Source organism: Elephas maximus, chromosome 11 (assembly GCF_024166365.1).
Source record: "Elephas maximus indicus isolate mEleMax1 chromosome 11, mEleMax1 primary haplotype, whole genome shotgun sequence".
In the NCBI taxonomy this organism is placed as follows: domain Eukaryota; kingdom Metazoa; phylum Chordata; class Mammalia; order Proboscidea; family Elephantidae; genus Elephas; species Elephas maximus.
This window is the reverse complement of record NC_064829.1, coordinates 110,238,266-110,310,354: the sequence shown is the minus strand read 5'-3', so window position 1 is coordinate 110,310,354 and position 72,089 is coordinate 110,238,266. Positions and strand designations below refer to the sequence as shown.

The following is a 72,089-nucleotide window of genomic DNA, read 5'->3' as shown; positions in this document are numbered from 1 at the left end:
GTCAAATTTTCCTCTGCTTCCCTCTTACAAGCGTATTTATGACTTAGGGACCACTGTTTTTTTTGTGGATAATTCAAAATAATCTTCCCATCTCAAGATACTTCATTCAAAAGTATCTCTAAAGATCCTTTTCCCATACAAGGTACCATTCATAGGTTCCCATATTAGGATCTGGATATATCTTGGAGTCATTAATCAGCCTGTTATAGAGCTCTTAGATATGACACCAAAAGTATGATCCATAAAAGAAAATATTGATAAATTGAACTTTTTCAAAATTAGAAGTATTTCCTCTGCAAAGAACACTGTCAAGAGAAGAAAAAGATGAGCCTGACTTGGAGGAAATACTTTCAGCTCACATACTGGACAAAAGACTTGTACCCAGAATATACAAAGTACTCTCAAAACTTAATAATAAGGAAAAAAATGGCCCAATTTAAAAATAGGCTAAAGATTTGAATAGGCACTTCCTCTGAGAAGATCTACAGATGACAAATTAGCACATGAATTGATGCCCAACACCATACCCGTTGTTGTTGTTGTTAGGTGCCATCGAACGGGTTCCAGTTCATAGCGACCCTATGTACAACAGACCAAACACCGCCCAGCCTTGAGCCATCTTCACAATCCTTGTTAAATTGGAGCCTATCATTGCAGCGTGTGTCAATCCATGTCATTGAGGATCTTCTTCTTTTTCAATGACCCTCTACTTTACCAAGCATTTACCTCCTGATAACATGTCCAAAGTATGTGAGACATAGCCTCACCATCCTTGCTTCTAAGGAGTATTCTGCTGTACTTCTTCCAAGGCACATATTTTCTTTCTTCTGGCTGTCCAGGGTATATTCGCTAGTCTTCACCAACGCTGTATTTGAAAGGTGTCAATTCTTCTTCAGTCTTCCTTATTCATTGTCCAGCTTTCGCATGCATATGAGGAGATTGAAAACACCAGGGCTTGGGTCAGGCGCGCCTTAGTCCTCAAAGTGACATCTTTGCTTTTTAACACTTTACAGAGGTCTTTTCAGCAGGTTTGCCCAATGCAATTGGTCCCATATTCATTAAAAAACCAAAACCATACCCACTGCCGTTGAGTTGACTCCAACTCCTAGTGACCCTATAGGACAGAATGGAACTGCCCCATAGAGTTTCCAAGGAGTGCCTGGCAGATTCGAACTGCGGACCTTGTGGTTAGCAGCCATAGCACTTAACCACTATGCCACCAGGGTTTCCTCATATTCATTAGGGAAATGCAAATTAAACTGTAATGGGGTACCCTGCATACCTATTAAAATCACTGTAATAAAAAATACTGACCCATTTGAAAGTAGAGATGAGAAGGCTGGGGGCAGAGAGTTTATTAGAAGTGAAGGTACTGTTGTTGTTAGGTGCCATCAAGTCAGTTCGGACTCATAGTGACCCTATGTACAACAGAACAAAACACTGCACAGCCTTGAGCCATCCCCACAATCATTGTTATGCTTAAGGCCGTTGTGGCAGCCACTGGGTCAATCCATCTCATTGAGGATCTTCCTCTTTTTTGCTGACCCTCTACTTTACCAAGCATGATGTCCTTCTCCAGGAGCTAATCTGTCCTGACAACACGTCCAATGTATGTGAGATGTAGTCTCACCGTCCTTGCTTCGAAGGAGCATTCTGGTTGTACTTCTTCCAAGACAGATTTGTTCATTCTTTTGGCAGTCCGTGGTATATTCAGTATTCTTTGCCAACACCACAATTCAAAGGTGTTCATTCTTCTTCGGTCTTCCTTATTCATCATCCAGTTTTCACATGCATATGGGGCAACTGAACACACCATGGCTTGGGTCAGGAGCACCTTAATCTTCACGGTGACACCTTTGCTTTTCAACACTGTAAAGAGGTCTTTTGCAGCAGATGCGAAGCTTCTAGGACAGAAATAATGAGAATGTTGACACTGTGTGAGAAATGTAACCAATGTCACTGATCATTTACGTCTAGAAACTATGGAATGGGAATAGATTTGCTGTGAATATTTTCACGGCAAATAAAATTAAATATTTTTTTAAAAATACTGACAATACCTAAGTGCTTGTGAGAATGTGGAGCAACTGGAGCTGTTCTGCATTGCCAATGAAAAAGCAAAACAATACAGCTACTCTAGAAAACAGTTTGCCAGTTTCTTTACGAGTTAAATATATGCTTAGCCAGATGGCCCAGCAATCTCACTTCTGGGTATTTATCCTCAATAAATGAAAGCTTGTGTTCACACAAAAACCTGTACATGAACATTTACAGAAGCTTTATTCCTAATTACTGGAAACAGGAAATAACCTAAATGTCCTTCCAAGTGTAAATAAACAAACTGGAACATCCACACAGCGGAACTTACTCAGCCATAAAAAGAACAAACTAGAGGGCGGGGCCAAGATGGCGGACTAGGTGGACGCTACCGCGGATCCCTCTTGCAACAAAGACTCAGAAAAACAAGTGAATCGATCACATACATAACAATCTACGAACTCTGAACAACAAACACAGATTTAGAGACGGAGAACGAACAAATACGGGGAGACAGCGATTGTTTCCAGAGCCAGGAGCCAGCGTACCAGTCAGGTGACCTTCAGAGCCCGATTTGGGGCAGAGCCCAGGGGGGCAGACAGCACAGACAAGGGGCCCAGCCCTAGCCCCAGAACTCATCCCGGTAGGGAGCCCAGCCTGTTCACGCAGGCGGCGTGGCGGTGCAGGCGGCGTGGCGGAGCAGCCAGTGGGAGAAGTCCCCGGGAGGCAGTGACTGGTCTTGGAGCGGGGAGAGCAGCGTCCCAGCCAGGGAGCCGTCCCGCCGGGATTTTGGTGGGGAGTGGGAGTGGCGGGAGAGCGGGGAGCAGCTACACTCCCCTGAATTGACCCCGGAGCGGTCCCAGCCGGTTCGCGCAGGCGGCGTGGCGGCGCAGCTGGTGGGAGAAGTCCCCGGGAGGCAGTGGCTGGTCTTGGAGCGGGGAGAGTGGCATCCCAGCTGGGACGCGCAGTCGTGGCGCAGGCGCGGGGAGCTGCTCTGCTCTCCTGAGCTGACCCCGGGAGGGGGGAGCCCACCCGGTTCGCGGTGGCGGCGCGTGACGCGGCTGGCGGGATGGGGACTCCCTGGGAGGCAGCGACTGATTTTGGAGTCGGGAGTGCAACGTCCCAGTAGGGGAGCCTTAACCTTGGGGGTGGGGCTGAGAGCGGAGGATCTGACCGTGATGCCAGCGGGCCAGACCCCCCAGGGGCAATCTCCACACAGCCAGTACATATAGGCGACATGCCCCGCGGAAATCTCAGATATAATAGTCATTCCAAGTAAGACAAGCAACTCTGGCTATATTCTGAGGTGCTACTCTCCTAGCTCTCTGATCCCTCCCCCACCCTCCCCAGGCGGCTCCATTAACATCCGAATAGCCTGAGCCAGAGGGAGAACTCTGATAGGGATCTGACTGCATTTTTTTTTTTAGCGGATTTTCTGGAAAAACTAGTTTCCCCAGTGATGGCTCGGAGACAGCAGTCCATATCAAACCACATAAAGAAGCAGACCATGACAGCTTCTCCAACCCCCCAAACAAAAGAATCAAAATCTTTCCCAAATGAAGATACAATCCTGGAATTATCAGATACAGAATATAAAAAACTAATTTACAGAATGCTTAAAGACATCACAAATGAAATAAGGCAAACTGCAGAAAAAGCCAAGGAACACACTGATAGAACAGTTGAAGAACTCAAAAAGATTATTCAAGAACATAGTGGAAAAACTAATAAGTTGCAAGAATCCATAGAGAGACAGCATGTAGAAATCCAAAAGATTAACAATAAAATTACAGAATTAGACAATGCAATAGGAAGTCAGAGGAGCAGACTTGAGCAACTAGAATGCAGAGTGGGAAATCTGGAGGACCAGGGAATTAACGCCAACATAGCTGAAAAAAAAAAAAAAAAAAACACAGATAAAAGAATTAAAAAAAATGAAGAAACCCTAAGAATCATGTGGGACTCTATCAAGAAGGATAACTTGCGTGTGATTGGAGTCCCAGAACAGGGAGGGAGGACAGAAAACACAGAGAAAATAGTTGAAGATCTGCTGACAGAAAACTTCTCTGACATCATGAAAGACGAAAGGATATCTATTCAAGATGCTCATCGAACCCCATTTAAGATTGATCCAAAAAGAAAAACACCAAGACATATTATCATCAAACTTGCCAAAACCAAAGATAAAGAGAAAAATTTAAAAGCAGCCAAGGAAAAAAGAAGGGTCTCCTTCAAGGGAGAATCAATAAGAATAAGTTCAGACTACTCAGCAGAAACCATGCAGGCAAGAAGGGAATGGGACGACATATACAGAGCACTGAAGGAGAAAAACTGCCAGCCAAGGATCATATATCCAGCAAAACTCTCTCTGAAATATGAAGGCGAAATTAAAGCATTTACAGATAAACACAAGCTTAGAGAATTTGCAAAAACCAAACCAAAGCTACAAGAAATACTAAAGGAAATTGTTTGGTCAGAAAACCAATAATATCAGATACCAACACAACACAAGGTCACAGAACAGAACATCCTGATATCAACAAATTAAGATTAATTTAAAAAAAAAAAAGCTCGAAACAGGGAATCATTGAAGTCAATATGTAAAAGATCACAATAATCAAAAAGAGGGACTAAATACAGGTGGCATAGAACTGCCATATGGAGAGGGATACAAGGCGATATAGGACAATACAAGTTAGGTTTTTACTTAGAAAAATAGGGGTAAATATTAAGATAACCACAAAGAGGTATAACAACTCCATAACTCAAAATAAAAGCCAAGAAAAACGTAACGACTCAACAAACATAAAGTCAAACACTATGAAAATGAGGATCTCACAATTTACAAAGAAAAACGTCTCAGCACAAAAAAGTAAGTGGAAAAATGAAATTGTCAACAACATGCATAAAAAGGCATCAAAATGACAACACTAAACACTTACTTATCTATAATTACGCTGAATGTAAATGGACTAAATGCACCAATAAAGAGTCAGAGAGTCTCGGACTGGATAAAGAAACACGATCCGTCTATATGCTGCCTACAAGAGACACACCTTAGACATGGAGACACAAACAAACTAAAACTCCAAGGATGGAAAAAAATATGTCAAGCAAACAATAAGCAAAAAAGAAGAGGAGTAGCCATATTAATTTCTGACAAAATAGACTTTAAACTTAAATCCACCACAAAGGATAAAGGAGGACACTACATAATGATAAAAGGGACAATTGATCAAGAAGATATAACCATATTAAATATTTATGCACCCAATGACAGGGCTGCAAGATACATAAATCAAATTTTAACAGAACTGAAAAGTGAGATAGACACCTCCACAATTATAGTAGGAGACTCCAGCACACCACTTTCGGAGAAGGATAGGACATCCAGTAAGAAGCTCAATAGAGACACGGAAGACCTAATTACAACAATCAACCAACTTGACCTCATTGACTTATACAGAACTCTCCACCCAACTGCTGCAAAGTATACTTTTTTTTCTAGCGCACATGGAACATTCTCTAGAATAGACCACATATTAGGTCACAAAACAAACTTTTGCAGAATCCAAAACATCGAAATATTACAAAGCATCTTCTCAGACCACAAGGCAATAAAAGTAGAAATCAATAACAGAAAAACTAGGGAAAAGAAATAAAATACTTGGAAACTGAACAATACCCTCCTGAAAATAGGCTGGGTTATAAAAGACATTAAGGAGGGAATAAGGAAATTCATAGAATGCAACGAGAATGAAAATACTTCCTATCAAAACCTCTGGGACACAGCAAAAGCAGTGCTCAGAGGCCAATTTAAATCGATAAATGCACACATACAAAAAGGAAGAAAGAGCCAAAATCAGAGAACTGTCCCTTCAACTTGAACAAATAGAAAGTGAGCAACAAAAGAATCCATCAGGCACCAGAAGAAAACAAATAATAAAAATTAGAGCTGAACTAAATGAATTAGAGAACAGAAAAACAATTGAAAGAATTAACAAAGCCAAAAGCTGGTTCTCTGAAAAAATTAACAAAATCGATAAACCATTGACTAGACTGACTAAAGAAATACAGGAAAGGAAACAAATAACCCGAATAAGAAACAAGAAGGGCCACATCACAACAGACCCAACTGAAATTAAAAGAATCATATCAGATTATTATGAAAAATTGTACTCTAACAAATTTGCAAACCTAGAAGAAATGGATGAATTCCTAGGAAAACACAACCTAAACTAACACAATCAGAAGTAGAACAACTAAATAGACCCATAACAAAAAAGAGATTGAAACGGTTATCAAAAAACTCCCAACAAAAAAAAGCCCTGGCCCGGATGGCTTTACTGCAGAGTTCTACCAAACTTTCAGAGAAGAGATAACACCACTACTACTAAAGGTATTTCAAAGCATAGAAAATGACAGAATACTACCCAACTCATTCTATGAAGCCACCATCTCCCTGATACCAAAACCAGGTAAAGACATTACAAAAAAAGAAAATTATAGACCTATATCCCTCATGAACATAGATGCAAAAATCCTCAACAAAATTCTAGCCAATAGAATCCAACAACACATCAAAAAAATAATTCACCATGATCAAGTGGGATTTATACCAGGTATGCAAGGCTGGTTTAATATCAGAAAACCATTAATGTAATCCATCACATAAATAAAACAAAAGACAAAAACCACATGATCTTATCAATTGATGCAGAAAAGGCATTTGACAAAGTCCAACACCCTTTTATGATAAAAACTCTCACCAAAATAGGAATTGAAGGAAAATTCCTCAATATAATAAAGGGCATCTTTATGCAAAGCCAACAGCCAATATCACTCTAAATGGAGAGAACCTGAAAGCATTTCCCTTGAGAACGGGAACCAGACAAGGATGCCCTTTATCACCGCTCTTATTCAACATTGTGCTAGAGGTCCTAGCCAGAGCAATTAGGCTAGACAAAGAAATAAAGGGCATCCGGATTGGCAAAGAGGAAGTAAAATGATCTCTATTTGCAGATGACATGGTCTTATACGCAGAAAACCCCAAGGAATCCTCCAGAAAACTACTGAAACTAATAGAAGAGTTTGGAAGAGTCTCAGGTTATAAGATAAACATACAAAAATCACTTGGATTCCTCTACATCAACAAAAAGAACATCGAAGAGGAAATAACCAAATCAATACCATTCACAGTAGCCCCCAAGAAGATAAAATACTTAGGAATAAATCTTACCAAGGATGTAAGAGACCTATACAAAGAAAACTACAAAGCTCTACTACAAGAAATTCAAAAGGACATACTTAAGTGGAAAAACATACCTTGCTCATGGATAGGAAAACTTAACATAGTAAAAATGTCTATTCTACCAAAAGCCATCTATACATACAATGCACTTCCGATCCAAATTCCCATGACATTTTTTAAGGTGATGGAGAAACAAATCATCAACTTCATACGGAAGGGAAAGAAGCCTCGGATAAGCAAAGCATTACTGAAAAAGAAGAAGAAAGTGGGAGGCCTCACTATAGCTGATTTCAGAACCTATTATACAGCCACAGTAGTCTAAACAGCCTGGTAATGGTACAACAACAGACACATAGACCAGTGGAACAGAATTGAGAACCCAGATATAAATCCATCCACATATGAGCAGCTGATATTTGACAAAGGCCCAGTGTCAGTTAATTGGGGAAAAGATAGTCTTTTTAACAAATGGTGCTGGCATAACTGAATATCCATTTGCAAAAAAATGAAACAGGACCCATACCTCACACCATGCACAAAAACTAACTCCAAGTGGATCAAAGACCTAAACATAAAGACTAAAACGATAAAGATCATGGAAGAAAAAATGGGGACAACCTTAGGAGCCCTAATACAAGGCATAAACAGAATACAAAACATTACCAAAAATGACGAAGAGAAACCAGATAACTGGGAGCTCCTAAAAATCAAATACCTATGCTCATCTAAAGACTTCACCAAAAGAGAAAAAAGACCACCTACAGACTGGGAAAAAATTTTCAGCTATGACATCTCCGACCAGCGCCTGATCTCTAAAATCTATATGATTCTGTCAAAACTCAACCACAAAAAGACAAACAACACAATCAAGAAATGGGCAAAGGATATGAACACACACTTCACTAAAGAAGATATTCAGGCAGCTAACAGCTACATGAGAAAATGCCCTCGATCATTAGCCATTAGAGAAATGCAAATTAAAACTACGTTGAGATTCCATCTCACTCCAACAAGGCTGGCATTAATCCAAAAAACACAAAATAATAAATGTTGGAGAGGCTGCGGAGAGATTGGAACTCTTATACACTGCTGGTGGGAATGTAAAATGGTACAACCACTTTGGAAATCTATCTGGCGTTATCTTAAACAGTTAGAAATAGAACTACCATACAACCCAGAAATCCCACTCCTCGGAATATACCCTAGAGAAATAAGAGCCTTCACACAAACAGATATATGCACACCCACGTTTATTGCAGCTCTGTTTACAATAGCAAAAAGCTAGAAGCAAGCAAGGTGTCCATCAACAGATGAATGGGTAAATAAATTGTGGTATATTCACACAATGGAATACTACGCATCGATAAAGAACAGTGACGAATCTGTGAAACATTTCATAACATGGAGGAACCTGGAAGGCATTATGCTGAGCGAAATTAGTCAGAGGCAAAAGGACAAATATTGTATAAGACCACTATTATAAGATCTTGAGAAATAGTACAAACTGAGAAGAACACATAATTTTGTGGTTATGAGGGGGGGAGGGAGGGAGGGTGGGAGAGGGTTTTTTACAGATTAATTAGTAGCTAAGAACTGCTTTAGGTGAAGGGAAGGACAATACTCAATACATGGAAGGTCAGCTCAACTGGACTGGACCAAAAGCAAAGAAGTTTCCGGGATAAAATGAACGCTTCAAAGGTCAGCGGAGCAAGGGCGGGGGTTTGGGGACCATGGTTTAAGGGGACTTCTAAGTCAATTGGCAAAATAATTCTATTATGAAAACATTCTGCATCCCACTTTGAAACGTGGCGTCTGGGGTCTTAAATGCTAACAAGCGGCCAACTAAGATGCATCAATTGGTCTCAACCCACCTGGAGCAAAGGAGAATGAAGAACACCAATGTCACACGATAACTAAGAGCCCGAGAGACAGAAAGGGCCACATGAAACAGAGACCTGCATCATCCTGAGACCAGAAGAACTAGTTGGTGCCCGGCCACAATCGATGACTGCCCTGACAGGGAGCACAACAGAGAACCCCTGAGGGAGCAGGAGATCAGTGGGATGCAGACCCCAAATTCTCATAAAAAGACCATAACTAATGGTCTGACTGAGACTAGAGGAATCCCGGCGGTCATGGCCCCCAAACCTTCTGTTGGCACAGGTCAGGAACCATTCCCGAAGAGAGCTCATTAGACATGAAAGGGACTGGACAGTGGGTAGGAGAGAGATGCTGATGAAGAGTGAGCTAATTGTATCAGGTGGACACTTGAGACTGTGTTGGCATCTCCTGTCTGGAGGGGGGATGGGAGGATAGAGAGAGTTGGAAGCTGGCAAAATTGTCACGAAAGGAGAGACTGAAAGGGCTGACTCATTAGGGGGAGAGCAAGTGGGAGTACGGAGTAAGGTGTATATAAACTTATATGTGACAGTCTGACTTGATTTGTAAACGTTCACTTGAAGCTCCATAAAAGTTATAAAAAAAAAAAAAGGAGCAGGAGTGGCAATATTCATATCTGACAAAACAGACTTTAAAGTTAAATACACCAGAAAGGATAAGGTAGGACACTATCTAATGATTAAAGGGACAATACACCAAGAAGATATAACCATATTAAATATTTATGCACTCAATGACAGGACTGCAAGATGCATAAAACAAACTATTGGCATTGAAAAGTGAGATAGCTCTACAATAACAGTAGCAGACCTCAGCACACCACTTTCGGTGAAGGACAGGACATCCAGAAAGAATCTCAGTAAAGACATGGAAGATCTAAATGCCACAGTCAACCAACTTGACCTCATAGTCATATACAGAACACTCCATCCAACAGCAACCAAGTATGCTTTATTTTCTAGTGTACATGGAACATTCTCTAGAATAGGCCACATATCAGGTCATAAAGCAAGCCTTAGCAGAATCCAAAACATTGAAATAATTCAAAGCATCTTCTCTGACCTTAAGGACATAAAAGTGGAAATCAGTAACAGGAAAAGCAGAGAAAAGAAACCAAACACTTGGAAACTGAACAATACCCTGCTCAAAAAAGACTGGATTATAGAAGACATTAAGGATGGAATAAAGAAATTCAGAAAATCCAATGAGAATGAAAACACTTCCTATCACAACCTTTGGGACACAGCAAAAGTGGTGCTCAGAGGCCAATTTATATCAATAAATGCACACAACCAAAAAGAAGAAAGGGCCAAAATCAAAGAATTGTCCCTACAACACGAACAAATAGAAGGACAACAACAAAAGAAACCCACAGGCACCAGAAGAAAACTAATAATAAAAACTAGAGCTGAACTAAGTGAAATAGAAAATAGAAAAATAATTGAAAGAATTAACAAGACCAAAAACTGGTTTTTTGAAAAAAATCAGTAAAACTGATAAAGCACTGGCCAAACTGACAAAAGAAAAATAGGAGAGGAAGCAAATAACCTGAATAAGAAATGAGATGGGCAATTTTAGAAATTAGAAGAATCATATCAGGCTACTATGAAAAATTGTATTCTAACAAATTTGAAAACCTAGAAGAAATGGATGAATTCCTAGAAACACACTACCTACCTAAACTAACACAAACAGAGGTAGAACAGCAAAAGAGACCCATAAAAAAAAGAAGAGGTTGAAAAGGTAATCAAAACACTCCCAACAAGAAAAAGCCCTGGTCCAGAGAGCTTCACTGCAGAGTTCTACCAAACCTTCAGAGAAGAGTTAACACCACTACTACTAAAGGTATTTCAGAGGATAGAAAAGGACGGAATACTCCCAAACTTCAAAAACCAAAAATCCCACTGCTCTAAAGTCGATTCCGATACATAGCGACCCAATAGGACAGAGTAGAACTGCCCCATAGAATTTCCAAAGAGCTCCTGGTGGATTCGAACTGCCTGCCTTATGGTTGGCAGCCATAGCTCTTAACCACTACACCACCAGGGTTTCCAAAGGTATTTCAGAGCATAGAAAAGGACAGAATACTACCAAACTCTTGCTATGAAGCCAGCATATCCCTGATACCAAAACCAGGTAAAGACACCACAAAAAAAGAAAATTAAAGACCTATATCCCTCATGAACACAGATGCAAAAATCCTCAACAGAATTCTAACCAATAGAATTCAACAACGTATCAAAAAATAATTCACCATGATCAAGTGGGATTCATACCAGGTATGCAGGGATGGTTCAACTTTAGAAAAACAATTAATGTAATCTATCATCTGTCCTATAGGGTCACATATAAAGTAAAGACAAGATCCCATGAGTTTATCAATTGACGCAGAAAAGGCATGTGACAACGTTCAACACCCATTCATGATAAAAACTCTCAGCAAAATAGGAATAGAAGGAACATTCCTGAACATAATAAAGGGCAATTATACAAAGATAATAGCCAACATCATCCTGAATGAAGAGAGCCTGAAAGGATTCCCACTGAGATAGGGAACCAGACAAGGATGGCCTTTGTCACTGCTCTTATTCAACATTACGTTGGAGGTCCTAGCCAGAGCAATTAGGCTAAAGAAATATATGACATCCAGATTGGCAAGGAAGAAGTAAAAGTATCGTTATTTGCAGATGACCTGGTCTTATACACAGAAAACCCTAAGAAATCCTCCAGAAAACTACTGAAACTACTAGAAGAGTTCAGCAGAGTATCGGGATTCAAGATAAACATACAAAAATCAGTTGGATTCCTCTACACCAACAAAAAGAACATCGAAGAGGAAATGACCAAATCAATACCATTTACAGTAGCCCCCAAGAAGATAAAATACTTGGCAGTAAGTCTTACCAGAGATGTAAAAGACTCATACAAAGAACCCTACAGTATGCTTCCGCAAGAAACCAAAAGAGACCTATATACGTAGAAAAACATACCTTGCTCATGGATAGGAAGACTGAACATTACGTTTATTCTACCAAAAGCGATATATACGTTTAATGCAATTCCGATCCAAATTCCAACGACATTTTTTAATGAGATGGAGAAACAAATCGCTAACTTCATATGGAAGAGAAAGAGGGCCCAGATAAATAAAGCATTACTGAAAAGAAAAACAAAGTGGGAGGTCTTACTCTACCTGATTTTAGAACCTATTATACCACCACAGTAGTCAAAACAGCCTGGCACTGGTACAACAACAGATACATAGACCAATGGAACAGAATTGAGAATCCCGATACAAACCCATCCACATATGAGCAGCTGATATTTGACAAACTCCCCAAAAACAGATGAATGGGGGAAAGACAGTCTTTTTAACAAATGGTGCTGGCATAATTGGATATCCATCTGCAAAAAAATGAAACAAGACCCATACATCACACCATGCACAAAAAGAAGTTCAAAATAGATCAAAGACATAAATATAAAATCTAAAACTATAAAGATCATGGAAGAAAAAATAGGGACAACGTTAGGAGCCCTAATACATGGCATAAACAGTACACAAAACATTACTAACAATGTAGAAGAGAAACTAGATAACTGGGAGCTCCTAAAAATCAAACACCTATGCTCATCCAAAGACTTCACCAAAAGAGTAAAAAGATTACCTACAGGCTGGGAAGAAGTTTTTAGCTATAACATTTCTGAGCAGCATCTGATCTCTAAAACCTGCATGATACTGCAAAAACTCAACTACAAAAAGACAAATAACTCAATTAAAAAATGGGCTAAAGGTTTGAACAGACACTTCACTAAAGAAGACATTCAGGTAGCTAACAGATACATGAGGAAATGCTAATGTTCATTAGCCATTAGAGAAATGCAGATCAAAACTACAATGAGATTTCATCTCAGTCCAGCAAGGCTGGCATTAATCCAAAAAACACAAAAGAATAAATGTTGGAGAGGCTGTGGAGAAATCGGAACACTTCTACACTGCTGGTGGGAATGTAAAATGGTTCATCCACTTTGGAAATCGATTTGGCACTTCCTTAAAAAGCTAGAAATAGAACTACTGTACAATCCAGCAATCCCACTCCTCGGAGTATATCCTAGGGAAATAAGAGCCTTTACATGAACAGATATATGCACACCCATGTTTACTGCAGCACTGTTTACAATAACAAAAAGATGGAAGCAACCAAGGTGCCCATCAACGGAGGAATGGATAAATAAATTACGGTATATTCACACAATGGAATACTATGCATCGAAAAAGAACAATGAGGAACCTGTGAAACATTTCATAATATGGAGGAACCTGGCAGGCATTATGCTGAATGAAATTAGTCAGTTGCAAAAGGACAAATATTGTATAAGACCACTATTATAAGAACTTGAGAAATAGTTTAAACTGAGAAGAAAACATGCTTTTGTGGTTACGAGAGGGGGGAGGGAGGGAGGGTGGGAGAGAGGTAGTCACTAATTAAATAGTAGTTAAGGACTACTTTAGGTGAAGGGAAAGACAGCACACAATACAGGGGAGGTCAGCACAATTGGACTAAACCAAAAGCAAAGAAGTTTCCTGAATAAACTGAATGCTTCTAAGTCCAGTGTAGCAGGGGAAGGGGTCTGGGGACCATGGTTTCAGGGGACATCTAAGTTAATTGGTATAATAAAATTAAGAAAAATTCTGCATCCCACTTTAGAGAGTGACATCTGGGGTCTTAAATGCTAGCAAGTGGCCATCTAAGATGCATCAGTTGGTCTCAACCCACCTGGATCAAGGAGAATGAAGAACACCAAGGACACAAGGTAATTACAAGCACAAGAGACAGAAAGGGCCACATAAACCAGAGACTACATCAGCCTGAGACCGGAAGAACTAGATGGTGCCCAGCTTCAACTGATGACTCCCCTGACAGGGAACAGAACAGAGAACCCCTGAGGGAGCAGGAGAGCAGTGGGTTGAAGACCCCAAATTCTCGTAAAAAGACCAGATTTAATGGTCTGACCGAGACTAGAAGGACCCTGGTGGTCATGGCCCCCAGGCCTTCTGTTGGCCCAGGACAGGAACCATTCCCAAAGCCAACTCTTCAGATATTGATTGGACTGGACAATGGGTTGGAGAGGGATGCTGGTGAGGAGTGAGCTTCTTGGATCAGGTGGACACTTGAGACTATGTTGGCATCTCCTGCCTGGAGGGGAGATGAGAGGGTGGAGGGCGTTAGAAGCTGGTGAAATGGACATGAAAAGAGAGAGTGGAGCCAGGGAGTGGGCTGTCTCGTTAGGGGGAGAGCAACTGGGAGTATGTAGCAAGGCGTATACAAATTTTTGTGTGGGAGACTGACTTGATTTGTAAACTTTCACTTAAAGCATAATAAAAACTAAAAAAAAAAAAAAACTATTTGGATTCTAATTGGAATGAGTCTTTCAAAATAAGAAAATCAGAGCTACTTCAACATTAGAGAGTTTTTAAAAGTTTTTTATTGCTCGTTTTTAATTTGATAATAGTTTTGAGATTATGTTTTTAAAAGAATTGTTTGTCTTTCAGAGATGCATGCTTAAATATTTACAGATGAAACATGAGGTCTGAGATTTATTTCAAGATAATTTAATGAGTGTAAGGGCTAGGTATACAGGTAGATGAAACAAGAATGGGCATGAGGGTTGACACACTGAGAAAAATGTAACCAATGTCATTGAACAAATGGTGTAGAAATTGTTAAATCGGAACCTAATTTGCTGTGTTAATTTTCATAGAAAACACAAAAAATATTTTAATAAAAATTTTTAAAAGAATGTGCATGAGTTGAAACATGTTTGAGCTGGAGGAGGAACAATCATTATGCTCTTCTTTTGTTTTTTAATATAACTGAAATTTTCAAAATAAGAATTTAAGTTGAAAATTCAGTTTCTAGTCCGTTTCTACTCAAGACATTTAGCAGTCATTTTGGAATTGGTAATTATTAACATGCGTTATAGAGGTATGAACTCTGGAAACAATAAGACCTAGGGATGAATCCCAGCACTGCCTCATCCAATTCCTGTGTGACCTGGATATGTGACCACTCCTTTCTGAGCATTCTAGGAAAAATGGAGATATTGATCAATAAAACATAAGATTGGTAAAAGACAGATGCCTCGCCAAAAGGGAGGGATCTGGAGACCTGCATCCTGAGTTCCCCTTCTCATCCTTGCAGAGTTCCATGGGGAGCCCCTGGCCCCAGCATAGGATGGGTCCCAGCTGTTCCCAGACTTGGAACAGAGAGCTCTGGGGCAAAATCCATTTATTAGTATTGATGTCACTCCATGTTTCTCTCTGGGGGCTTGACCTTATGGCTTTATCCATCCAGGTACACATGGAATAGGGAGGAGAAGAAAGAGGATAAGGTCACCGGTCTTATAGTAGGGCAGTAAAATATCTGAAAACACACCTGTGTGCTGTTAAAAATAGCCACCACCACATCTGGGGTCTTAAATGCTAGCAAGTGGCAACCTAAGATGTATCAATTGGTCTCAACTCATTTGGAGCAAAGCAGAATGAAGAATACCAAAGACACGAGATAAATACGAGCCCAAGAGACAGAAAGGGCCACGTAAACCAGAGACTGCATCAGCCTGAGACCAGAAGAACTAGATGGTGCTCAGCTACCACCAATGACTGCCCTGACAGGGAACACAACAGAGAATCCCTGATGGAGCAAGAGAACAGTGGGATGCAGCCCTTAAATTCTCATTAAAAGACCAGACTTAATGGTCTGACTGAGAATAGAAGGACTCCAGAGGTCATGGTCCCCAGACCTTCTGTTAGCCCAAGACTGGAACCATTCCCAAAGCCAACTCTTCAGACAGGAATTGGACTGGACTATAAGACAGAAAGTGATACTGGTGCAGAGTGAGCTTTTTGGCTCAAGTAGACACATGAGACTATGTGGGCAGCTTCTGTCTGGGGATGAGATGAGAAGACAGAGGGGGACAGAAGCTGGTTGAACAGACATGGGGAATACAGGGTGGAGAGAAGGACTGTGCTGTCACATTAGGGGGAGAGCAGCTAGGGTTACATAGCAAAGTGTGTATAAGTTTTTGCATGAGAGACTGACTTGATTTGTACATTTTCACTTAAAAAAAAAAAAAAACCCAGAGCCATTGAGTTGATTCTGACTCATAGAGACCCTATAGGAAAGAGTAGAACTGCGCTATAGAGTTTCCAAGGAGAGCCTGGCAGATTCAAACTGCTGACCCCTTGGTTAGCAGCCGTAGCACTTAACCACTACATCACCAGGGCTTCCAACCTTCACTTAAAGCACAATAAAGAAAATAATAAAATAAAAAATAGCCACCACCCAATCATTCAATGCACAGAAAGGAGGAAAGAGCCTGGGGTCTGCCACTTATTCTGTGTACCCTTGGGCAGGTAGTCTCTGCTAGCTGATGCTCAGTTTGCTATCTTGAGAAAATTGAAGAGTCAATGAGATAATGCCTTTGTATGTTTTAATCCCAGCAGATTTAGAGATAAATAGACCTTGCCCTCTCAAAGCTCTCAGTCCAATGGCGGAGACAGCTCTGTCATCAGGCAGTGACATTCTGGACTGGGTAGTGTTGTGACTGGAAAACCCTGGGAGCTATGGTAGCCCAAAGGAGATGCGTGACCCACCTGGAGGTCAGGTAATTCTTCCCAGTGTAGAATCTTATAAAATCTCTGTCTCTCCCAGTGGGCCTTAAGAAAGGGAGACTCACAGTACAATGGTGCCAGGGACTGGATGCCAATTAAGCTATCCCCCTTCTGTTTCTCCCAGGCATTACCTTCTCCAATAGTGACAAGTGGAAGGTCCTAAGAAAATTTGCTGGCCAGCATAACTTGTTGATGGGGAAAAGGAGCCTGAAGAAGTGAATCCTGGAAAAAGTCAACTTTCTGCTAGTAGAGCTAAGGAAAACTGAAGGTCAGCCCTGGTCCTGGCCCATTTCCATCCTACCTTTCAGACCCACCATGTATGGAAGCACAGACTGCACTGCACAACTCTTGGAGGCTTAATTCACTTAGACTATAATGTGAATGGCATACCTTGAAGTTTTGCAACAGAATATTCAAGCTTGTGGTGATGTATCCCCTGAGGAGTGTTGGCAAGATATGCTAGATGTGGCAGCAGCAACATTTGGTACCATTATCTGTCCCTGGGCAGTATTTTGGAAACCCTGGTGGTGTACTAGTTAAGAGCTATAGCTGTTAACCAAAAGGTAGTTAGTTCAAATCCACCAGGCTCTCCTTGGAAACTCTATGGGGCAGTTCTAATCTGTCCTACAGGGTCGCTATGAGTTGGAATTGACTCTACGGCAATGAGTTTCTTTTGGTTTTGGGTAGTATTTGGAGCCAGCATGGGTAGGAGTCCTGGTGGCGTAGTGGGTAAGCATTCAGCTGCTAACCAAAAAGTCAGCAGTTCGAATCCACCTGCTGCTCGTTGGAAACCCTATGGGGCACTTCTACTCTGTGCTACAGGGTCGCTATGAGTTAGAATCGACTTGGGGATAATGGGTTTATGTGTAATTGTGCGGGTGAAGATGATGAAGATGATATTTTTGAGCACTCAACAGGTGTCAAGTCTTGCGTTAATCACTTTTTCATGCAAGAGTTTCCTTAAGCCTCGTAATAGCTTTTCAGAAGAGGAAACAGAGGCAAAGAGAGATTTAAATAACTATCTTGAAGTCAGAAGGCTGCTAACTGGGGAAATCAGGACTCAAACCTAAGTCTAACTAGAATCCACACTCAATCAATGTAAATTTACATCTAAGACATTATCTCTACAAAGCCCACTAATAATGTGCACTTATTATAAGTCGTACAGTGTGCTAAATGCTTCACACGTATCAGATCATTCCATCCTTGCAATAAGTCAACTCTAGACAGAGATTAGACTGGACTATAAAACATAAAATACATGTGAAGAGTGTGCTTCTTAGTTCAAGTAGATATACGAGAATAAATGGGCAGCTCCTGTCTGGAGGCAGGATGAGAAGGCAGGAAGGAACAGGAGCTGGTTGAATGGTCATAGGAAACCCAGGTGGAAAGAAAGAGTGCTGTCACATTACAGGGATTACAACTAGAGTCACATAACAACATGCCTATACATTTTTGTATGAGAAATTAACTTGAGCTGTAAACTTTCACCCTAAAGCACTCCCCCCCCCCCCAAAAAGAATACCCAAGAGGTCTTAAAAGCTTGCATGCGGTCATTCAAGGCACAATAATATCATCACAGCAACAGCTCTTCATTTCAGCAGAAAAGGCAGGAGCAGCAGAAGAAGAATTAGAGTCAGGAATAGGTGGAGGATATGGGACGTGTGGCTACTTGTCTCCATGAACCACTGCCTCCTTTGCCATGAGACCAGAAAAACTGGATGGTACCTGGCTGCCATTACCGAACAGTTTGATCAAAGATTCTATCAAAACGGGAAAATGCAGAACAGAATTTCATATTTTCATGGAATTCAGAATTTCTGGAGCCATGGAGGCTAAACAAACCCTTGAAACTATTGCCCTGAGATAATCTTTAAATCTTGAGCCAAAAATATTCCCTGAAGTCTTGTTAAAACCAAACAATAATTTAGCTTAACTAGTAAAGAATGTCTCCCTTGAGCATTGTGCTCTTTCAAAATCTTCCTATATGGGATCAAATTGACAACAGCAACTTGAAATTTTAGATAGGAAACTTAGTGGGTGGTAAGTTTACGTTAATGGGGGAGGAACAATTCAGAAAAGGAGAGTGAGGATGGTTGCACAACTCAAAGAATGTAATCAATGTCACTGAATTGTATATGTAGAAATGGTTGAATTGGAGTATGTTTTGTATATTTTCAGCAACCCATTCCCGCTGCTGTCGAGTCAATTCTGACTCATAGCGACCCTACAGGACAGAGTAGCATTGCCCCACAGAGTTTCCAAGGAGTGGCTGGTGGATTTGAAATGCTGACCACCACCACCAACAAAATAAATAAAACTAAAAATAAAATGATAATAGAAAAAGAACATTCAAGAACTTATTAGCAGAGCCTAGTCTAGAATTCAGGCTCCTGTTCCCTCAAGCCCCCAGCTCGATGTCTTTGCTGGGTTGGGGAGTTGGCCCTTCCAGACCACCAAAGGTGAGAGAGTCCTCTTTGTACAAGTCTGACTGAGTGTTGGTGGCTGGAATGCGATTCCTCTCAGCACATCTGGTAATGCTTGTATATACTCATGTTTTCTACTTTCAGAGGGTGAATTTGAGGATTATGGAGATTAATACTTACTTCCTCTTCTCTCTCCTATCCCCCCTTGCAGGGCAAAGATCTCCTAGCTACTCTGTTTTCTCTTGGAGGTGCCTCTTGTTGGCAGAGCCCAGCTTGCTCTAGCTCCCACTTTCCTCACTCTACTTTCTCTCAGAGGGAACATTCAGCTTGGAGGACTGACAATTGGCTATGGTGGGAATGCAGTTCTCAAAGATGTGTGCAGAGGAACCCCTGATGCCGAAATTCTGAGCACGAATGGTTCCAAGCATCTAAGTCTCTGGGAATCTGAGGTTCCATAGTTCTGAATTGTGGACTCTGCAGTTCTAAGACTTGAAAGTTTTGTTACTCCACAGTTCTAAGATTCTGTGAGTCAAGGTTTCTGTAAGCCTCTTAAAGCCACCTACATACACATGGGTGGATGTGGTTTGACTCTGACACTGGGTTGTCAAATGCTGTTGTTAGCTGCTGTTGACTTGGCCCCTGACTCATGGTGACCCCATGCAAAAGGAAAGAGGTGCTGCCCAGTCCTGTGCCATGCCCATGTCTAATGTTCTCCCATACTCCCTGAAAGTGTTTCTCTCCCCCACCCACCTCATTAAGCAGTCAGATTCCTGTCCTCCTATCCAATTCTGAACCGGATACAGTGGTCTTACCTGGTGGGGGCACACAGTATGTGTTGGCATCCAAGGTGTTCATGAGTGGGCAAGAGCTTGGTGGGCAAGTGTGTAGTGAAGCCAAGCCAGCTGCCCACCAGGGCAATGGAAAAATCCCTTGATAGAGGCGTTCAGATTGTGTAATAATATGCTAAGCTGTTGTTGTTTTACTTGAGAAAGTGGTGCCTTTTTAGAATTTGCCTCAAGGACTCAGGCTATGCCAAGCCATCACTGCACAGATCTGGGTTCAAGGACTTGCATTCTGTGAGACCTAGATAGAGGGTTATTAAACTTTCTGAACCTCAGTTGTGTCACCTGTAAAGTGGGCATGGATACTGTTCCCTATAGGGTAGATTTGTGAGCTTTACGTGATGTGAGCATGTAAGGCTTTTTAGCACAGAGCTGACACAGAGTACTTGCTTTAGTGGTTATTATATTTTTATCCACAATATAGCTGTAAGGTTTTCCTCCCTCCCATCCCACCTCTGAAGGATCTGTCTCTTGCAAGTGTACACACAGAGCTCATCTTGTTTCTTCTTGTCTTCTTAACCACCGTCCCCCTTCCTTTTCCCTCAGTCCCCCTTTAGCCTCACCCACCCACTACCCTTGCCCGCTAACCCCTCCCTCTCCCTACTTGTCCCTCACACTAGCCCGGCCCCGTCTTAGTGCCCACTCAGCGGGGCAAGAAGCTCATGGTGTAGGTTCGTGGGATAGTGGCAAAGCCCACGTGTTTGGGAGACACATCGATGTCCTTGGACGACTGCGGGGACTTGAAGCAGAAGTTCTGCAAGATGGTGGTAAGGAAGACAAAGAGCTCCATTCTGGCCAGACCTTCCCCGAAACAGTACCGCTTTCCTGGAGAGGTGAGGTGGGAGGCCCGGAGGTGAGGCGACAGCACTGCTGCTGCGTCACCCTACTACAGAGTCCCAGCAACATTCTCCCAGGGAGGAAGGGCTGGATATTGTAGCCTGAGAGACTTTCAGGGCAGACTGTAATCCTCTCAGAGCCTCAGTTTCCCCTGTAGATGAGATGGGGGTGATCTCTGCCAGCCTCTAGCAATGGGAACTTTAGATGCTGCTTTCTCCCAAATATGGCTGCTATACCGTCATATCCTTCTTAGGAATCTGGAGTCTTTGTTGTATGACCTTAGACAAATTTCTGACTCACTGTGGGCCTTGATTTCCCCCATTTCTGAAACGGTATGATCATCCCTTCCTTTTTGCCTGAGTGCAGGTGCTTGGTATTAAGGGAGGTTGCAGCTGGGTGGCTCGAGGGTAGCTTCTAAGAGGGACTTCTGGGCTGGAGAAAGATGCTGGGCTATACCTCAGAGGAACTGACTGGGATGAGGGAGGCCCCTGGTGGTATGTGGGGTGGTCTGGTAGCAGCCCGTGGTCTCTTACCAATGGAGAAGGGCACAAAGATGTTGTTCTTCTTAAATTGCCCTTTCTCATCCAGGAAGTGCCGGGGGTTGAAATCTTGGGGGTTGGAGAAGAGCTTGGTGTCTCTCAGCACGGAGCCCAGCATAGGGAAGACCTCTGTGCCCTGGTGGGGAGGAGAAAAGGGGATTTGTTAAGGGCAAGTAGGGGGTGGGCATGCTGAAAGCACATGGGAGTCAGGAGATTTAGGGGGCCAAAAGTGAAGAGAAATGGGGGCATGGAAGTTAGGATCCTCCAAAGAACTCTGGGGGCTTTGAGTTTTTTGTCCCCTGAAACAAGAAGTTTGGGGGACATGGGATCTGTGTCTCCTGTGGTAGGAAGTTTGGTGGTTATGCAGTGTCATGTTCCCCAAGACAGAAACTTTGGGGAACAGGGGGTTCGTGTCTCCTAAGACAGGAGGCTTGGGGACATGGAGTCTGTGTCTTCTGAGGCAAGAGGTTTGAGGGACATGTGTTCATGCCTCCCAAGGCAGGAAGTTTGAGGGAGATATAGGGATTAGGGATTAGAGTTCCGAGTGCGAAGGCTGAAGGTGGTTGGGAAAGTCTTTAACTGAGGGAGTGGACATGGGCTGGAAATTTTCTAAGGGTACAGGGGTCACAGGTTTGGAAGGTTGGGCAGAGCAGCACCTTGGGGATGAAGAAGTCCCGAAACTTGGTGTCCTTGGTGACCCTGTGGGCCACCCCCATGGGGATCATGTCTGCAAATCTCTGGATCTCGTGGATCACAGCCTCGGTGTAGGGCATCTTGGCCCGGTCCTCAAACATGGGCCGACGGTTCTTGCCAATCACCCGGTCAATCTCCTCGTGCAACTTGGCTGGGGGAGGAGGAAGGATGCATTTAGGCACCTGAAGGTCTCAGGACAGACAGGATAGTTGAAATATTTAAAACTGGTGTGATGTGGATGCCGTTCTTATTGTTACTTGCTGTTGGGTTGATTCCAGCTCATGGCAACCCCGTACATGCAGAGTAGAACTGTCGCATAGGATTTTCAAGGCTGTGACCTTTTGGAAGCAGATAGCCAGGCCTGTCTTCCAAGGTGCCTCTCGGTGGGTTCTAACCACCAACCTCTCAGCTATTAGTCAAAGGCTACCTTTGACATGGACGTAAACCATCTACGTGGCTGGAGCAGCGCCCTGGGAGCTGTTTGTGCCAGAATCATAGAGAAGGTGCAAGGGATCTGGGATGGATTGGAGTAGCGGGCAATTGGTACTCATTGTGCTCAGCACAGGAGCTAGCAGTTCAGACATTTTCAATATTTCGATATTTTAAACTTAGCTGTTGCCTATCAGCTGAATATCACCCCTGTCTCTGGGTAGCAGGAGCCCTGGAGGTGCAGTGGTTAATAGCTCGGGAACTAACCAAAAGGTCAGCTGTTGGAATCCACCAGCTGTTCCTTGGAAACCCTATGGGGCAGTTCTACCCTGTCCTATAGGGTCTCTATAAGTTGGAATCGAATCGATGGTGCGGGTTTTTTTTGTTTTCTGGGTATCAGGGGGTGTCTGAGGGTCCAGGGATCTGAGAGAGATGAGGGCATTGTAGTGGGTTCAGAGAATTTTTGAGTCCGAGGTAAAGCTCCCTCTAGCCTCACCCTGCACATCTGGGTGCTTCACGAGCAGCAGGAAGCCGTAGCGCAGGGTGGTGCTGACGGTCTCTGTGCCCGCAAAGAAGAGGTTTAGTGTAGTCAGCACTAGGTTCTTCATGTAGAACTCTGTGTTGGGGTTCTTCTTCTCCTGTGGGGAGAGGAGGTTTCAGGCTGAGCCCACTCCGCGCTCCTCAAGGGCCCTTTGGGGATTTTCCCTACGGACCTACCTCACTTAGATCTCTAAGGTCTCAATTCTTCAGATCCTAAGTGGGAAGAGGGACATGGATCTACCATGCTTTCTCTGGTCTCCAAGCTCTGCTGGCTCCGCCCCGAGTATTCTTCTCACACTGTTTCCCTCGCCCACTATCTGCCTTTAATTATCACTTTTTATGATAGAAACATTTAGAAAGAGAAGGCTAGAGAGGGACACTGCATAACAGAGAGGGGCAGAGATGGCAAGATAGGCCGAGTCAGAGAGCATCATAGATAAAGTCTGATTTTCAGAGACAGAGTTTTAGCAACAGCATACTCTTCCTTTCACTAAAAATCTTGAAGCTTATTGTGGGGGGCTCTCCTCCTTTAATCCTTTTATCCTGAACTTCAGACTCCATAAAGCCCATCTCCTTTCTCAGAGTTGGGAGACTGGCAACCAGATGGGGATGAAGACCTTCCAATATCACATAGTAAAGCCAGGTCACAGGTCCACAGAGATGTGTCTGCTAACCAGGGTACAGAAGGTAAGAGAGCATGGTGACTGAAAATGCCAACCTTAGAATCGGAAGCCTAGGATTTGAGTTACACTCCGCCACTTCCTGGCTGTGTGACTTCGGACAAGCCACTATGCAACCTGGGTCTCAGTTTCTTCATTTGCAAAATTGGGGTCCCAACAGAACATCCTTCAAGGAGCTGTTGTGTTAAATAGTCAAATACTATAAAACACTTAAAACAGCGACTGGCATTTGGTAGGGCAATAAACCCCTCCCCCCCCAGAAGGAAACCCTGGCAGTGTAGTGGTTAAGTGCTACAGCTCCTAACCAAAAGGTCAGCAGTTTGAATCTACCAGATGCTCCTTGGAAACTCTATGTGGCAGTTCTACTCTGTCCTGTAGGGCCGCTATGAGTTGGAATCAACTCAACAGCGACGGACTTGGTTTTCATTTTTTTTGGCTCCCCACCACCCCCCCAAAAAAAATCCAGTTGCCACTCAGTCAGTTCCAACTGATTTCGACCCCATGCGTTTCAGAGTATAACTGCCCTCCAGAAGGGTTTTCATGGCTGTGACCTTTGGGAGCAGATCACTAGGTCTTTCTTCTAAAGAGCTTCGGGGTGTATTTGAACCACCAGCCTTTCAGTTGGTAGCTTAACCACTTGTGCCACCCAGACAACCTGGTTGTGCAATAGTACTACACTATTCCTTTTCCTCATTTATTGACTATCCCATTACTTGACATTTCTCATTTATGACAACAGTAAAAAATCTAGAATCCAACTATTTTGCACATTAATGATGGGTGTCTACCAGTAATGCATGCTGAGGTATGAGGCAAGAGTAATGCTGACTTTGATGGTTAAGGTTATGTGTCACCTTGGCTGGACCATGATTCTCAGTGGCTTGGCAGTCATGTAATGATGTGATTTGGCAGTTAGGTAATGATGTAATTTGAATGTTATGTAATGATGTAGTCATCCTCCATTTTGTGATCTGATGTGGTCATCCTCCATTTTGGCATAACGCTTATTTTGCATAATGACTCGGTCTTTGGAACCTAATCATGTTAGTAAGTGAGGAGAGGGTGTCTTATGATTCACAGGCACAGGTCCTGCCATGGGTAAAAGTTCAGCCAATGGAGCAGTGATAATTAATTATAATCAGGGTTATGATGATTATTGTGATGAGGGGCTAGTCTCAATGGGTCTCTGTGCTCCTCCTCAGGTTGATTTCCCTTCTGCCTGGCTTTGGAAACCAACCCTCCCCCGCATCATTTGCACTGGCTGCTGGAATGCACCTCCCGCATGCGGATGAGGAAGGAGTCGATGAAGTCCCATGGGGAGTTGGGGTCCAGTGTGCGCTGGTTCTGCTCCACTTTCTTGGTTATGAAGTCCTCCAGCCCCTGCAGCTCCTTAAAGGCCTGTTGCTGTGGCCCTGGTAGGTATTTCATTACCGAGTAGAACATGTCATAGAGCTGGAGATGGGGAGAGAAGAAGGTAAAGGAAGGGCAGCAGTCAGTGGGCAGAATCCAATGGGAGAGAAACTTTGTCTCAGGGAAAGGAAGGTATTGGGTCCAAGACACTTGTCCAGGTGTTTAGGTATCTAGGTGAGGCTGGATGGAAGTGTATGTCTAAGTTTACAGGTGAGTTATGTGTGACGGTACCTGCCCAAGAGTTTAGGTGAGATGGATCAGGGCACACATCCAGGTTTCATATATTCAAGGGAGGTTGGGCTGGTAAGTATCTGTCCAGGTGTTTAGGCACTCAGGTGGGCTAGGTTGGAGACACTTGTCCAGATATTTATATATTTAGAGGATTTGGATTGGGGGCTTCTGTACAGGTGTTTACGTATAAAGTGGGATAGGTTTCAGGTGTTCGGATATTTAAGCGGGCTGCATAGGGTGCACCTCTGCAGGTGTTCAAGTGTGCTGGATTTGGGGCACATTTGTTTGGGTATTTGAGGAGAAATCTGTACAGGCGTGTAGGAATCTTAGTTGGGGTACCTGTCCAGGTGTTCAGGTATTTAAGTAGACTGGGTAGGAGGTACTGTCTAGATAGTCTGGTGGGGGACACTTGTATAGGTGTCAGAGGATTTGGGTAGGCTAAATTTTGCAGCACCAGGGATTCAGGTGTTTAGGTATTTGGGAGGTGAGCTGAGTAGACAGCACCTGCTAGATATTAAGGTAAGTTGAACTGGGAACACCTAGGGAGAGAGCTGTGCTGAGGGCATATATGTTGAGATATCCAGGTGTCCTTGGAGCCTGGGTATTCCTCCTGAGTTCTAGTGCTACTGTTCAGTTGTCCAGGGTGGGGCTGGTTTTGAGTAGGGGCTGTCTTGAGGAGGAGTATCTGCCTCTGTGTGGGGGAGCAGCTGGCAGGTTGTGCTAAAGGCATGGCAGTTCCTGGCAGAGAGGGTTACCCGTCAGGTAGCAGTAGCTGTGAACTGGAAGCTTCCCAGCATCATACGCAGCAGTGCCAGGAACTCTTTATCTTCCTAGTCCAGCCGGTCTCCGAAGACGATGGAGCTGATGACATTGGAGATAGTGCGGCTCAGGAAGTAGGTGGGATCAGTGAAGGCACCTGGGGAGGGGAGGAGTGGAGGAAGGAGGAAAACGGGATTGAGGAGTCAACTCTGGGATTTGATGCCAGTCTGAGAATTCCAGAAGGTCACTGAAGTCATCAGGCCCCAGAGATGGGAGTCTGGACTCCTTTCCCCAACCTGTTCCTTGCTTGGGGCCAGAGCGCGTGGGCGCTCCCCGCTGGGTTTTTCCCTTCTCCTTCCTGAGCACTAAGGGGTCTCCATGTACCCCGCGTGCCCCCGGAAGGTCTCAGGTCTCAAAAAGGGAGCCAGCCTCCTCCTGGATGCGCTCCTCAATGCCACGCTTGCCCACGCCCAAGTCCAGCAGCGTGGTGATGGAGAAGCGCCGGAGCTGCTTGGCGCGCTCCCCGTTGCTGAACGCCACTCCTGGAGGGGTGTGCATAGGGGTGCCTCAGTCAGAGAAGGACAGGGACAGGGCACAGACCAGCCCAGAGGACTTCTGAGAGTTGGGGAGAAAGGGGCAGAAACAGAGCCAGAGAAAGGACACGGAGCCACAAACTAGAGAGAGAAAGAGAAACTCAGAGTCAGAGACAGAGACAGAGAGATGCAGAAAGAGAGGGACCGAGTTGGAAGAAGAGAGACAGAAAGGCCAGACAGATAACACAGAAACAGAAATATACAGAGATTCCTGCCTGAAGAGAGAGCGGCAGAAAGAGGAAGAGGAGAAATGAAATAGTGGAGAGCTGAGAGGTTGAAAAAAAATTGTGAAGAATTCTATGACTGAGGTGGAAAACAGAAAAAATTAGGGAGAGAGAAACAGAGAGACAGGGTCGGGCAATTGTTACCAGGAGACAGACACAGGGGTTTTGAAGCAGAAAGTCCCCAATCCAAATCCTCTAAATACCTAAATATGTGGACAAGTGTCTCGAACCTAGCCTACCTGAGTGCCTAAACACCTGGACAGGTATCAATCAACCCAACCTCACTTGAATAGATGAAGACCTTGATGTACGCCCCAATCGATCTCCCCTAAATTCGTGGACAGATACCCTCACACTTAACCCACCTGAAAACTTAGATATATACTTCCATCCAGCCCCACCTAAGATCTTAGTGTAAGATCCTAAGACAGAGGAAGGAGAGAGAAAGAGGCAGGGAAACACTAGAGAATACAGAAGCAGAGAAAGACAAAGGTATAGGGTCGCTATGAGTTGGAATCCACTCAATAGCTATGGGTTATACAGAGGTCTGGGGCTCCCAAACAGAAATACCAATAGATTCTACTAAGAGATGGAGAGATACACAGAAAGAAGAGAAATCTTTTGAGAGAGAAACAGGGAGATAAAGACAGAGAGAGGCAGGGAGAAATGGAACCACAGAAACTGTAAAACAGGTTAGAGACAGACCAGGGAGAGGCCACAGGGAGCAGGGATGGGGAGCCAAAAGACCTGAGGGAGGGGCCTTCCACACTCTGGAGTGGGCAGGTTAGTTAAGGGGAGAAGCTGGGGAAACTGAGGCTGTTGGGTCTGCCTGACCACATCCCTACCGGGGTCTCCTCACCGTAGCCTTTGAAGAGCCAGTCGAAGGTGGACTCCTCGCCTCACCCACTGAATTCCTCAGCCTGGTCCACCAGAGCCTCCTTCACAGCGTCATATGCCCACAGTACCACAACCCGCCGGGACCCCAAGTGGACCGTGAACACCAAGCCATAGCGCTCACTGAGCTGGTGGAGGTGGGTGAGAGTGGTTAGAGGTAGGAGCCCCTACTTCTGACCTGGCCCTGTACCCAGACCCTGCAAACCGGGGTCCATTTTCCCCAGGTTCTAACAGTCAAGTGGCTGATCATCCCAACATCTGGTTTTTCCTGGCTAGGTCCCTGATATGGAACCTTCAAAACTCCTCTGTCCTAGGACTCTGGTCCAGTTTAGTCAGTCCCCTACCACAAAGTCTTCCCCCATTTCTGACCCCATTACACCCATCGCCCTGCCTCATGACACCTTCATGAGGGAGTTGTACATCTGCTGTGTGTTCAGCTGCAGGTAGTTCCCGATGAAAGGCAAGGGAGTGGGCCCAGGGGGAAGCTTCCCCCAGAGCTTCCTTTGTCGCCAGACAGACATCAAGACCATTACAGACGGGCAGGCCACCAGAAGCATCCCTGAGGCCAGCATGGTGGCAGTGAGAGTGATGATCGAATATGGATGGCTTGGGGTGATTTGCCTTTATACTACTTGGGAAGAAGTGTGGACTTTGGCCCTGATTATGTAATTATCTCATTTCCCCTCCCACTTATACCTCCCACCCTGCATCTCACTTAGCTTGGGAAACAGCCAGCAAGGGAGGAGGCGAAACTCAGGGCAGATTAACAGGGAGTGGGACCCAAGACTGAATTCGTAATACCAGGGCCTTTAAATTTTGGGGGAGAGGAAATAAACTCCAGAACTGAATGTTTTGGTGTATCTGCATAGGGGAGCCCCTCAGCTTTGTATTTGGAGTCTCAGGATGGATTTGGGAGTCTCAGAAGACAAGACTCCAAGGATATGGATTCAAGGGTATTGGAGTGAGACAGGATGTGTGGCTGTGGATTTTTTTTTTTTTTTAATAAGAGATGTAGATTTAAGGGTCTCTGGAGAGGAGATTCCAGGGACATGGATTTGAGGGTCTTGGAATGAGGAAGGACTGATGGTTGTGGATGTGGAGTTCCTGAGAGCCCAGCAGTGTCCTGGAGTCAGCCTTGGACCCCAGGTGTTGACCTCCTTTTTCTTGGATTCAGTGTTGTCTCTTGATGCCCAGAATCCTCACTGAAGCCTCAAAGTGAGAACAGAGTGGGTGCCATAGAACCTCCACTGTCCACCTCTGGTTGGGAAAGAAGTGGGGGAAGGTAGAGTGACAGAGTCACGTTTCACTGGAACTTGCCAGAGAATTGGAGAAGAGTAACTCATGGTCTCTGGCAGAGGGACCGGCCAAGTCTTGGGAAATTACAACTTCCAGTATGGTACCAAAACATCCCATCTGTTTCAAAGGTTATAGTTTACAAAGAGTCCCACCGGGACCCTGTCCTAATCCTTAAGGAAGCCCACAAGGTTGATTGTACCATTTCTATCATTATTATTGTTATTATTATTCTTAGTGTTTCCCATTTTATATATGGGTATACTGATGACAAGAAACAGGGAGTGGGCAGGGAGTGCACATGTGAGGGGCCATTAATCCAAGGGTCTTGAGTTCCTGTCTCTCTCTTGCATTCTTAGTTTACCCCTTCTCTGGGCCTTGATTTCCCCAACTGTTGAAAAGAAGTATTTGGGAACAGAAGGTTATATTTGAGAGTCTCCTTTTAGGGTGATTCCTGGTTTCTCAAGGGCTGCTATTAGCAGGAGGAGCCCTGGTGGTGTAGCAGTTAAGAGCTCGGCTGTTAACCAAAAGGTCAGCAGTTCAAATCCTATGAGGTAGTTCTACTCTGTCTTCCAGGGTCGCTATTAGTTGGAATTGACTCAACGGCAATGGGTTTTTATTAACACGTAGAGAGAACTGTAGCAGGAAATATTTGGGTAAACCCTAATGTTGGGAACCCTGGGATGCTGTTGGCACAAGTAGAGAAAGATTGGATGGCCTACTGTCCTTCCTTCCTTGAAATTCTTCCTTAATAATGACATTTACCCATTGTTGGGTGGTTACTGTATTCCAGGAACATTATGTCTGTGTATTTGTGATCTTAAAGAGCCCTGGTGGCACAATGGTTAACAGCTTAGCTACTAACCTAAAGGTCAGTGGTTTGAACCCACCAGCTGCCCTTTGGGAGAAAGATGTGGCTGTCTGCTTCTGTAAAGTCTTGTAAACCCTATGGGGCAATTCTACTCTGTTCTATAGGGTTGCTGTGAGCTGAAATTGGCTTGATGGCAATGGGTTTGATGTTTCGTTTTGGTTATTCATGATCTTATTGAATCTTTATAACAGTGGGGGCTAGTTCATTAGCATCCTCATTTTGCAGAGCAGAAGACCAAACTACTTGCTCAGGTCACACAGGTAGTAAGTGAGGTTGCTAGGATTTGACCTTCTTCCCTTCTCTCTTTTTTGACCTGCCTAGCCCACCCTGAAGGTCCAGCAGGGATCAAGTGTAGCACCACTTGGGTGCTGAGATTGGCACCAGCATTGGATACAGGGATTACACTCATAGATTTTGATATCGGCATCCAGGTAGGCCTGGGAGGGTTTATACTGTTGGCATTGAGATTGCCCCCAGGTGGACCCTGGGATTGAAAACAAGTTGGCACTGAACTTGATTTCAAGAGAAAATTAATGGAGCCACTTCTCATGTCAAGAGGGCCCTGAGCGTGGGCCCAGGTGGTCATTGAGGTTGGCTTCAGGAGGACATATGGGTGGTACCATATAGGTTCTAAGATTGGCTCCAGCAGGCCAACCTCAGATGGGTGCTGGGATTAGTAGTATGTGAGCCTGGCATTGGCCTTAGCCAGGCCCTAAGGGGGACCCCAGATGGGCACTGGGCTGGCTTTGAAGGTTGAACCAGGAAAGACAGAAGGTAGGCACCCTGCTAAGATCTCTAACCTTGGGTGAGTGGAGATGGGTGATGTTTGCGCTCCCAGGACTGGCGTCTTGCTCAGAGAGTTCAGGCTTCTGGGCTCTGAGACCTGTGGGTAGGGAACAAAGAGCGGAGAACAAAGCAGAGAGAGGAAAGTTGGTTGTTGGTTTTGGAGGGGGATGATGTGGGAAAGAGGATTAGCATGGGTTTGGCAGGCATCAGTCCCCTTAATCCCGATCACCAGCCTGCACCTGGGCTGGCCCCAAGCCTGGGCCCCTCCCGTTCCCCCTCATTTCTTGAAATGGAGGGTGGTAGAAATTTGAGGAGTTTGTTTCTCGACGATATTGGCACCAGGGAGGGTACTAAGTGTTTGGCAGGCAGCCATGAGCTGGGCAAGGGGTGGAAGGGTCAGATAGCGCAGAATCAAAGTACAGAGGTACTTGGGGACAGAGAAGTTATGCTAGTTTGGCCTCGTTGATGAAGATGGAATGAGAGGTCAATGTCTGAAATCACATGCCTCACCTCCTGAGGCAGGACATGTGCCGGAAGGTGGTGGCTCAGGGATGGTCTCCCAGTGTTCGCTAGTTGTGAACCCAGGCAAAACCCTTCCCCTCACTGGGCCTCTGTTTCCCTTTCTGAAAGGACTGTATAGTGGTTAAGAACAAATTTAAGACATGGATTGGAGTTCTAGCCTTATACCTTCCTTGAAGCATGATCTTCAATTAGTAACTTCACGTTTGAACCGTATGGGGTGAGCCATATGGGGCCAAAGACAGCACCTGCCTCTTGGGTTTTTTTGGTGAGGAGCGAATGGTTACTTCATGTAAAGTACTTAGGGGGTCATAAGTGCTCAATAAGTGTTAGCTGTTCTTATTAATAACCTGTAGGATGAAGGAGATGGAGGAGAGACTCTCTAAATTTCTGGCTTTTACATTCTCTGGTCTAAAGTTGCCAAAACTTTGGGAAAAGGAAAAGGTAGAGAGAGAGTCTGGGAGAAACTCTCTTCCTATACCTTCCTCAGCACAGATAAGCCTTATCCCGTGGAGCTGTAAATAGGAAACTGATCTTCTGGGAAACTTTCTGGAGGAGTGGTGTGGATTACGCAGTATAAGGAGAATTGGTGAAGGCCCCTGGGTGGGTAAGTGGTTTGCATTTGACTACTGATTGAAAAATTGACCGTTTGAACACACCCAGTGACACCTTAGAAGAAAGACTTGTCAACCTACTTCTGCAGAGATTACAGCCAAGAAAATCCTATGGAGCAGCTCTACTCTGTGACGCATGGGGTTGCCGTGAGTTGTAATTGACTAAACACCAACAGGTTTTTTTTTTTTGTTCATTTATTTTTGGGGGTTTGGAGAATGGGCGGGTGAAGGTTAGACTCTCAGGTTATTTTGGACGGACAGGGAGCCCTGCATAGGACTTTGTCCATCTGTCTTTCTCAGTCCCTCTTCTCTGGTCCCGGACTTTTTTTCTCTCTCTCTCTGCTTCCCTGCAGGTCAGCCTGTCCCTCCACCTCCTCATGTGCTTCTGGGTCTCTTCATGATTTTTTCATTTCATCTGGTGGGTTCTCCCAGATGACTCTGTCGTGTTTGCCTTTATTCATACATCTGCCTGAGTGTGCCATTCGGGTGTCTGTGTATGTCTGTGTGCACATGTGTTTCAGGGTGACGGTATTGATAAATGAATTTATGTATACACCTGTATTTGTGGTGTGTGTCTGAGTGTGCATGATAAGTGAGTATCCATAGCAGATTGTCTACACATATATATGTTTATGACTGTGTGTGTGCATGCCTGTATACCTGAGTGCACACCAATCTCTGCATCTGTCGGTGTGTGTGGAGCATGAGCCTGTTGGGGTTGTTTACTTGTGTGTTTCTGTGTCCAGGCTGATGTCTGACTGCATAATGACATCTGTGTGTGTGCGTGTACCACTGGGTGATACATATGAGTGTGTGGATGTTTCTCTGAGGCACTCTGGGGTAGGAGTGTAGGCATTTGGGTCCACATTGCATACCCATGAGCTTCTTTGTGTTTAGATTCAAACATAGCCCTGGCCCAGCTCCATTTCCCTTCTCAGGAAACAAACGGTTCCATTATTTTTCAGGGTATTTACCTCGCTCCATTTTCAAGGATCACACTAAGTAGAAAAAGCCTCCATGGGACAGGGGACAGGTGTGTTGTGAGAGCATTCTCTAGGTCAGTTACTTTCCATTTAATAATTTAAATATCCTTGAAGAGTGTTCTCTTTCCCACAGCATCACCCCAACCTCTGAAGCAATTCAGCAAATTTAACAGAAGGATTCAGCCAGTGCTCACTGAACCCACAGCTCCATGCCAGCCCTGTGCTCAGTGATGCTGAGAACACAGAGGGTGACTGAGACAGCCCTGGGGCTTGCCTCATGTAGCTGTCAGTCTGCAGAGGAGACAGACCCCTATGAGACAGTGGAAGTTCACAATGGACAGTGCTGGAAAGGGGAAACATAGGCGGAGATGTTGGGCCTGGAACAGGGGAAGCACAGGCAGAGGGGTCTGGCCCAGAATGGGGGAGGCTCCCATGGGACCTGTGGGAGCCCAGAAATGGCACCTGACTCAACCTGGTGGGGAGGAGTTCAGGGAAGACCATATGAGGGCTAAGTAGGAATTTTTCATGGACAGTGCGGTGCTATGGATTACTTTTCTGTGGCCTTCCTTCCCATGGTCTTGTAACTTCCACACAAGTGGTTGTGTGGGACTGTGCAAATAAGGCAATTGTGGCCCACTGAGGGAATTGCTCATTTTTTCCTTAAAAGAGGGCCAATTTCAGAGCAGAAAGAGAGGATCCCACCACCACTTAGGAAGAACAGGCAGGAGTGGAGAGCGTGTCCTTCGGACCCAGAATCCCTGCCCTTAGAAGCTCCTACTCCAGGGGAAGATTGATGTCAAGGACCTTCTTCCAGGGCTGAGAGAGAGAAAAAGACTTCCCCTGGAGCTGGCACCCTGAATTTGGACTTGTAGCCTCCTAGACTGTGAGAGAATAAACTGTTTGTTGAAGCCATCCACTTTTGTGGTATTTCTGTTACAGCAGTACTAGATGACTAAGACAACCATCTTTATCACATTATTCATTTAAATATAGTTATTTTGGTATTTCATTTTTTCTTTTAGAGAGAGAAAACAGCCTGTATTTTCCTAGTGGTATTAAACAGCCCAGAATGGTATATTTCAGCAATTTTAAGGCATTGTATTATTTACCTAAAGACCAAATATGATAAATCTGTTTTAAGTATTTTGTGTTGATCCATAGCATGGACCTATCACAATGTTCCTGCAGATATGCTATTAAAGGTTATGAAATCCCTACACACTAGCTGGATTTAAGATTCAGCCATGTAAAAAAAATAGAGAGCATTGTGTAGCAAAACCTAAGCCAGCAGCATGTTGGGAGTTCATATGCCTCAGCGCTGCAGCCCACGGCTTCCAAGTGCTTCACAGATACCTTGGAATGCATAGTTTTTTCTGCTTTCTTGTTCAGGAGATTGGCAGTTTGTGAAATAATTTGGATTTCCCTCTGTTCTGTGTGTGGGGTTGGCTGGCTCCAGAGCCAGCATAGGAGGAACAGCCCTGTGCTCACATCCTCCACAGAGGACCAGCCCAGGAACTTCAGACAGGTGAATGGACAAAGCATCTTCTGGAGCTGTCTCTACCAGGCAGGGTGCTACATTCCGTTGTCATCCAGGAAGTCTCAGAGGATGGATTAGTCCTGTGTCATGGATTGGCCATGAACTGCCAGAAGAACAAACAAGCCTGTCTTGGAAGAAATATAGCCAGAGTGCTCCTTGGAAGTGAGGATGGCAAAACTTCGTCTCATGTACTTTGGATATGTTATCAGGAGGGACCAGTCCCTGGAGAAGGACATCATGCTTGGTGAAGTAGAAGGTCAGCAAAAGAGGAATACTTTCAACAAGATGGACTGACACAGTGCCTCTAAGAATGGGCTCAAACATGGCAATGTTTGTGAGGATGGTGCAGGACTGAGCAATATTTCATTCTGTTGTACATAGGGTCGCTGTGAGTTGGAGCCAACACCTAAAAACAAACAACATAGATTTAACAGTGTCCCTCCAAAATATGTATCAAGTTGACTAGGCCATGATTCTCACTATTGTGTGGTTGTCCTACATTTTTGTGATCTGATTTTAATTGTCCTATATGTTATAAATCTTAATCTCTGCCTGTGGTTAATGAGGCAAGATTAAAAAAAAAATTAAAGAGGATTAGGGTGGGATGCAACACCCTTACTCAGATCACAGTCCTGATCCAATGTAAGGGGGATTTCCCTGGGGTGTGGCCTGCACCATCTTTTGTCTTACAAGAGATAAAAGGAGAAGCAAGCAGAGAGACAGGGGCCTCATGCCACCAGGAAAGAAGCATCAGGAGTGGAGCACATCCTTTGGACCCAGGGTCCTTGAGCTGAGTAGCTCCTAGATCTGGGAAAGATTGATGACAAGGACCTTCCCAAGAGCCGACACAGAGAGAAAACTTTCCCTGGGAGCTGGTACCCTAAATTTGGACTTCTAGCCTCGTAGACTGTGAGAGAATAAATTTCTGTTTATTAAAGCCATCCACTTGTGGTATTACTGTTATAGCAGCACTAGCTAACTGAGAGAGAATTTGGTATCAGGAGAGTAGGGTGCTGCTCTAACAGATACCTACAATGTGGAAGTAGTTTTGAAACTGAACGGGTAGAGGCCAGAAGAGTTTTAAAACTGCCAAACGGTAGTAGCCTAGATTGCTTTGAAGAGACTGTTGGTGGAATTATGGACATCAAAGACAATTCTGGTGAGGACTCAGAAGAAAGTGAAGACAGGTGTAACACCAGAGACGGTGCAGACAGCAAGAAGCAGTGGCAGAGAAATGTCAGCCGCAGAACCAGGAGACTTCAGTGAGATGGTGTGGAAGCCAACACACATGGAGCAAGAGAGCTGATTGCCTCTGGGCAGGAGCCTTCCTGGTGGAGTGGGGTGCCTCTGGGCATTTATTGGTGGAGGTAGGCCTGCTGACCCACCGTGCGAGAGCTGAGTGCCTTCCAGCCAAGGTTTACTGGTGGAGTGGGATGCCTCCAGGCACTTATTGGTAGAACTAAAGAGCTTTGGAACTCTTGCCCAAGCAGGGCAGACGCCAGGCCAGCCCAAGGTTCTGAGAGGCCGAAGGCCAAGGAAAAAGGAAGCAGAAGCTGAAGAGACAAAAAACACAGGAAGAAGAGCTGTCTCAGTTTCAAAGGGTAGGGCCATGACCTCTGGGGTCTCAAAGGGTGGGGCCATGGCCTCTGGGTTTTCAAAGGGTGGGGCCACAGCATCCTAGGTTTCAAACAGTCAGATCTTCACCAACTAGGTTCTAGGGTGTGGGGCCGTCATTCAAGAATTCAGTGAGATGGGACCAGATCTGCTGCCCAAAGCTGAGGGTTCAGGGCTGCCACTCAGATGGACAAGAAGAATGGGGCTGCCCAAATGCGAGGGAGCAGAATTCCTATTTTGGTGGACCTGGAAGGCAGAGCTAAAGCCCAGGGCTGAGGAGCCTTCACCCAGAATCCGGAAAGTGTGGCCAACACCCAAAGCTTGTAGGGCAGGGTTGTTGCTTAAATGTTCTCAGAGAACAGAGGATTATTTTCAAGCCTCGGTAGCTAATGTAATGTGTTCTGCTGACTTGCTTGGTGCATGTTATCCCTTCTTTCCCTCCAGTTTCTCCAATTTGTGATGGAAATGTCTACCTTGTGCCCCTTCCACCATTGTACTGTAGAAGCAGGTAACTTGTATTCTAGGTTTCACAGATGAGGAGACATTTTCCCCCAGGAAATTTGGGACTTGGAGTTGATTTAAGAGTTTTTTTAATGATATGAGGGACCGAATGTGTTTTACATGTGGGAAGGACATGGATTCTTGGGAGCCAAAGGGTGAAATATCATGGATTGAATAGCATCACCCCCAAAATATGTGTCAACTTAGCTAGGCGTGTTTCTCAGTATTGTGTGGTTGTCCTCCATTTTGTGATCTGATGTGATTTTCCAATGTGTTTTAAATCCTTATCTCTCCTTATGGTTAATGAGGCAAGATTAGGTTATGTTAAAGAGGATTAGGGTGGGATGTAACACCCTTACTCAGGTCACAGCCCTGATCCAATGTAAGGGGAATTCCCTGGGATATGGCCTGCACCACCTTTCATCTTCTAAAAGACAAAAGGAGAGAGAACCAAGCAGAGAGATAGGGGCCTTATGCCTCCAAGAAAGAAGCATCAGGAGTAGAGCACATCCTTTGCAGCCAGCGTCCCTATGTTGAGAAGTTCCTAGATTGATGAAGACTGATGACAAGGCACTTCCGCCAGAACTGACAGAGAGAGAAAGCATTCCCTGGGAGCTGGCACCCTGAATTTGGACTTCTAGCCTCCTAGACTGTGAGACAATAAATTTCTGTTTATTAAAGCCATCTACTTGTGGTATTTCTGTTATAGCAGCACCAGATAAATAAGGCACCCTGCATTGGCACAGTCCAGAAAGTGGGTGATTCCAGCCTAAAACAGACTTTATGGGGCTGGTGGGATATTCTTGTTGGGATTATATGTAAGAGAGTTGCCCAGTTCTCAGGTTTTACAGAGGGAAAAGCATGAGTTGTTTTGCTGTAAGGACAGCATTCTAAATCATCAGCTCAGACTAAAAGGTGTGCCTTTTGTCAGATGTGAGGGTGTTTTTTCCTGTTTCCTTCTGGCCGCTATATTCAGTTAGCTTATTCATTGCACATAGGAATTTACAAATATCAAGGAAAGGGCAGAAACAAAGCCATGAGCTAGCAAGTTACCATATCCCAGCTTTTCTTCCCAGCCTTTAAGGCACTTTTTGAAGTTGGGGTTGAGCCCTAAATTCCCAAGAGCCCTCAGCACACCAAAGATCACTGAACTCATATCAGGATGCAGCTGTCGGGCACTTTCACAGCTACCATGTCAACATCCCATCTCTTACTCTTGCGTCTCCACGCAGATACATGTGGAGTGAGCTCCCAGCTATCCACTTGTGATTCCTAAATATTTTATTTTAAGGAAGTCCTGCTTTGACCTTTGCCAAACTTTTGAGCTCCCTCAGGGAGCAGAAGCTTAACGTCAACAGCTTTGGCCATAATCAAACAATAATACAAAAGGGAAACTCACATAGAATCCAAATTATGTGTTGCAATCCAAATCATCCACGGAATGATTTCTCAATTGATCTTCCTCTTGCTTCAATGGAGCATGCATGTGGACGGTTGAGCTCCTTAAATATACCAGCCACCTCCATCACTGTCCTATGCTAGTATAACAGAGAGGAGCCCTGGTAGCCCAGTGACAAAGTGTTTGGCTGCTAACCAAAAGGCTGGCCGTTCGAATCCACCTGCTGCTCCTTGGAAACCTTATGGGGCAGTTCTACACTGTCCTACACGGTTGCTGTAAGTTGGAATTAACTCAATGGCAATGGGTTTTTTGCTTTTTAGTATAACAGAGAAGTCAGTAGTTATGGTCAGAAAGGAGGGTGGAGTGGGAGCAGTGTCAGGATTTGGGATTTCTATGTTATGTGCCACAGGATATAAACAACAATCTTGAAGTCCTAACACACTATTCTAGAAAGTACAGTGGTGATTGGTATGCAAGGATTTGAAAATTTAATGGAAAAGTACCAAGTTTCTGAAATTCAATATTTTTATGAATTAAAAAAAAAATTGCAGCCTTGAGAACCCTCCGGGGCAGTTCTACTCTGTCACATGGGGTCACTATGAGTTGGAATCCACTCAAGGGCACACAACCACCACAAAGTGAACAATTCAGTGGCATTTAGTACATTCACAGGGATGTACAGCCACTACCTCTAGTTCCAAAACATTTTCAAATGAGAATCTTAAGTGAGCCTCCTTGCTTTAAATTTAAATACCAGCACTGTTAATAATGATGTCATTCATTGAGCTTATTATCTTACTTTGCAAAGTTTTCTGTGAGCATGATCTTATTGTCTTCACAGCAAATGGGTTGGTTTTATCACCCCCATTTTGCAAATGAATTAAGTAAGGCCTCAAAAATTGGGAGTGACTTGCTTTGGGTTTCACAGGTAGAGCCTAGACTTGTTTGTGTGACTCTCAATTCTATGCTCTTAACCACTACTCAGCACTCCTGAACCCTACCTTTTTTCTTTTATGAAAAAAGTTTTTTTATAAAAAAAAAAAAAAAACTACACCTAATCACCTGTGGTTCTTGAGAAATTTCCCTGTAAGCCTGAAACAAAAGATTCCAAAAAGTTTTTTTAAAAGTCTTAATAAGAGGGAGACTTGACCTCTCATTTTTACATTCACTGGAACCTTAACCAAACACCTGGTCAACCAGTGTTACCACTCAGGGCATTGCCAGTAAGGTGGTGAGTGAGTCTAGAGAACAAGGTGTTGTGATCAGAGAGGGAAATGCTTTTGTGTTTCAAATTTGAGAGGTAGGGCACCCTGAATGACGCCAAGGATTAGGGTTGGGCTGTGAGAGTTTCAGCTGAAATGGAGCGAAGAAGGCCGAAGAAGAGAAGAAAGTCAGCTATCTCACTCTCTGGCTATTTGGACAGCTCATGCTCATGGCCACCCTACCAGGAGAATGGCAGAACTTAATAGCTGCTTTTAAAACCCTTGTTAGAGGTGGGAGAGAGATTTCCATTATACAGCATGTATAATGGCCAGAAGGCACATGAAGCATGGTTAAGTGTGATCAGAGCTAGGTATGGAAAGGGTAAAGAAGAGAAAGAAGAGGCTCCAAGGACGAAGGATTTTTATAAGAGGATGGAGGTGGTCATAGTCTAGAAGAGCAGTTAGGCGCTTCTGTTTCTGATGATGGTTGAGAAGCTCCTATTATGTCAGGCATTCGGCAAATAAGAACTATACACTCTGAATAAAATATTAAAAAAAAAAAACAAAAAACCCTGAAGTCACTGGAGAGTGAACAAAAGCAGGCAGATACTGAGGAGGTTGGAAGGGAATTTCCCATTTATTATAGCTTTTGGCCTGAAGGCAGGCAGAACCTGGTCAGCACCAAGTGGGGTGGCTAAAACACAGATAGAAACCTTGTAGTTTTTCTGACTTGAAGAGCTAGAAGGCAAAGTTCAGGGTGAGCAAAGAACCTGATGGTTGAATCTCAAAAAAGGAGAGTCAGAGAGGGGGAACCCCATATTCTGTATATAAACTCTGTCGGCCTTTCTGGCTGATTGTTGAACCACTCATGCGCTGGAAAACTCCAAGGTGCCCAGCTAAGGCTAAAAGAAATGAACTGAGATTTCAGAATTGAGTTTTGAGTTCAGCCAAGTTAACTGCCCTCTGAAACTGACAAACAAAATCAGTATTCTTCCTCAGAACACAACAAATTCCAGTCTTTACAGTATATCACTAATGTCGAGAATGAAATCCCAAATTACTAGGCATACAAAGAAACAGGAAAATGTAGCCCATACTGAAGAGAAAGGCCATTGATAGGGACTGATGCTGGGATGATCTTAATGTTGGAATTTTCCTGACAAGTTATTATTTTTTTTTAATAATTTTTATTGTGCTTTAAGTGAAAGTTTACAAGTCAAGTCAGTCTGTCACATATAAGCTTATATACACCTTACTCCATACTCCCACTTACTCTCCCCCTAATGAGTCAGCCCGCTCCCTCCTTCCAGTCTCTCCTTTCGTGACCGTTTTGACAGTTTCTAACCCTCTTTACCCTCCCATCTCCCCTCCAGACAGGAGACGCCAACACAGTCTCAAGTGTCCACCTGATACAAGTAGCTCACTCTTCATCAGCATCTCTCTCCAACCCATTGTCCAGTCCCTTCCTTGTCCGATGAGTTGTCTTCGGGAATGGTTCCTGTCCTAGGCCAACAGAAGGTTTGGGGACCATGACTGCCAGGATTCTTCTAGTCCCAGTCAGGCCATTAAGTCTGGTCTTTTTATGAGAATTTGGAGTCTGCATCCCACTGTTCTCTTGCTCCCTCAGGGGTTCTCTGTTGTGCTCCCTGTCCGGGCAGTCATCTAGTTCTTCTAGTCTCAGGATGATGTAAGTCTCTGGCTCATGTGGCCCTTACTGTCTCTTGGGCTCATAGTTATCGTGTGACCTTGACGTTCTTCATTCTCCTTTGATCCAGGTGGGTTGAGACCAATTGATGCATCTTAGATGGCCGCTTGTTAGCATTTAAGACCCCAGACGCCACACTTCAAAGTGGGATGCAGAATGTTTTCATAATAGAATTATTTTGCCAATTGACTTAGTAGTCCCCTTAAGCCATAGTCCCCAAACCCCCGCCGTTGCTCCGCTGACCTTTGAAGCATTCAGTTTATCCCGGAAACTTCTTTGCTTTTGGTCCAGTCCAGTTGAGCTGACCTTCCCTGTATTGAGTATTGCCCTTCCCTTCACCTAAAGTCAGTAAATAACCCTCTCCCACCCTCCCGTCCTCCCCCCCTCATAACCACAAAACTATGTGTTCTTCTCGGTTTATACTATTTCTCAAGATCTTATAATAGTGGTCTTATACAATATTTGTCCTTTTGCATCTGACTAATTTCACTCAGCATAATGCATTCCAGGTTCCTCCATGTTATGAAATGTTTCCCAGATTCCTCACTGTTCTTTATCGATGTGTAGTATTCCATTGTGTGAATATACCACAATTTATTTAACTGTTCATCCGTTGATGGACACCTTGGTTGCTTCCAGCTTTTTGCTATTGTAAACAGTGCTGCAATAAACATGGGTGTGCATATATCTGTTCGTGTGAAGGCTCTTATTTCTCTAAGGTATATTCCAAGGAGTGGGATTTCTGGGTTGTATGGTAGTTCTAGTTCTAACGTTTAAGAAAACGCCAGATAGACTTCCAAAGTGGTTGTACCATTTTACATTCCCACCAGCAGTGTATAAGAGTTCCAATCTCTCCGCAACCTCTCCAACATTTATTATTTTGTGTTTTTTGGATTCATGCAAGCCTTGTTGGAGTGAGATGGAATCTCATCATAGTTTTAATTCGCATTTCTCGAATGGCTAATGATCGAGGGCATTTTCTCATGTATCTGTTAGCTGCCTGAATATCTTCTTTAGTGAAGTGTGTGTTCGTATCCTTTGCCCAATTTTGATTGGGTTGTTTGTCTTTTTGTGGTTGAGTTTTAACAGAATCATGTAGATTTTAGAGATCAGGCGCTGGTCGGAGATGTCATAGCTGAAAATTTTTTCCCAATCTGTAGGTGGTCTTTTTCCTCTTTTGGTGAAGTCTTTAGATGAGCATAGGTGTTCGATTTTTAGGAGCTCCCAGGTATCTGGTTTCTCTTTGTCATTTTTGGTAATGTTTTGTATTCTGTTTATGCCTTGTATTAGGGCTCCTAAGGTTGTCCCTATTTTTTCTTCCATGATCTTTATCGTTTCAATCTTTATGTTTAGGTCTTTGATCCACTTGGAGTTAGTTTTTGTGCATGGTGTGAGGTATGAGTCCTGTTTCACTTTTTTGCAAATGGATATCCACTTATGCCAGCACCATTTGTTAAAAGACTATCTTTTCCCCAATTAACTGATACTGGGCCTTTGTCAAATATCAGCTGCTCATATGTGGATGGATTTATATCTGGATTCTCAATTCTGTTCCATTGGTCTATGTGCCTGTTATTGTACCAGTACCAGGCTCTTTTGACTACTGTGGCTGTATAATATGTTCTAAAATCAGGTAGAGTGAGGCCTCCCACTTTCTTCTTCTTTTTCAGTAATGCTTTACTTATCCGAGGCTTCTTTCCCTTCCATATGAAGTTGGTGATTTGTTTCTCCATCACAATAAAAAATGACATTGGAATTTGGATTGGAAGTGCATTGTATGCATAGATGGCTTTTGGTAGAATAGGCATTTTTACTATGTTAAGTTTTCCTATCCATGAGCAAGGTATGTGTGTTTTTCCACTTATGTAGGTCCTTTGTAGTTTCTTGCACTAGTACTTTGTAGTTTTCTTTGTATAGGTCTTTTACATCTTTGGTAAGATTTATTCCTAAGTATTTTATCTTCTTGGGGGCTACTGTGAATGGTATTGATTTGGTGATTTCCTCTTTGATGTTCTTTCTGTTGATGTAGAGGAATCCAAGTGATTTTTGTATGTTTATCTTATAACTGAGGCTCTGCCAAACTCTTCTATTAGTTTCAGTAGTTTTCTGGAGGATTCCTTGGGGTTTTCTGTGTATAAGATCATGTCATCTGCAAATAGAGATCATTTGACTTCTTCCTTGCCAATCTGGATGCCCTTTATTTCTTTGTCTAGCCTAATTGCTCTGGCTAGGACCTCTAGCACAATGTTGAATAAGAGCGGTGATAAAGGGCATCCTTGTCTGGTTCCCATTCTCAGGGGAAATGCTTTCAGGCTCTCTCCATTTAGAGTGATGTTGGCTGTTGGTTTGTATAGATGCCCTTTATTTTGTTGAGGAATTTTCCTTCACTTCCTATTTTGGTGAGAGTTTTTATCATGAATGGGTGTTGGACTTTGTCAAATGCCTTTTCTGCATCATTTGATAAGATCATGTGGTTTTTGTCTTTTGTTTTATTTTTATAGTGGATTACATTAATGGTTTTTCTAATATTAAACCAGCCTTGCATACCTGGTATAAATCCCACGTGGTCGTGGTGGATTATTTTTTTGATCTCCTGTTGAATTCTATTGGCTAGAATTTTGTTGAGGATTTTTGCATCTATGTTCATGAGGGATATAGGTCTGTAATTTTCTTTTTTTGTGGTGTCTTTACCTGGTTTTGGTATCAGTGATATGGTGGCTTCATAGAATGAGTTAGGCAGTATTCCATCGTTTTCTATGCTTTGAAATACCTGTAGTAGTAGTAGTGTTAACTCTTCTCTGAAGGTTTGGTAGAACTCTGCAGTAAAGCCGTCCAGGCCAGGGCTTTTTTTTGTTGGGAGTTTTTTGATTACCTTTTCAATATCTTTTTTTCTTATGGGTCTATTTAGTTGTTCTACTTCTGATTGTGTTAGTTTAGGTAGGTAGTGTTTTTCTAGGAATTCATCCATTTCTTCTAGGTTTGCAAATTTGTTAGAGTACAATTTTTCATAATAATCTGATATGATTCTTTTAATTTCAGTTGGGTCTGTTGTGATGTGGCCCTTCTCGTTTCTTATTTGGGTTATTTGTTTCCTTTCCTGTATTTCTTTAGTCAGTCTAGCCAATGGTTTATCAATTTTGTTAACTTTTTCAAAGAACCAGCTTTTAGCTTTGTTAATTCTTTCAATTGTTTTTCTGTTCTCTAATTCATTTAGTTCAGCTCTAATTTTTATTATTTGTTTTCTTCTGGTGCCTGATGGATTCTTTTGTTGCTCGCTTTCTATTTGTTCAAGTTATAGGGACAGTGCTCTGATTTTGGCTCTTTCTTCTTTTTGTATGTGTGCAATTATTGTTATAAATTGACCTCTGAGCACTGCTTTTGCTATGTCCCAGAGGTTTTGATAGGAAGTGTTTTCATTCTCATTGCATTCTGTGTATTTCTTTATTCCCTCCTTAATGTCTTCTATAACCCAGTCTTTTTTGAGCAGGGTATTTTTCAGTTTCCAAGTATTTGATTTCTTTTTCCTGATTTTTCTGTTATTGATTTCCACTTTTACGGCCTTGTTGTCTGAGAAGATGCTTTGTAATATTTCAATATTTTGGGTTCTGCAAAGGTTTTTTTTTATGACCTAGTGGCCTATTCTAGAGAATGCTCCATGTGCGCTAGAAAAAAAAGTATACTTTGCACCTGTTGGGTGAAGTGTTCTGTGTAAGTCTATGAGGTCAAGTTGGTTGATTGTAGCAATTAGGTCTTCCGTGTCTCTATTGAGCTTCTTACTGGAAGTCCTGTCCTTCTCTGAAAGTGGTGTATTGAAGTCTCCTACTATAATTGTGGAGGTGTGTATCTCACTTTTCAGTTCTGTTAAAGTTTGTTTTATGTATCTCTGACAAGGTTTTTTAAAGCAGCTATTATGTCTATGCCCAAGGATGTAGAAATAGTACCGAAGAGCAAGAGGTATTGACCCTAACTTCTGACCCTGAGGCTCTTTGGGCGTAAAAGAATGAGTAACCTTCATTTGAGATGGTGTTAGGGAAAGGTGTGCTCTTGAGAGGAAAGTCTGTTTTGAGCAAGACTGGGAAATGGAGGACAAATCTGGCTCTCCTCCCTTTATGTTACTTATCAAGACATCTGGGTGGAGTAAAGTTAAATATTAAAAATAAAATCTAACCATAGGACTTGTTCTTTTTGGAGGTGGGGTCAAGTTGGTTCTCAAACATAACGACATTCTGTACAATAGAATGAAATGCTGCCTGACCCTGTGCCATCCCCGCAGTTTTTGCTATGCTTGAGCTTATTGTTGCAGCCATTGTGTCAATCCATTTTGTCAAGGGTCTTCCTCTTTTTCTCTGGCCCTCAACTTTACCAAGCATAATATCCTTCTCCAGGGACTGGTCCCTCCTTATAACGTGTCCAAAGTATGTGAGATGAAGTCTCCCCATCCTTGCTTCTAAGGAGCATTCTGGCTGTACTTCTTCAAAGATAGATTTGTTCAACCTTCTTGACCAAAAAAAAGGGTATATTCAATATTCTTCACCAACACCATAATTCAAAGGCATCAATTCTTCTTTGGTCTTCCTTATTCATTGTCCAGCTTTCGCATGCATATGAGGTGACTAAAAACACCATTGCTTGAATCAAGCACACCTTAGTCCTCAAAATGACATCTTTGTTTTTCAACACTTTAAAGAGATCTTTTGCGGCAGATTTGCCCAACGCAATATGTCATCTGATTTGACTGGTATATCCATGGGCATTGATTGTGGATCCAAGTCAAATGAAATCCTTGACAACTTCAATCTTTTCTGTTTACCATCATGTTGCTTATTGGTCCAGTTATGAAGATTTTTGTTTTCTTTTTTATGTTGAGGTGCAATCCATACTGAAGACTGTAGTCTTTGCTCTTCATCAGTAAGTGCTTCAAGTCCTCTTCACTTTCAGTAAGCAAAGTGGTGTCATCTGCGTATAGCAGGCTGTTAGTGAGTCTTCCTCCGATCCTGATTCTGTGTTCTTTTTCGTATAGTCCAGCTTCTCAGATTATTTACTCAGCATACAGATTGAATAAGCCCTGACACATACCTTTCCTGACTTTAAACCATGAACTATCCCCTTATTTGGTTCAAATGACTGCCTCTAGGTGTATGTACGGGTTCCTCATGAATACAGTGTAATGTTCTGGAATTCCCGTTCTTTGAAATGTTACCCAGAATTTGTGATGACCCACACAGTTGAATGCCTTTGCATGTTCAATAAAACACAGGTAAACATCTGTTTTAGGCTGGGTTCTCCAGAGAAGCAAATCCAGTAAAGCATGTACCCCCCCCCCCACACACACACACACATGCAGATTTATGTCAAGGAACTGGCTCGTGCCATTGTAGAGACTGAAATGTCCAAAGCCTGTGGGTCAGGAAAGAGGCTTCTTCTGATTCACTTAACTGCAGGGGCTGGTGAACCCAAGATCAGCAGGTCAGACATCAGGGCTCTTGCTCACAGGCTGAGAAGATTGGCAGGCAAGATGGCAGGTAAGCTGCTAGCTCAAGTCCCAGGGACGGAAGGCCAGATGATCAGGAGCCAGCTGCAGGACCCAGAGCAAGCAAAAGCCCACGAGTCTTGTCAGAAAGTCCACTTATATTCGATGCAGGCCAAACCCCCAAGGAAACTTCCTTTGAACTGGTTGGCTACTCACAGCAGATCCCATCATGGAGGTGATCACATTATATCAAATCACATCATCATAGGACTGTCAAGCTACATCATAACTGCCAAGCCACTGAGAATCATGGCCCAGCCAAGTTGACACACAGCTTTAATGATCACAACATCTTCCTGGTATTCTCTTCTTTCAGCTAAGATCCATCTGACATCAACAATGATATCCCTCATTCCATGTCCTCTTCTGAATCCAGCCTGAACTTCTGACAGTTCCCTGTCAATGTATTGCTGCAACTGCTTTTTGAATAATCTTCAACAAAATTTTACTTGTGTGTAATAGTAATTGTATTGTTCAATAATTTCTACATTCCGTTGATCACCTTTCTTTGGAATGGACACAAATATGGATCTCTTCTAGTCAGTTGGCCAGGGAGCTGTCATCCGAATTTCTTGACATAGATGAGTGAGCACTTCCGGTGCTGCATCTGTTTGAAACATCTCAGTTGGTATTGTTTCAATTCCCGGAGGCTCGTTTTTCACCATTTCACCTCAGCGCCCCTTGGACTTTTTCCTTTGGTACCATCAATTCTTAATCATATTGCTACCTCTTGAAATGGTTGAACATCGACTAATTGTTTTTGGTACAGTGACTCTGTGTATTCCTTCCATCTTCTTGCGATCCTACCTGCGTCCTTCAATTTTTAGTCCATAGAGTCCTTTAATAATGCAACTGGAGGCTTGAATTTTTTCTTCAGTTCTTTCAGCTTGAGGAATGCTGGGCATGTTCTTCCCTTTTGGTTTGCTAACTCCAGGTCTTTGCACATTTCATTACAATTATTTTGTTTTCTCGGGCCTCCCTTTGAAATCTCCTGTTCAGCTCTTTTATTTCATTTCTTCTGTTGGCTTTAGCTACTCTATGTTCAAGAGGAATTTTAGAGTTTCTTCTGACATCCGTTTTGGTCTTTTCTTTCTTTTCTGTCTTTTTAATAACCTTTTGCTTTCTTCATATATGACGTGCTTTGTGCCACTTCACAATTTGTCTGGTTTTTGGTCATTAGTGTTCAAGATGTCAGATCTATTCTTGAGATGGTCTCCACATTTGGTGGGATATATTCAGGTCGTCTTTTGGCTCCCATGGACTTGCTCTAATTTTCTTCAGATGCAGCTTTAACTTGCATATGAGCAGTTGATGATCTGTTCCACAGTTGGCCCTTGCCCTTGTTTTAACTGATGATATTGAGCTTCTCCATCATCTCTTTCCACAGATGTAGTCAATTTGATTCCTGTGTATTTCATTTGGAGAGGTGCACGTGTACAGTCACCGTTTATGTTGTTGAAAAAAGGTATTTGCAATGAAGATGTTGGTGTTGCAAAATTCTGTCATGCAATCTCCGGCGTCATTTCTATCACCAAGGCCATATTTTCCAAATACTGATCCTTCTTCTTCATTTCCAACTTTGGCATTCCAATTACCAGTAATTCTCGCCACATCTTTTTTTTTTCTTTTTAAATTCTGATCCTTTAGGTGAAAGTTTATGGAGCAACTCCGTTTCTCATTAAAAAATGTATACACAATCTTTTTCATGGCATCCGCTGCAATCCCATGTTGTGTCAGTACTCTCCCCCTTTCTCTTTCCACCCTGGGTTCACCTTGTCCATTGGTACAGTTTCCCTGTCACCTCCTGCCTTCTCATCTCTCTTCCTGGGCTGGTGTTACCCATTTGATCTCGCATACTTGATTAATGTAAGAAGCATATTCCTCAAGTGTGTTGTTATTTGTCTCATGGGCCAGCCTAATCTTTGGCTGAGAGGAGAACTTTGGGAATGGCTTCAAGTCTGAGTTAGACAAGTGTCCAGAGGCTATAGTCTTGGGGGTTCCTCCAGTCTATGTTAGACCAGTAAGTCTGGTATTTTTCTGAATTTGATCATTTGTTCTACATTTTTCTCCTGCTCTGTCTGGGACCTCTATTGTAATCCCGTCAGTGCAGTTGGTAGTGGTAGCTGGGCACCATCTAGTTCTTCTGGTCTCTGGGTTGTGCGGCTGTGATTCATGTGTTCCTTTAGTCCTTTGGACAAATTGCCCCCTTAGGTCTTTATTTATTTTTTTTTCTTCGTTCTGGACTAGAAGCGACTGATAGTTGTAACTTAGATGGCCACATGGAAGCTTTTAAGACCCCAGACACTACTCACCAAAGTGGGATGTAGGACACTGTCTTTAAGAACTATGTTCTGCCAACTGATGTAGATGTCCCCGGAGTCTATAGTATCAGTGCATCTTGATTGCATGTTCACTGAATTTCAGACTTCAGAAGCTGGTAAAAATCTTCAATTTCCTCATCTGTGGCATTAGTGGTTGGTGGTTATATGTGAATAATAGTCATATTAACGACTCTTCATTATAAAATCATATGGATATTATCACTGACAGCATTGTGCTTCAACATAGATCTTGAAATTCTCTTTTTGACCAAGAATGCAATGTTGTTCCTCTTCAATTTGTTATTTCCAGCATAGCAGACCATATGATTGTCTGATTCAAAATCGCCAGTACCAGTTCATTTCAGCTCATTAATACCTTGTTGTTAGGTGCTGTCGAGTCGGTTCCAACTCATAGTGACCCTGTGTACAACAGAATGAAACATTGCCCACTCCTGCACCATCCTCACAACTGTTACACTTGAGTCATCCTTGCAGCCACTGTCAGTCCATCTCATTAAGGGTCTTTCTCTTTTTTGATGAGCCTCTATTTTACCAAGCTTCATGTGCTTCTCCAGGGACTGATCCCTCCTGATAACATGTTCAAAGTATGTAAGACATAGTCTCGCCATCCTGGCTTATAAGGAGCATTCTGGATGTACTTCTTCCAATGAAAATTTGTTTGTTCTTTTGGCAGTCCATGGTATATTCAATATTCTTTGCAAATACCACAATTCAAGGGCGTCAATTCTTCTTCGGTCTTCCTTGTTCATTGTCCAGCTTGGACATATGAGGAGATTGAAAACATGGCTTCAGTCAGTCGCACCTTAGTCTTCAAGGTGACATCTTTGCTTTTCAATGCTTTAAAGAGGTCTTTTGCAGCAGATTTGCCCAGTGCAATGGGTCTTTTGATTTCTTGAGTGCTGCTTCCATGTCTTTTTTCTGTTTATCATGATGTTGCTTATTGGTCCTGTTGTGAGGATTTTTGTTTTCTTTATGTTGAGGTGTAATCCATATTGAAGGCTGTGGTCTTTGATCTTCATTAATAAGTGCTTCAAGTCCTCTTCACTTTCAGCAAGCAAAGCTGTGTCAGCTGCATAACCTAGGTTGTTAATGCATCTTCCTCCAATCTTGATGCCCCATTCTTCTTCATAGAGTTCAGCTTCTCTGATTATTTGCTCAGCATAAAAATTGACTTGGTATGGCAAAAGGATACAACAGTGGTGTACACTTTTCCTGACTTTAAACCACAACGTATCCTCTTGTTCTGTTCGAATGACTGCCTCTTGATTTGTGTACACATTCCTTACAAGCACAATTAAGTGTTCTGGAATTCCCAATCTTCGCAATGTTATCCATAATTCGTTATGATCCACACAGTTGGATGCCTTTGCATAGTCAGTAAAACACAGATAAACATCTTTCTGATATTCTCTACTTTCAACCAGGATCCATCTGACATCAGCGATGATATCCCTCAATCCACAACCTCTTCTGAATCCTGCTTGAATCTCTAGTAGTTCCCTGTGAATATACTGTTGCAGCCACTTTTAAATGATCTTCAGCAAAATTTTACTTGTGTGTGATATTAATATTGTTCGATAATTTGCACATTCTGTTGGATCACCTTTCTTGAGAATTGGCATAAATATAGATCTCTTCCAGTTAGTTGGCCAGGTAGCTGTCTTCCAAATTTCTTGGCATAGATAAGTGAGCACTTCCAGCCATACCTCCATTTGTTGAAACATCTCAGTTGATATTCCATCAATCCCTGGGGCCTTGTTTTTTGTCAATGCCTTCAGGTCAGCTTGGACTTCTTCCTTCCGTACCATCGGTTCCTGATCATATGCTACCTCCTGAAATGGCTGAACTTCGACCAATACTTTTTGGTAAAATGATTCTGTGCATTCCTTCCATCTTCTTTTGATGCAGAAACCCTGGTGGCATAGTGGTTAAGAGCTAAGGCTGCTAACCAAAAGGTTAGCAGTTTGAATCTACCAGGTGCTTCTCAGAAACATTATGGGGCAGTTCTAGACCATCTTATAGGGTTGTTATGAGTCAGAATCAACTCAATGGAAATGGGTTTGGGCTTTTTTTTTTTTTTTTTTTTTTCCTTTTGCTGCTTTCTGTGTGACTTAGTATTGTGACTTGAGGCTGGAATTTTTTCTTGAATTCTTTCAGCTTGAGAAATGCTGAGTGTGTTCTTCCCTTTGGTTTTCTATCTCTAGCTCTTTGCACATGTCATTATAATACTTTACTTTGTCTCCTTGAGCCGCCCTTTGAAATCTTATGTTCAATGCTTTCATTTCATCACTTCTTCGTTTTCTCTACTCGATGTTCAAGAGCAAGTTTCAAGAGTCTCTGCTGGCATCCCCTTTGGTCTTTTCGGTCTTTCCTGTCTTTTAATGGCTTCTTGCTTTCTTCATGTGTGACATCCTTGATGTCATTCCACAACTCGCCTGGTCTTCGGTCATTTGTGTTCAACGCATTAAATCTATTCTTGAGATGGTTTCTAAATTCAGGTCGCGTATACTTAAGGTTGCACTTTGGTTCTTGTCGCCTTGTTCTAATTTTCTTCGGTTTCAACTTGTACTTGCACACGAACAATTGATGGTCTGTTCTGCAGTGGGCCCCTGGCCTTGTTCTGAGTGATGACATTGAGCTCAATATCATCTGTTAGAACTAATGCCTTAAACAGGGTAAGTTACACCTAAGAATCAACAATAACAAAAATATAAACCAGGGAAAAGATAGGCAAAAGACACAAACACTCATTTCACAGAAAAGGAACTATAAATGACCCATAACATGTGGAAGATACTTAGCTGTACCAGTAATTGGGAAAATGCAAATTATAACTAAAATGATTAACCATTTTGTTTTTACCAAATTAGGGAAATCTAAAAGTGTCTGATAATATCAACTGATAGAGAATATGCGAAGCAATGGGAACTTTTTCCAGTGCTAGTGGAATTGCAAATTGTGCAGTAATGTTGGAAAAGTTCAGCTTTATCAAACCAATTTGACTCAATAATCTCCCTCTTAAATTTATGTATCCTGGAGATACTCTTACAAGTTTGCACCAGGAGACATATAAGAAAGTCATGAAACAACCCAAATGTCCATCAATAAGAGAATGGATAAAGAGACTGTGGTATTTTCATAAAATGAAATTGTTTATACAATATGCAATCCATAAGGAACTACAGCTACTTGGATCAACATGGATGAATTACAGAAACATAATATTGAGTGGAAAAAGCAAATAACAAAAGCATACATCTGGTGTGATCCCATTTTAAGACAAAACCTTGTCTTGTAGATTAAGTTCTTCATTAACATCATAGAGGTAGAATTTACAACACATAGGAAAATCACACCAGATGACAAAATGGTGGACAATCGCCCAGTACTGAGAACCATGGCCTAGCCAAGTTGACACACATTTTTGGGAACACAATTCAATTCACAACACTTGGGTTAAGCCAAGATGCTTTAGACACAACAGCAAATGCATAATCCATACAAGTAAAAAAATTGTAAGTTGAACTTTGTCAAAAGTAAAAACTTCTGTTCTTCCAAATACACTGTTTAGACTATGAAAAGATAAGTCATAGGCTAGGAGAAAATATTTGCAAATCAAATATCTGAGAAAGAACTTGTATTTAGAATATTAAAGAAATTGAAAAATTCAACAATTTTTTTTTAATAGGCAAAGGATTGAACAGATGCTTCACCAATAAGATATATGGATGACAAATAAGCATATGAGAAGATGCTCCACATCATTAGTCATTAAGGAAGTACAAGTTAAAACCATGAGCTAGTGAGTGCAAGTTAATATTATTACACCCTATAGAATGGCTAAAATCAAAACAACTGACAATACCAACTGCTGGTGAGGATACAGAGGAACTGGAGTGCTCATACATTGCTGGTGGGAATGTAAAATGGTATGTTATTGTCAGTAGCCATCAAGTTGGCTCGGACTCATATAGGACCCTTGCACAATAGGAGAAAATATTGCCTGGTCCTGCACCATCTTCAGGATTGTTAGTATGCTGGAGTCCATTGTTGCAGCCATTGTGTATTTTGAGTGCCTTCCAACCTACGGGACTCATGTTCAGCACTATATCAAACAATATTCTTTTATGATCCATAGGGTTTTCATTGGTTAATTTTGGGAATTAGATTGCCAGGAACTTTCTTTGTAGTCTGTCTTAGTCTGGAAGTTATACTGAACCTGTCCACTGTGGGTGAGCCTGCTGGTATTTGAAATGCCAGTGGCGAAGCTTCCAGCATCAAAGCAACATGCAAGCTACACAGTATGACAAACTGACAGACAGGTGGTTGGTAAAATAGCATAACCACTCAGAAGACAGTTAGGCAATTTCTCATAAAGCTAAGCATAAATTTGCCAAAATACCCAGCAATCCCATTCCTAGATATTTACACAATTGAGAGAGATGGAAACTATTTATTGTTAGGCGCTGTTGAGTTGGTTCTGACTCATAGCGACCCCTAAGTACAACAGAACTAAGCACTGCCCAGTCCTGCGCCATGCTCACAATCATTATTTTACTTGAGCAGATTTTTGCAGGCACTGCATCAGTCCATCTCATTGAGGATCTTCCTCTTGTTTGCTGACCCTCTACTTTACCAAGCACGATGTCCTTCTCCAGGGACTCATCCCTCCTCTTAATGTGTCCAAAGTACTTGAGACATAGTCTCGCCATCCTTGCTTCAAGGAGCATTTTGGTTGTGCGTCTTCCAAGACACATTTGTTTGTTCTTCTGGCAGCCTATGGTATATTAGATATTCTTCACCAATACCATAATTCAAAGGCATCATTTCTTCGGACTTCCTTATTCATTGTCCAGCTTTTGCATGCATATAAGGAGATTTGAAAATACCACGGCTTGGGTCAGGCACACCTTAGTCCTTAAAGTGACATCTCCGTTTTTTAACAAGTTAAGGAGGTCTTTTGCAGCAGATTTGTCCCATGCAATGCGTAGTTTATATTGCTTAAAAATATGAACTTTATTACGGGGCCTGAAGATGCCTGGGAAGTTTCAGGTAGATGGAGAGGTTCTAAAAGATGAGGTGCTAGCCCCTAAACTGGTATCTCTGTTTTTGTTTTCATCCCAATTCCTGAAGTCTCTTCTCCCAAGAAGCAGCTTGAGTGACCTTTGGAAAATGTGTCAGTGTAGTTCAACCTCTGACCACTGACCCCCTCGAGGACCCTCATTTTGCTCAGTAAAAGCAGAAGTCCTCATGTGGTCCACAAGATCTCCCACGATCTGGTCCTTGGTAACTTCCTGACCCCATCTAATTATCCCTACTCTCTCCCTTCCTCTTCCACTCTAACCACATTAGACTCCTTTTGGATTTTTGATCACACTCAGGCTCCTGCCTTTACAACTCTGAGATTTTTTTTTAAATCTCTACCACAAACGCTCCCTTCCCAGATACCATATGGCTTGCTCCTTGTGAGAGTGCCCCTAGCCACTGATACACATTTCTAAACCTGGAATTCCCTATCCCGTTTGCCTGCTTTACTTTTCTAACATAATAAATGATTTGCTTATTTTATTATTTATTGCCTACCGTCCCCACTAGAATGTAAGCTCCATGAGGACAGAATTTTTTTGTGTGTGCTTTAAGTGAAAGTTTACAAATCAAGGCAGTCTCTCATACAAAAATTTATATACACCTTGCTGTGTACTCCTAGTTGCTCTCCCTCTAGTGAGACAGCACACTCCTCCTCTCCACCCTGCACCCCCCATGTCTATTCAGCCAGCTCCTGTCAGCCTCTGCCTTCTCATCTCCCCTCCAGACAGGAGCTAGGGCAGGAGTTTTTGTCCATTTTGTTCACTGGTTGGATTCCAAATACCTGGAGGGTGTGCTGTGCTGGCCCATGCTGAGTATCTCATAAATATTGAATAATGAGGGAAGGCTTTCATTAACTAAGTTGATAAAGTTTAAAAATAGAATCATAGCAGCTGGGGGAAGCTAAACTATTCTTCAAAATGGAGTGAGGAGAATTTCAAGTTAAGAGTAATGGTGAGAAAGACCAGAAGGCAGGTGTTTCCAGGAAGAGTTGATGGGGAAGGGTGTGCTTAGGAAGAGGACAGTTGAGGCAGGGGTATTATCCAAGTTGCCCAACCAGTGAGTATCTCAGATGTGGGCTGGGGAAAGCATAATTAATAAGAGGGAAGTCTAAAGGTCCATTTGAAGTTGTTTGCGGTGCCTTACAGTGAAGTTGGAGCCTTGGTGGTGCAGTGTTTAAGAGCTCAGCTGCTAACCTAAAAGGTCGGCAATTGGAATGCACCAACTGCTCCTTGGAAACCCTATGAGGCAGTTGTACTCTGTCCTATAGGGTATGAGTCGAATCAACTCATCGACAACAGGTTTGGTTTGGTTTGGACAGTGAAGCTACAACACAAAATAAACTCAACTACATTGAACAGTTTGAGTTCCTAGGTACTTTTTTTGTTTGTTTTTTCTTGTGAAGGGAGATAAGAATCAAGAAGAAAAGATTATGACCCACGTTTGGGTCATTATCAGGTCATTTTCAGCCAGAGACAAAGGTAAAGAATGGACAACAAGAATTTGGTGGAGGCAGAAAGCCTAGCAGGAGATGACTATGAGAAGGTAAACGCTACAGGGGATTTTATAGAAATGTTGGGTGGAGCTTTACTTTTGTACTGGATGTAGAAGATGTACCCGTACCCGTTGCCGTCCAGTCCATTCCAACCCTACAGGGCAGAGTAGAGCTGCTCCATACAGTTTCCAAGGAGCGCCTGGTGGATTCCAACTGCTGACCTTTTGGTTAGCAGCTGTAGCTCTTAACCACTACACCACCAGGGTTTCCAGAAGATGTACAGCTCTATATTTTCAGAGTCACCCTAGCAGACCTTTGCTCCATGGTAGAAGTAATTGTGCCCGTCTTTTTTTTTTTTCTTACAGATACTGTGAAAATCTAGTGAGATGCGTATGCACACGTGAGCTGACATTGTTCTCTGATTTCTCCTTTCTCTCACCAGGGGGCTCTCAGCTGCCAAGAGGCAGCATTCATAGGTGGGGGTGGGGTGAGGTAGGGAGATGTTGCCCAAGCTGGAGAATTTAGGGGTGATGTTGATGTCCGAGTGGCAATAGCTGGCACAGAGAGAAGTTCTGAAGGATGGAGGAGAAGTAGAGAAAGAATTCCGTGTGGACCAAGGCCTTGCCCAGGCTGATGTGTTTTCTAGGGGAGACCAAAGGTCTGGATACTGGATGGTGGGCACCTTCTTGCCTGACCACCTCTCCAAGCCTCAGCTCCCTCCTTAGCACCTGAGAGTCACTGTAAACAGAACAAAACAAAACCCATTGCCATCTAATACATTCTGACTCATGGCGACCCCTGTGTCACAGAGTAGAGCTGCTCTGTAAGGGTTCTTGGCTGCAATCTTTACAGAAGCAGATCACCAGGCATTTCATTCTTGCCACTGCTGAGTGGGTTCCAACCACCAACCTTTAGGTCAGTAGTCACCACGGTATCCATTTTAAGAGTTTGTGCATTACATTTATCAGCTAGGGGCTGGGACACAGTAGGGGGCTCAACACATGGCCCTACTTCTCTTATGGTCAGATTCCTGGATGAAACAAAGGTTGAGGGACGAATGTAGGATGTTCCTGGGGAAAACTCTGTTGCAGTCAGTTGAAACCCTATAGCAACCTATCCAAGGAAAAAGCCACTAAGGCTTCTCTCTACTTGAAACCGGCCCTGTTCATCCAGGAAGTGTTGCAGATAGAAAGCATCTGAAGTCTTTGAGGACTGAACCAAGCAGGGGAAAGGCATCAGTGCCCCTGGATTGGAGAAAGAGACAGTGAGGGGATATTCAATGTCGAGGTATGGGGATAGAGAACCAGAGGAGGAGAAGGGTCTAGGGGAGGGAGAAAGGTGACAAGGAGGGTTCACGCCACCTTGGACAGAAGGAAGCCTCGGAAATGAGTGTCCCAGATGACCTTGTGGGGGATGCCCATAAACACAATGTTTGTCAGTCTCTGTATCTCGTGGATCACAGCATCCTTGTGGGACATCTTGACCCTGCCATCCACACTTGGAACCTGGTGTGGTCTAGTCACCTGGTTTATTTCTTCATGGATCTCAGCTGGCAGAAGCCAGAAGCATAGCAGAGAAGGGTGCAGAGAAAGGGCAGGAGGTGTTTGTGTTAGAGTACTAAACTTGGAAGCTAGGAAGGGCCATGCGTTCATATCTCCAGCAGACAGTGGGCTCTGAGAGTGCTGGCCGTGAGTTTTGGATTGCCTCTTTATACCTAATACCTGGCATGTGGGTAATACTCCATCAGGATCCATCAGACCACTGGGAGACACACAGGCCGGAGGCTTGAATGCCAACTGGGGTGTTTGGTGTCAATCTTGAAAGCACCAAGGAACCATGTCTTAAAAATAAACAACTCACCACATCATTACTAGATTGCTATGCAGATTTAAAAAAAAAAAATTCCAGAACACTTAATTGTGCTCATGAGGAACCTGTACATAGACTAAGAAGCAGTCGTTTGAACAAAACAAGGAGCTACTGCATGGTTTAAAATCAGGAAAGGCATGCGTCAGGGTTGTATGCTTTCACCATACTTATTCAGTGTGTATGCTGAGCAAATAATGTGAGAAGCTGGAATATATGAAGAAGAATGAGGCCTCAGGAATGGAGGAAGACTCATTAACAACCTGCAATATGCAGATGACATAACCTTGCTTGCTGAAAGTAAAGAGGACTTAAAGCACTTACTGATGAAGATCAAAGACCACAGCCTTCAGTGTGGATTACACCTCAACATAAATCAGAAATCCTTACAACTGGACCAATGAGCCACATCATGATAAACGGAGAAAATATTGAATTTGTGAAGGATTTCATTTTACTTGGATCCATAATCAACACCCATGGAAGCAGCAGTCAAGAAATCAAACTCCACATTTCATTGGGCAAATCTGCTATAAAAGATCTCTTTATCATGTTAAAAAGCAAAGATGTCACTTTAAGGACTAAGGTGCGCCTGACCCAAGCCATGGTATTTTCAATCAGCTCATATGTATGCGAAAGCTGGACAATGAATAAGGAAGACCAAAGAATTGACACCTTGGAATTACGGTGTTGGCAAAAAATGTTGAATATACCATGGACTGCCAGAAGAATGAACAAATCTGTCTTGGAAGAAGTACAGCCAGAATGCTCCTTAGAAGGGAGGATGACAAGACTTTGTCTCAGTAGCTTTGGACATGTTATCAGGAAGGACCAGTCTCTAGAGAAGGACATCATGATTGGTAAAGTAGATCATTAGTGAAAAGGAGGAAGATCCTCAATGAGATGGATTGACAGTGAGCTCAAACATAGCCGCTATTGTGAGGATGGATTAGGGCTGGGCAGCATTTTGTTCTGCTGTACATGGGGTCACTATGAGTCAGAACCGACTTGATGGCAACTAACAAAAACAACAGCAGGTACACTCACAATTTTGTGGAACCACCATCTCTCCATCTAGCTCAGAAATACTTTCTTCACCTCCAAAGGGGACCCCAGTAAGCAGTTACTCCCTATTCCTTTCTGCTCCCCAGACCCTGGCACCATTAACCTGCTTTCTGTGTCTACGAATTTAACTATTCTGATGTTTCATACAAATAGAATCGTACAATACGTGACCTTTGGTGTTTGGCTTCTGTCAGTGAGCATAATGTTTTTTTGAGACTTATCCACCTTTTAACAAGTATCAATATTTCATTCCCTTTTATGGCTGAATAATATTTGATTGTGTGGATATATCACATTTTGTTTATCCATTCATCAGCTGACATCCACTTGGGTTGTTTAGCTCTTGTGAATAGTGGTACTATTATCCATGTGCAAGTATTTGTTTGAATACCTGTTTACAATTTCTTTGGGTATAGAGTAGGAGTAGAATTTCTGGGGCATTCGAAAGAATGACCTGGAGATCTACTTCTGAAAAATCAGCCATTTGAAAACACTATGGAGTACAGTCTACTCTGACACACATAAGGTCACCATGAATTGGAATTGACTCCAGAGCAATTGGTTTATGAATTGAATTGTGTCCTACAAAAACGTGTGTCAACTTGGCTACGCCATGGTTCCCACTATTGTGTTGTTGTCCTCCATTTTGTGATCTGATGTAATTTTCCTGTGTTGTAAATTCTACCCTCTATGATGTTGATGAGGCAGGATTAGAGGCAGTTATGTTAATGAGGCAGAACACAATCTACAGATTAGGTTGTATCTTGAGTCAATCTCTCTTGAGATATAGAAGACAGAAGCAAGCAGAGAGGAGAGGGACCTCATATTACCAAGAAAGCAGTACCAGGAGCAGAGCACATCATTTGGATCCAGGGTGCCTACAATGAGAAGCTCCTAGACCAGAGGAAGGTTGATGACAAGGACCTTCCGCCAGTACTAACACAGAGACAGAGAAAGCCTTTCCCAGGAGTTGTCGCCCTGAATTCGGACTTCTAGCTGGCTAGACAGTGAAAGAATAAATTTCTGTTTGCTAAAACCATCCATTTGTGGTATTTCTGTTATAACAGCACTAGATAACTAAGACAGTGATTCTATGTTTAACATTTTGAGGAAGCACCAAACTTTCCCACAGTGGCTGCACAATTTAACATTCCCACCAGCAATGTATGAGTGTTCCCATTTCTCCACATCGTCACCAACACGTGTTGTTTTCGTGTTTATTGTTGTTGGCATAACCACTGTAGTTGGTGTCAACATTTGCATACAGGTTTTTGTGTTACCATAGTTCTCATTTCTGTCAGTTGTACACATATTTAGAAGTGGAATTGCTGAGTCTTTTGGTATATGCATGTGTAGTTTTATAAGAAACTGCCAAATAGTCTTCCAGAGTGGTTACATCATTTTACATTCCACCAACACTGTATGAGGGTTCCTGTTGCTCTGCATCCTCACCAGAAGTTGATTTGTCAGTTGTTTTGGTTTTAGCCATTCTGTAGGGCGTAGTGGAATTTCCTTATGGTTTTAATTTGCACTCCAATGGGAAACCCTGGTGGCAAAGTGGTTAAGAACTATCACAGCTAACCAAAAGGTTGGCAGTTCGAATCCACCAGGCTTTCTTTGGAAACTCTATGAGGCATTTCTACTCTGTCCTATAGGGTCACTATGAATCGGAATCGATTCGACACCAATGGGTTTATGGGTAATGTGTAATGGGAGTTCCTGACTTGTGCAAAAGGCTAATGCACTCGACTGCTAAGTGAAAATTTGGAGGTTTGAATGCATCCAAAGGCATCTTGGAAGAAAGAAGTGCTGAATTTATAAAAACTCGTGTGTTAGTCATCTAGTGCTGCTATAACAGAAATACCACAGGTGGATGGCTTTAACAAAAAGTTTATTCTTTCACAGTCTTGTGGGCTAGGTCATCAGGGTGGCAGCTCAAGGGGAAGGCTTTCTCTCTCTGTCAGCTCTGGAGGAAGATCCTTGCGATGCATGAGTCTTCCCTTGGTCTGGGAGCATCTCAGGCAGGAACCTCAGGTCCAAAGGATGCACTCTTCTCCTGGCACTGCTTTCTTGGTGTTTTGGGGTCCACACGTCTCTCTGCTCACTTCTCTCTTTTATATTGCAAAGATACTGGCTCAAGACCCTATGTAATGTTGCCGACCTCATCAATATAACTGCCACTAATCCATCTTAAAACATCATAGTGACAGGATTTATAACACATAGGGATAAAATTGTAGACAATCGTACAATCATACAAGGGAATCATGACCTAACAAAGTTGGTAGATATTTTGGAGGGATACAATTCAATCCATGAGACCCAGACATTGAAAACTCTCTGGAAAACAATTCTGTAAGTGACACACATGGATCACCATACCCCACATCCAATACATCAGAGATCCTGCTGGCTCCATCTTCACAACAGAGCCTAAATCCACCCACTTTTCCCCAATTGCACTGGTTCCAATGTGTCTAAGCTAAGATCACTGCTTTCAGGAGCCTCCAAATTTGTTTTTCTGCTTTTGTTCTCATCCTCACCCCCCGTCTATTTTCCATGCAGCAGCTAGAGGGAGCTTTTTGAAACAAATCAGTATATATCACTCTCTGCTCCCCACCAACTCTCATCCCCCATCCACCCCAAAGAAACCCCATCTTATTCAGAGTAAAATCCAAAATCCTCGTAATGGCCCAAGTCCCATGTGATCTAGCCTTAATAACTTCCTGGCCTCATCTCCTCTACTCCTCTCTATTTTTTTCTCCATTCTAGCCCCTTTGTGGATTCTTAAAAAAAAAAAAAAACAAACAGACAAAAAAAAAACCCAGACATGTTCCTGCCTTTTTAATCACTCTTCCAGGAAGACTCACTCCCCAGATACCAGCATAGCTTGCTCCTCCACTGGCTTGTGAGACCTCCCCTCATCACTGACACACAATTCCAGACCTGGAATTCTCTATCCAGTATACCTGCTTTACTTTCCTAACATAGTAAATGGTTGGCTTATTTATCATGTATATTATTTATTGTGTATCTTCCCCACTAGAAAGTAAGCTCCATGACGATAGGACTTTGAAAAAAAAATTTTTATTGTACTTTAGATGATGGTTTATACAGCAAATTAGTTTCTACATTAGACAATTAATACATATATTCTTTTGTGACGTTGGTTGCCAACCGAGGACGGGATTTTTGTCTGTTGTGTTCACTGATGGATTCCAAGTACCTGAAGGGTGTGCTGGCACATGTTGAGTATTCGATAAATATTGCTTGAATAAATGAATATATAAAAGAAGACGTTCATTAGCTGATAGTTGAGGGACATGAAAATGGGATGATAGAACCTGGCAGCAGGTGAATTATTCTTCAAAATGGAGTGAGGAGAATTTGGGAGTGGTGGAGAGAGCAACCAGATAAGGATGATGGGGGTTGTGTTTAGGGGCAATGACCGGGCACGATGGTTGAAGCTGGGGTATTCCTCAAGACAGCCCAACCAATCAGAGTTCTGTGATGTGGGCTGGAGAAATAGTGATTAATTACAGCAGAATCTAAAGGTCCATTTTGCTTTCTACACTGAAGTCACACACAACAATCAACATCCTACATTCAACAGATTTGCGTTCCTGGTTGCCTTTTTTTTTTTTTTTTTTTTTTTTTGCCTTTTGGAAGGAGAGTACATTCAAGGAGAAAGGGTTATGACCCACATTTGGGTTAACATCAGGCCAGAGGCAACAGGACTGCATAAGGGTGAAGAATAGACAAGGATTTGGTGGAGGCAGAAAGTCTAGCAAGTGGTCATGAGAAAGTAAATCTGAGAATTTTGCAGAAATGTTGGATGGGATTTTGATATCTTACTGAGTGTACAAAATATAGAGTTCTATATTTTCAGGGTGATCTTGGAACACCTGTGTTCCATGGCAGGTAATAATGCCCATCTCCTATAGATGCTGTGGAGATTTAGTGAAACAAGGTGGTTGGCTGCACCTGTACATGCAGGCAGATATTGTCCTCTGACACTGCTGTCTGAACCCAACAGGTGGCACTCAGTGGGCCACCAGGCAGAACTCATAGGTAGGGGGAATATTGCCAAATCCGGAGATTTTGGGGGTGATGTCAATGTCGGCAGGCGGCACTAGAGGACGCAGGGAGAAGTTCTGAAGAATGGAGGTGAAGTAGAGAAAGAGTTCCATTCGGGCCATGGCCTCACCCAGGCAGACGCGCTTTCCTGTGGGCACAGGGGAGGGTAGAATATCAGCTCACACAAGCACAGGATAATGGGACGGGGCATGGGGAATTTGGGCCAGACCACCTTTCCGAGCCTCAGGTGCTTCCAGTGCACCTCAGTGGGTCACACTAGAACGCACTTAAAGGGTTCATGTATTACCATGCCCAGCTAAGGGGCTCAACACTTGGCATTACTTCTCTTATACTCAGATCACTAGATAGACCAAGGGTCGGGGGAAGGATGTAGGGTGTTCCTGGGGGAATTCCAGTCCATAGCAACATACCAGAGGAAAAAGGAACAAAGGCTTCATTCTTCTTGAAACGGCCCAGCTCATCCAGGAAGTGTTGTGGATAGAAAGCATCTGGGTAGCGGAAGTATTTGGGGTCTTTGAGGACTGAACCAAGTAGGGGAAACACATCGGTGCCCTGGATTGTAGAAGGGGACAGTTAGGGGATATCCAATATTGAGGTATGATGGTAAAAGGGTAGGGACACATAAAAGAATAGAAGGTCAGGAGAGAAGACAGGGTGATAGAGTGGGTTCAACCCCACCTTGGGCAGAAGGAAGCCTCGGAAATGAGTGTCCCGGATGACGTTGTGGGGAACACCCATAGGCACAATGTCTGTCAGTCTCTGTATCTCATGGATCACGGCATCTGTGTAGGGCATCTTGACCCTGTCATCCACACTTGGAATCCGGTGAGGTCCAATCACCTGGTTAATCTCTTCATGGATCTTGGCTGGAAGAAGTCAGAAACAGCAGAGAAAGGGCAGGATGTGTTTGTGTTAGAGTACGAAACTTGGGAGCCATGAAGGGCCATGCTATCATACCTCCAGCAGACAGTGGGCTCTGAGGGCACTGGCTATGAGTTTTGGATTTCTTGTTTGTACTTAATTCCTGGCACAGGGGTGGTACACTATCATTATTCTCCAGACCATTGAGAGGGAGACGGCCTGGAGCCTTGAATGCCATTTGGGGCATTTGCTCTTGAAAGCACTGAGTAACCATGGGAGACTGATGAGCAGGGTAGTGTACTCATACTAGCTAGATTTTCATCAACATTTTTAGCAGGATGGGAAAAAAACAGATAGGCAACTAAGACAGGGTTGAAGCAAATGAGAAGCAGTTATGGGATAGTGATTAAAAGCATCCTTGGTGGAGTTGCCCTTCTGTCACTTCCTGAATGAGTGACCTTGGGCAAAAAAATCTTACCTATGATCTTCTGTTTCTTCATCTTGAAAATGGATGTGATAGCTATACCAAGATCATAGACATTTGAAGATTATATGAAATTGAATGTGCAATAAACTAAGACATGCCTATATGCGGAAGGTGTTAGGGGTTCAATTATGTTCTCCAAAGATATGTTGAAGACAATCCCTGGTACCTGTGAATGTAACATTATTTGGAAATAGGGTCTTTGCAGATGCAATTAGTTAGGTTATCATGAGATCGGACTGGAGTAAGGTGGGCCGGTATGATTGGTGTCCTTATAAGATAAGGAGAAGAGACACACAGAGACACGGAATGATGACAGTCATATGAAGACAGAGATTGGAATTAAGCTGCTACAAGCCAAGGAACACTGAGTGCTACCAGAAACTAGAAGAGACAAGGAAGGATATTCCCCTAGAGTCTTCAGTGAGAGCATGACTCTGCCAACACCCTGAATTTAGACCTCTGGCCCCCAGAAGTGTGAGAGAATAGATTTCTGTTCTTTTAAGCCACCCAGTTCGTTGTACTTTGTTACAGACACACTAGGAAACTAATGTAGAAGGTGTCCCGTAAATATTTGATTATTTATAGTAGTGAAAGACAAACTAGAACAAGAAGGGTGAGGTTATAAAAATGTGAGTGCAAACAAGTTAGCCTATCCCACCATCTGAACCAGGAAAAATCTGTTGCCTTGTTTTAACTTTATTGGGATTGAAAGGGGCTAAAATTGAGGAGATGTCTTAAGGAAGACAATGAGGCACTCATCTTGGTAGTTCCACAAACAGACCAGACTGCCACTTATCGGAGATGAATTCTACTTAGTTCTGGCACTGTGGTAAGCAGAATAATGGTCACCAAAGATGTCTATCTCCTAGTCCCTGAAACCTGTGACTATTAACTTATATCACAAAAAGGTCTTTGCAGATGCATTTAAATTAAGGATCTTGAGGTGGGAAGATTATCCTAGATTATCCAGGTGACTCTTAAATATAATCACACGTGTCCTTATAAGAAGGAGGCAGGAGGCTCAAAGTTAGAGAAAGGGATGTGAGAATGAAAACAGAAAAAGATTTGAAGATACTAACTGATGGTTTTGGAGATAGATGAATGGACTATGAGTCAAATATACAAGGATTACAGCTCTAGCAACTGGAAACGCAAGGAAGTAGGTTCTACCTTATAGCTTCTAGAGGGAGAATGGCCCTGCTGGCACCTTGATTTTGGTCTAGAGAAAGCCAGTTTAGACTTCGATTCCAACTCATAGTGACCCTACAGGACAGAGTAGAACTGCCCCATAGGGTTTCCAAGGAGTGGCTGGAGTCGCTGACCTTTTGGTTAGTAGCCGAACTCTTAACCACTGTACCACCAGAGTTCCTCCAGAGCTATAGGGTAATACATTTGTGTTGTTTTAAGCAACTAAGTTTGTGGTAGTTTTTCACAGCATCAATGAGAAACTAATATAGGCATCAAGTAGAAGATTAAATTAAATGGCCTTCCATGGATGAGATTCCAAGATTTTGTACTCATTATTTTTGGAGGGTCTATAGCGCACTGAGTATAGCTTGAAAAGTCTCAGACTGTAGGATTCTAAGGTTTAAAAGCATGTCTTTCTTCCTGCTGGGAGTCGGGGCACCAGGAAAACATGTTGAAGAGAACCCTTACCTTCCACTTCAGGATGTTTCATGAGCAACAGGAATCCATAGCGAAGGGTGGAGCTCACGGTCTCCGTGCCAGCAAAGAAGAGGTTGAGAGTGGTGAGGACTAAATTCTTGAGGTTGAATTCTGTGTGGGGGTTATTTGTATCCTAAAAGTGAGGAGGACAATAAACAGAATCACCCTTCCCTGTATGTCTTCCTATTTCCTCCCTGGGTTAAGGGAAGGGTTTTGTGAAAAGACAATATCTGGGTAAAGCATGTGGGTATCTGGGGTAGAACATTCCAGGCAGAGGAAACAGCAAGAGCAAATGTTCAGAAACAGGGGGTACTGTTGTTTTAGAGGGACAACAAGGAGAAAGCCAGCGTGGTTGTAGTAAGGTGAATAATGGCAGAATGGAAGGACAAGAAAGTAGAGTTCTTTGTGAATTTGAAAGTTCTAGGACATGATGGTGTATAATTCTAAACTTCTGAGTGCTTAGGTTCTATGACATAAAAATATAAATTTCTGAACTTCTAAGATTCTATGAATCATAAATATTGAACTTTTAAATTCCTAAATCACCAAAACATTTAACATCTAAGTCTCTCAAATTCTAAAATTCTAAAACTATCATTCTACTTTTCTACAGATTTATCTCGCTGGCATATATGATTAGAAAGGTATATGGTTTTAATTGTCCATGATTGTAACACTTTAAGATTCAGTGATTTATGCTAAATTTTTGAGAGTTTACACTTTAATGGTTTCTACATTTTATTTCTAAATGCAAGAAAACCATGTGAAACAATACTTGCTCTTTTGTCCCCAATGTGTTTACATATAGTTTTATTGAGACAAGGCCTAGGAATTGAGAAAATGAGAGGAAAGTGTTGGTGGAAGGGGAAGAGATACCTGGTGCATCTTGATGATGAAGCAGTCAATGAAGTCCCGAGGTTGTTGGGGGTCAAGAGATGCTTCGTTGATCCTGACCCTAGAAGCAATGAAGTCCTTGAGCTCCTCTATCAGATAGTAGATTCGATTGTGTCTTCCTGGAAAATACTGCATGATTCCGGAATACATATCATACAGCTGTGGGCAACAGAGCAGAGAAGATTTGTCACTGATGGGGCTAACATGAGCTGAATCTAGAACCACAAAGCTGGGCTCAAACTCTAGCACGGGGTCTGAGGCTTGGGCATGTCCCTCCACTCTTTGAGACTCGATACTTGCGTCCCAGGATGGGGAGGATTAAGTCAGTTATAAGCAGGTGATTATGTAATTGAGTTTGGGGTAGGGCGGGCAGAGAAGTGGCTGGTAGGCACCTGTGCCCAGGGTGTGCTCATCTCGATGAAACTCTCGTTGATCAGCCTCAGCAGTTTCAGGAACTGCTTGTCCTCATAGTCAAAGCGGCTTCCGAAAACGACAGAACTGATGACGTTGGAGACAGTGCGGCTCAGGAAGAAGGTGGGGTCGATGGGGGCACCTGGTGATGAGAATTGTCTACGTTGCAGGAAATTATTGGGAACATGGGATGTGGAATCGCTCAGTCCTGCATGGAGTCCTAGCTTTAAGACTTAATATCATGTGTGAGTCACTTCATTGTTGTTGTGATTTTGAGCCTAGATTTCCCAATCTGCAATTTTTTTTTAGAGCCACTTTATTGATTTATGAGAACTCAGTACAGTGGTACATGTAAAATGGTTGGCACGCTGCCTTGCATGCATTAATTACTCAATAAACGCTAGAAGGCCTTGACATTATTATTTTTTTGTACGTGTTTGGGGGATAGTGTTACAAATTTGGGAAAGAAGTACTAGTAAGAGATATATACAAAAAAGAATGACTGGATTCTGAGTCTTGCTCTACAATTGGTTCTATTTGGGCTATTAAGAATATCCTCCCCCCCCTTTTTTTTTTCCCCCTAGGCCTCCGTCGTCTCCATCTGCAGAATAGGATGCTGGTGTCATGTCAGTGGATTTTGGGACATTTTCCACAGAAAAATGTACGTACTCACATATATGCAAATTTGAAAATGTTTCTGGGCATAGCTAGATGTTCAAGAAATCTTTTTCCAGAATTCTATATATGTAGATTTGACTTGTTGGACACTAATGACAAAAGACCAGATGAGTTGTGGAATGACATCAAGGATATAATAAATGAAGAAAGCAAGAGGACATTAAAAAGACAGGAGAGAAGGAAAAGACCTAAATGGATGTCAGAAGAGACTCTGAAACTTGCTCTTGGAAGTCAAGTAGCTAAAGCAAAGGGAAAAATCTTAAAGTAAAAAAGCTGAACTGAGTATTTCAAAGAGTGACTTGAGAAGAGAAAGTAAAGTATTACCATGACATGTACAAAGAACTGGAGATGAAATACACAAAAGGGAAGAACATGCTCAACATTTTTCAAGCTGAAAGAACTGAAAAAATTCAAGCCTCAAGTTGCAATACTGAAGGATTCTATGGGGAAAATATTGAACAACGCAGAAACCATCAAAAGAAGATGGAAGGAATACTCAGTGTCACTATACCAATAAAAATTTGCCCAAGTTCAACCATTTCAGGAGGTAACATATGATCAGGAACCGATGGTACTGAAGGAAGAAGCCCAGGCTGCACTGAAGGCATTGGTGGAAAACAAGGCTCCAGGAATTGACGGAATACCAATTGAGATGTTTCAACAAACGGATGCAGCTCTGAAAGTGCTCACTTGTCTATGCCAAGAAATTTGGAAGACAGCTACCTGGCCAACTGACTGTCAGAAATCCATATTTATGCCCATTTCCCAAGAAAAGTGATCCAACCGAATGCACAAATTATTGAACAATATCATTAGTATGACATGTAAGCAAAATTTTACTGAAGATCATGCAAAAGTGGCTGCAGCAGTATATCAATAGAGAACTGCAGAAATTCAAGCTGGATTTAGAAGAGGATGTGGAACCAGGGATATCATTGCTGATGTCAAGTGGATCCTGGCTGAAAGCAGAGAATACCAGAAAGATGTTTACCTGTGCTTTATTGACTACGTTAAGCCATTCAACTATATTGGTGAAGAATATCGAATATACTATGAACTCCAAAAGAACTGTCAAATCTGTCTTGGAAGAAGTACAACTGGATTTGCAAGACTCCATCTCACATACTTTGGACGTATTACCAGGAGGAATCAGTCCCTGGAGAAGGACATCATGCTTGGTAAAGTAGAGGGTCAGCGAAAAAGAGGAAGACCTTCAACAAGATGGATTGATACAGTGGCTGCCGCAATGGGCTCAAGCACAGCAACAACTAAGAGAATGGTACAGGACCAGACAGTGTTTTGTTCTGTTGTGCACAGGACCTCTATGAGTGGGAACCTACTGGACGGCACCTAACCGCAACCTAACGACATAGATAGTCAAAGCATTCACATAGATGCTGTTAAGCAACCATGGAGCCCAGGTGAGGAATCTGATTTAGAGAAAAATTTCTCTCTATCTCTTATCTATTTATCTTGGTATTTCTCAGCTTCTGTGTCTTTTCTCTCAAGACCTCAGTGGTTTCTGACTTTATTTTTGGATGGGATTGGACTCTGTAAATAATGTAATGAAATTTAATGATGTATCCAGCAAAAGGCACAAGCTCATATATCCCCAAAGTAGACATACAATTTCAGGAGTTCACAGACTCCCTCAGATTAATTGAGATTGAGGTTCTCTGGACAAGGTCTTTCAATTTTTAACATTGAACCTGACTAGAAAAATCTGTGAAGCTTAAATCAAACTTTTTGTCCACTCCCATTATAGTACTTCCTCCCACCAAGGCCTACCTTTTCTAAACTGAGCTTTCTACAACCACCTGGTCCCCTTATAGCTCTCCTCTGTGTGACCCCAGTACCGTCGGTCTTCCGTAATGTCTCCAGTAGGTAGCCAGCCTCCTCCTGGATCCGCTCCTCAATGCTTCGCTTTCCCATCCCAAAGTCCCGGAGAATGGTCAGGGAGAAGCGGCGGAGAATCCTCCATCGTTCACCATTAGCCAGGGCTACACCTGCCAGAATCTCAGTGTCAGGCCATTGTCTCCCCTCGCCCCCTTATGTCTCCAACTCTTGCTGGACCATGATGGAGACATATCATGAAAGCTCTAAATTCTTCTCTCCAGGACCCCTTCCTAATTTCCCAGTCTGGATGGGGAGACTAAGGTTGCCTCTCTATAGGATCCTTAAATACAGCCTAGGGCTGAAGTGAGGGAAAAGGGAATCAGAGTAGAAAGAACCAGGGGGTATCAAGGAGACCTTCTCAAAGGGGAGAGAGCTGGATAAATACTTGGATGAATGCGTAGGAAGTTTGGATAGTAATGGATAAAATGTCATGTGGAGCACCCTGAAATGGGCAAGCACCCTCTATTTTCTATATACCTCTTGTAGTCTCTGGACATGTACCTATAAGTACACACAAGCTCAGACCTGGGCATCAACATATTTACACAAAAGGAGTTATTACTCAGTAAGAAACATTTAGAGATTCCCAACCTAATTCTTCCCCATGATTCTTCTACCACATTCCTTCCCCTCTCCAATGCTCCTTCTTCTTAACCCCATCCAAATTTCTCCCCTTCTGCATCCAATACCTTTTTCCCCCCAACTGAAAAACAAAAGCAAAAAGAAGAATTTAGAAGGGACATTTGGAAAGTTAATGACAGGGTAGGTGGTTGGATAGAAGGAAGAGTTTATAACTGGACTGATGTATGGATAGAAGAGCTAATGGATGGGTGAACAGTTAATGGATGCATGATTTAAGAATTGAATAGATAAATGGTTGTAAAGATTAATGAATGAATGAATGGAAGTATAGGTAGGTGAAAGGATAAATGGCAGGTAAAGGATAGATGTCTAGATATTTGTACAGAAAGAATAATGAATAAATGTATCTTTGGGTGGATGTATGAATCAATGAATAAGTGGGTAGGTGGACATAAAGGTGGAGGGAGAGATGGATGGATGGAGTGAATGAATGATGTGAGGTTACTTGTAATTGAAGGGTATGAATAGATATAGATGGATGTGTGGGTAACCCTATAATAGGGGATGCAAGAGCCTATGTGTTTAGAAAGGTATGAAGGAAGGTTGGCCATGAGGGCATGTGTGGGTACACAAAGAGTATAGCTACTCCATTAAAAGTTAGAGCAGAAGTAGCACAGCAAGCACTCTGGAGTCAGTAAATTGAGTTCAAATCCTGGTTTTTCTACTTATTCACTCTGTGACATTACCTGAGATTTCTCACCTTCAGCTTCCTTATTTGACAAGTTAGTACAACATTAGCAGTTCTCTCAAGGAGTCCGTGCAGTATTGCATGTAGAGTTCTTATCAAAGAACCTCGGGCATAGGAAGTACGTTATAAATATGTCTGTTGTTATCATTGTTGTTACCTACCATGACCTAGGAAGTTTCGCTCTACGGAAGCCAATTCTCCACGGCCACTGAAATCATCTGCTTGGTCTACCAGGGCCTCCTTCACTGCTTCATGTCCACATAAAACAACTACTGGCCTGGGTCCCATGTACACAGTGAACACAGGGCCATATTTCTCCTTGAGCTAGGGGTGGAAGAGGACAGAAGAGGAAGATGCTGGTTACTGCACCAAGTGTAGATCAATCAAGGATTGTAGGGGTGGTGATTTCAGGAGGTCACTGACGACGGTAGGAAGAATAAAGTGTAAGCCCTGGGTTTGGAAAGACTATTGAGAAAAAGACATAGAAGCTTGGGTTCCTGTTATCTTGGGCAAGTCTTATCACCTCAAGCCTTAATTTCCTCATCTGTAGAATGATGAGGAAATGAACTCCAAGATCTATGCTTCTCTTTCCAAAATGCTAAATTACCAAAATCCTAAGATTATCATGATACTGAGTATCAAAGTTCTAAGACGAGGTCAGTGTGAGTGTCCTTGTGTTTAAGAATGTAAGTCCTTAGATTCTGAGAGTCTGAAGTCCCAATATACTAGAAGTCTGTGCTACCAAGGTTTTGAGAGTCTAGAATTCTAAGATTCAGAAAGTCTGCGTTTCCAAGATTCTGTGTTTTCTAAAGTCATAAGCTTCTAAACATAACTGGCTACAGAATTAAATGCTTCCATCCCTGCCCAAGATGAGGTAAACAGACTCACCTTCATGAAAGACTGAAAGGTGGCGTCAGTGCGGACTTGCAGGATGTTTCCCAGGAAAGGCAGTGGCATGGGGCCTGGGGGCAGCTTCCCTCCCTTGCTGATTCTTTTCCAGGCAATGAGGATAATCAGACAAGAAAAGCAGAGTGCTAGAAAGATAGTGAAAGCCCCTCCTAGCTCCATGGTGCCAGGCGGAGAACCTGTATACAGGGCCCCAGGTCCTACCTAAATAGGTTTTGGGAGATCAGCTTATCTAGTAGTGTGAATACCTGGAATTTTAGCTTTCTGGGTATTGAATACCATCAGGGAAGAGTTTGCTTTGTTGTAACGTAGTTATATAACCTCTAATCTCCCACCTGAGCAAATGTATATCGAATTCGTCCAAGAAAATCCTCTGGGGCCATCCCTTCTGTTCACATTTTTAGCCCCCAGTCCTTACACCCCAGATCAATGCCTAGTCTCAACATCTCTGGGTGGGGTGTAGGAGTCAGGTGAGCATCATTACTAGGCTCTTATGT

At 42.9% G+C, this 72,089-nt stretch overlaps 1 protein-coding gene and 1 pseudogene across 1 annotated transcript; both read right to left on the bottom strand.

Moving 5' to 3' along the window:
- Positions 1-20,725: 20,725 nt before the first annotated feature.
- On the bottom strand, positions 20,726-28,531 carry LOC126085375 (cytochrome P450 2A13-like; annotated as a pseudogene).
- Positions 28,532-62,409: 33,878 nt separating this feature from the next.
- On the bottom strand, positions 62,410-71,754 carry LOC126086299 (cytochrome P450 2G1). Its single transcript, XM_049902451.1, has 9 exons — positions 71,575-71,754; positions 70,848-71,010; positions 69,317-69,466; positions 66,764-66,924; positions 66,354-66,530; positions 65,469-65,610; positions 63,143-63,330; positions 62,875-63,016; positions 62,410-62,591 (listed from the first exon to the last, which is right to left on the bottom strand). Exons 1-9 carry the CDS (start codon positions 71,752-71,754, stop codon positions 62,410-62,412), a joined length of 1,485 nt encoding a protein of 494 aa, XP_049758408.1.
- Between the last annotated feature and the right edge of the window lie 335 nt (positions 71,755-72,089).

What these genes read in the sequence shown, in the direction of transcription:
- LOC126086299 (XM_049902451.1), bottom strand. Translation starts at nt 71,754, where the DNA reads ATGGAGCTAGGAGGGGCTTTCACTATCTTTCTAGCACTCTGCTTTTCT. An exon ending in GAAACATCCTGAAGTGGAAG is followed by an intron (nt 63,331 to 65,468) that starts GTAAGGGTTCTC and finishes GACTTCTTCCAG; the next exon opens with CCAAGATCCATGAAGAGATT. An exon ending in CTTTGTTCCTTTTTCCTCTG is followed by an intron (nt 62,592 to 62,874) that starts GTATGTTGCTAT and finishes CTGTGCCCACAG; the next exon opens with GAAAGCGCGTCTGCCTGGGT.